Source organism: Panicum virgatum, chromosome 3N (genome assembly GCF_016808335.1).
Source record: "Panicum virgatum strain AP13 chromosome 3N, P.virgatum_v5, whole genome shotgun sequence".
Lineage (NCBI taxonomy): Eukaryota > Viridiplantae > Streptophyta > Magnoliopsida > Poales > Poaceae > Panicum > Panicum virgatum.
The window spans coordinates 65,807,819-65,876,982 of record NC_053147.1 but is presented as its reverse complement, the minus strand read 5'-3'; the positions used below and the strand labels follow the sequence as shown (position 1 = coordinate 65,876,982).

The 69,164-nt window shown below is 46.0% G+C and overlaps 5 protein-coding genes and 2 long non-coding RNA genes across 9 annotated transcripts; 3 read left to right on the top strand and 4 right to left on the bottom strand.

The window, feature by feature from the left end:
• Positions 1-25,702: 25,702 nt before the first annotated feature.
• Positions 25,703-28,663, top strand: LOC120666843. 2 transcript variants are annotated; one of them, XR_005671905.1, is made up of 5 exons: positions 25,703-26,358; positions 27,423-27,523; positions 27,784-27,855; positions 27,994-28,013; positions 28,093-28,663. It is a non-coding gene; the product is annotated as an uncharacterized LOC120666843 (long non-coding RNA). The 2 variants fall into 2 exon arrangements; XR_005671904.1 differs by having other exon boundaries at positions 25,706-26,358; positions 27,784-28,013.
• Positions 28,664-29,407: 744 nt separating this feature from the next.
• LOC120666844 lies at positions 29,408-30,234 on the bottom strand. The gene is made up of 2 exons (XR_005671906.1): positions 30,178-30,234; positions 29,408-30,101 (listed from the first exon to the last, which is right to left on the bottom strand). It is a non-coding gene; the product is annotated as an uncharacterized LOC120666844 (long non-coding RNA).
• Positions 30,235-30,241: 7 nt separating this feature from the next.
• LOC120668031 (protein FAR1-RELATED SEQUENCE 5-like) lies at positions 30,242-34,181 on the bottom strand. The gene is made up of 11 exons (XM_039947992.1): positions 33,932-34,181; positions 33,428-33,647; positions 33,261-33,355; positions 32,656-33,167; positions 32,193-32,575; positions 31,961-32,078; positions 31,481-31,826; positions 31,104-31,371; positions 30,657-30,994; positions 30,509-30,568; positions 30,242-30,417 (listed from the first exon to the last, which is right to left on the bottom strand). The coding sequence occupies exons 2-11, from the start codon at positions 33,477-33,479 to the stop codon at positions 30,331-30,333; spliced, it is 2,259 nt and encodes a 752-aa protein (XP_039803926.1). The 5' UTR covers positions 33,480-33,647; positions 33,932-34,181; the 3' UTR covers positions 30,242-30,330.
• A 2,712-nt stretch (positions 34,182-36,893) lies between these two features.
• On the top strand, positions 36,894-38,929 carry LOC120666842. Its single transcript, XM_039946827.1, has 3 exons — positions 36,894-37,060; positions 37,468-37,715; positions 37,811-38,929. The coding sequence occupies exons 2-3, from the start codon at positions 37,530-37,532 to the stop codon at positions 38,141-38,143; spliced, it is 519 nt and encodes a 172-aa protein (XP_039802761.1). The 5' UTR covers positions 36,894-37,060; positions 37,468-37,529; the 3' UTR covers positions 38,144-38,929.
• Positions 38,930-42,275: 3,346 nt separating this feature from the next.
• LOC120666841 (pyridoxal kinase-like) lies at positions 42,276-47,010 on the bottom strand. 2 transcript variants are annotated; one of them, XM_039946825.1, is made up of 13 exons: positions 46,735-47,009; positions 46,021-46,114; positions 45,838-45,942; positions 45,581-45,664; positions 45,375-45,448; positions 44,847-44,911; positions 44,670-44,733; positions 44,435-44,500; positions 43,734-43,790; positions 43,199-43,243; positions 43,050-43,103; positions 42,654-42,784; positions 42,276-42,555 (listed from the first exon to the last, which is right to left on the bottom strand). In XM_039946825.1, exons 1-13 carry the CDS (start codon positions 46,813-46,815, stop codon positions 42,522-42,524), a joined length of 954 nt encoding a protein of 317 aa, XP_039802759.1. In that variant the 5' UTR covers positions 46,816-47,009; the 3' UTR covers positions 42,276-42,521. The 2 variants fall into 2 exon arrangements, with proteins under 2 accessions (XP_039802759.1, XP_039802760.1); XM_039946826.1 differs by lacking the exon at positions 43,734-43,790 and having other exon boundaries at positions 46,735-47,010.
• A 2,421-nt stretch (positions 47,011-49,431) lies between these two features.
• On the bottom strand, positions 49,432-51,228 carry LOC120668030. The gene is made up of 4 exons (XM_039947991.1): positions 50,574-51,228; positions 50,304-50,492; positions 50,075-50,158; positions 49,432-49,496 (listed from the first exon to the last, which is right to left on the bottom strand). Exons 1-4 carry the CDS (start codon positions 51,226-51,228, stop codon positions 49,432-49,434), a joined length of 993 nt encoding a protein of 330 aa, XP_039803925.1.
• Positions 51,229-59,054: 7,826 nt separating this feature from the next.
• On the top strand, positions 59,055-64,629 carry LOC120666840 (E3 ubiquitin protein ligase DRIP2-like). Its single transcript, XM_039946824.1, has 7 exons — positions 59,055-59,582; positions 60,743-60,842; positions 61,735-62,068; positions 62,210-62,625; positions 62,722-62,772; positions 63,492-63,564; positions 63,929-64,629. The coding sequence occupies exons 1-7, from the start codon at positions 59,261-59,263 to the stop codon at positions 64,094-64,096; spliced, it is 1,464 nt and encodes a 487-aa protein (XP_039802758.1). The 5' UTR covers positions 59,055-59,260; the 3' UTR covers positions 64,097-64,629.
• Positions 64,630-69,164: the final 4,535 nt, after the last annotated feature.

The following is a 69,164-nucleotide window of genomic DNA, read 5'->3' as shown; positions in this document are numbered from 1 at the left end:
GAGCCTGGCTTGTTGCGCTGGAGGCGACACCCCCCAGTCCCACTTCGGCGGTCGCTCCCGGAGAACTTTGTTGGTGAACTCCGGAAGCGCACCCTTGTGGTTCCGGAGGTAGAACCACCCTCGGCTCCACCCGGAGTTGTTCGTCGTCATCTTGCTTGTGATATAAAAGTTCCTCCGGGTCGGGCGGATGTGGAACATCAGGCCGCCGGCGCGCGCGTACCGCCTCGGTTGGTTCCGCGCGTTCTCGACGAAGAGCTCGCGCGCGGAACAGATGAATCCAGAGGTCCCAGTGGACCTCGATGCCGAGGTACCCCTCGCAGACGGCGACGAAGACCGCCGCCTGCGAGATGGCATTCGGGCTGAAATTATGCAGCTCCACCTCGTAGTAGTCGCATAAGGCCCGCATGAACCTGCTGGCGGGAACGCCGAAGCCTCGCTCGTGGAGGCGCACGAAGCTCACGACATAGCCTTGCGAGGGCTTCGGCTCGGTCTCGTCCGGGCGCGGGGAAATCCACGCCGGCGCCCCCAAGTCCTGGTTCCGTGGCAACAGCCTGTCGGCGACCAGCTGCTCCAACACGGCCACGGTGGCGGAGGACTTCCCCCATGGCAAGGGCTCCTGGATGTCCGACATCTCCGAAAGTCAAGGGGGGATGGGAAAAGGAAGGCTCCGAAGTGGCTAAGTCTCTCTCTCCCTCTTTCTCCTTTCTCCTTCTCGCTCTTGGCTACGGGTTCAGGAAGCAACGGAGGCGGAAAAGGCGAAGGCGAAGGCGAAGCTGGATGGAGGCAAATGGACAGGTGAACCCAAAACGCCCCCTTTCTCTTCATATTTATTTACCACGGGGGGCGCACCCACTGCCACGGCCTAAATCTACCGCATTTAGTGCGGTAGATTTTGCTATCACTGACGGGTGGGCCCCACGGCCGCGGAGTCTCCCACGCGCGCACGCAGCAATAAATGCGGCACGGTAACCGGCGGGCGCGGCGCGACTGTTGCGCTATCCCATCCGTCAGCCGCCGCCCACGCCGCTTCGTCTGCCCGAGGCTGTCGCCTGAAAGGGCGCGCCCACACCGTGCCGCACAAATCGGGCCCCGCCGCCCGCTACCGGCGGAAAACCCGCGCACACGCGTGGCTCAGGACTCTGCGACGTTTTCAGATCACGACGGAATATTCCTCCATGAGGTCTCTTTACCCTCGAAGGAATCGCATTTCGAGGCCTTACTGATCAGGGGGTCGAAGCCTGGCCCTTCAGGGGGTTCGACAGGCGCCCCAGATCACCAGAGTCAGGGACTGCTGGGATGTGCCGTACAAGCTACCCTCGAACGCGGAGTTCGAGACATCCTACACAGTGTTCAAGGCCAGTCGAGGGTGCCTAGAAGGGGGATCCCATCGAGGGAGAGCATCGAGCCCTCGAACCCTACCGAATGGGTTCGATCCCCGCCTAGCGAACCCTCGCGAGCGCTTTATGAGACGTGTCTACGGACCACGAGCCGACCCCTATCGAACGGGGCACGGACGTCCACTTGAACAACCCGCTAATAGCTCACTGAAGCAGCCATAGCTCGCGGCCCGGGCATGGGTAGCATGGTGCGCTTCACCCCTCCTCCCTGCGGAAGGGCGACGAGGGTCGTAATTAAAGTCGAGGGTTTCCCCTAGACGCCTTCACACGGGCCTAGGCTCGGGGGCTCCTCGCACACCACGGTTCGAAGCCACACCCTCGAATAAATCGACAACCATCACTTATGAAGCTCCACGCGTAAACCGAACCCACCGCTATTAGCGTACGTCCCCCTAACGGCTAAAGCTGAACACTAGATCGCCGTACCAGCACTAAGAGTGCCGAGGCCAGCTGAAAAAGTACCGATGCCGGCTGAAAAAGACGCTGGACGGCCATCCCAGTAGAGCTACCCAGTGGGACGACGTTTGTAGCCCTTGGACGAGCACAAACACTCCTCCAAGGCCTCGGGGGCTACACCCGCGGGTGCGCTGACGCGCCCCCGCGAAGGAGACTTCACATATATTCGAGGGTCGTAACTCTATGTACACCCCTATACCCTCGGTAATCCTCCCCGCAGAGGAGAAAGGGGACTTTATTGCTCAATGCAAGTAAAGATTACAAAGGGTCACCGGCGCGAAGCCATCGAAAGATACAAACACCTTGCCACCTATGTGGCAATTTTCCCTGTCTTGGGGAGGAGCGAGCGACGAAGAAAGGCACCAAGCCCCTAGTTGACGCAGCGGCGAGGCTGCTAGGGATGCGAGAAGCGGCCCCCAGACCTCACGGGTCCAGCGGGACGCTCTCCTCGCAAGCCTTCTTCTAGCGTCTCCTCCACCGAAGACCACGCGGGGGGTCAAGCTGGCGGACAGCGCCCTCCGCACCGTCTCCCCGAGAGCAACCTTGTCGCCGGGGGGGACGATGCGAAAAACAGCCGCCGGACCTGGCGCCAGCGCCCCGGTCAGGCGTCTCCATCCCCCTTCAGGCTAGGGGACATCGCAGGAGCAGGACCCCACGGGCCCAATGCTCTTCCGCTGATCCCACTGAAGCTGAGGGATGGTGCGCACGCCCACTCCGGTCTTCCCCAACCGCTCGCAAGCATTCTTCTAGCACCAAAAGCCTAAAAAAAGCTAGACCACCCCATCTGGGGGGCGGTCACAAAAAGGCAAAGGAAACATTACAAGAATTGGGCAATGCTGGAAGAAAGAGCTAGGAGGTTGGAGAGGAAAGGGAACCCCACGATCCCTATTTATAGCTGCGCCGGGCGTAAAGCTTCAAGCCTGTCGAAGAGCGGTGGCTTGTATCGCCCGTGACGACACAGCGCACCACGAGCAAAAGATATCCTCGGTCCCTGCACCGAGACACGACCGAACGAAATAAAGCGGAGCTGAGCCCCCGGATGCTAAGCGGTGCAGCATCGGCCCTGGCCGGATGCCCTCGAACGGCGCGCCGTAAAGCAACCAGGAACGCTGGGGCCAAGGCCCTACGTACGGGACAGCACGATGGAAGCACCAGCTGCCAAGCAGCGGGCGCCATCGTCACCCTGGCCCCCCTCAGCGCGCAGACACGTCTTGTCCTTCAAACAAACAAACAAAGAGGCGCGCGCCTCGAAGTACACCCCCCACGGGTGTACTATCCCGACCGACGTGTTGTCACACCTGCCGGGCCCGCGCTCAGGCACGCCCAGTGGGTGCACGACTTTGACTAGACACGTCAAGGGAGAAACTGCCGAATTACCCTTTGGGCGAATCCCATGACTCGACCAAAGCCTCGGGGGCTACTGTCGGGTGCCACAATTAGGGACACCCTAATTGGGGTACTAAAACCACTTTCAAAAACACAAACACATGTTAAGGCAACTGGGCCCACGAAGGCCCACGGCCTATTTCTCCCTCAGAAGAAAGGAAAGGACTCAAAGAAGTCCAGCATGTGGCCCAGCCACATCCCCCTCGGGCAGGTGGCCAATCTCCGCCTCGCTCGAGGGCCCCTCTCAGGCCCACCGAACAAACTCCGCCCCGCTCGAGGGTAGCGGACCTATACCCTCGGGCGGGTCACTCATCTCCGCCTCGCTCGAGGGCTCTCCTCGAGACCCTCGACCGCGCAATCGTATTTCCGCCTCGCTCGAGGACAGCGGACCTGACCTCGAGCGGGTGGCCAATCTCCGCCTCGCTCGAGGACAGCGGACATGCCCTCGAGCGGGTGGCCAATCTCCGCCTCGCTCGAGGACAGCGGACCTGCCCTCGAGCGGGTGGCCAATCTCCGCCTCGCTCGAGGCCATCTCTCGGCACAAGAGACAAATGGCCCCGCCGCCCAACCGACCGCCGTACGAAGGCATTAAAAGCCAGCCACTCCACCACGGTTCAAAGGGCAGGCGGCGTCAGACTGCCACTCCCGCAGTGGATGTGACCGGCGTCCCGTCCACCGACCCCGGTCACCGCTCTGCCACCCCAGTCGCTGTAGCAGTACTGTGGGCATTCAATGCGGCACGAGCCAAGTTGGCACCGCCCCCGTTACTGTTCTGCCGACATCCATCGCCGAACCCATCTCCCGCTGGGGAAGGGGTCCGACGATGTCACGTGTCCTGCCAAGAGGGGCACTCTGCATGCGTGGGCAGGGCCCCGGACCTCTCTCTTGTGGGGTCCGGGACTTCCACGCGCCCCGGACCTTCTAGTGCGCACGCTCGCACCCCGACCAGGGGGTCCGGGACCGTCCCACGCCATTACTACCGCTGGGACACTGCGGGACGACTGGCACAATCTTCGCAGGGCCAAGGACGGAGCCCATGACGACAGCGACGCGCGCCGCCTTCCCACAGTACACTTTCTACAGTGTTCGACCACTGTACCCGCGATTCAGGGGAAAACGACGACTTCCGCGCCCCTACACTCATGTACGCCGCCCCTCCTTACAACTATAAAAGGAGAGGGTGGGCTTCCTTTTGGAGAGGCTGATCGGATCTCTCCAATCGAAGGGTGGAAACAGGCTCCCTGAACTTCCCCTTTCAGAACTTTCAGCACGATTGAGTACTCATCTCAACTAACTCCACTTCTAGCAGAGACTTGGGAGCTTCTCTCCCTCTCTCGCCTCGCTTGTATCCCCTACTACGAGCACTTCGGGTGCAAGATAATACAGTGCCCTCGCACACCCCCTTTGCTGGACGTACGGCCCCGCGGCCGGAACCAGGATAAACTGTGCGTTATTGTGATTGCCTCTTGCACCATCATCTGGGACGAGGAAACACGCAGCATTTACTAGTTGGGATCCAGGCCCCCGGGTCGGGACGCCGACACCTGGTCAGTGATGAGCTGGGAGTCCCCCCGGACGTTGAGACGCTTGATGCCGTGCTCAATGGTGATGCGCAGACCGCTGAGAAGGGCCTCATACTCCGCCATGTTGTTGGACGCCGGGAAGTGCAAACGCACCACGTAGCGCATGTGCTCTCCGAGGGGTGAGACGAAAAGCAGGCCCGCGCCTGCACCGGTCTTCATCACCGACCCATCAAAGTACATGAGCCAGCATTCCGCCTGAATCCGGTCTTCATCACCGACCCATCAAAGTACATGAGTCCACTTGGCTATGGAGTTTTCCAAGATCTGGGATTTGACCGCCTTGCGAGGTGCATAGGTGAGGGTCTCTCCCATCAGCTCCACTGACCACTTGGCTATCCTACCCGTGACCTCCCGGTTGTGGACTAATTCCCTGAGGGGGAAGGATGAGACCACGGTGATGGGGTGGGCCTCGAAGTAGTGGCGTAGCTTGCGCCAGGCCAGGATCACTGCATAGAGCAGTTTCTGGATCTGTGGATACTGTGTCTTAGTTTCAGACAGCACTTCGCTGATGAAGTACACCGGCCTTTGGACGGGCAGGGCGTGTCCCTTCTCTTGTCACTCTACAACGATGGCTGCGCTGACGACCTGAGTCATTGCTGCCATGTATAGGTAGAGGGGCTCGCCGTCCACTGGTGGTGTTAGGATCGGAGCGCTGGTGAGCGACGCCTTGAGTTTGTCGAGGGCCTCCTGGGCCTCGGGGGTCCACGAGAAGCGTTCGGATTTCCTGAGGAGCCGATACAGAGGCAAGCCTTTCTCACCGAGGCGTGAGATGAATCGGCTAAGGGACGCCAGGCATTCTATGACCCTCTGTACCCCCTTTAGGTCTCGGATCGGTCCCATCCGAGTGATGGCCGAGACTTTTTTAGGGTTGGGCTCAATGCCCCGCTGGGAGACGATGAAACCCAAGAGCATGCCTCGAGGGACTCCGGACACGCATTTTTCGGGGTTGAGTTTCACCCCTTTAGCCCTAAGGCAATCAAACGCGATCCTGAGATCGGCTACCAGGTCGTTCGCCTTCCTGGATTTCACAACGATGTCATCGACATACGCCTCTACGGTCTGCCCGATATGGTCTTTAAACACGTGGAGCATACATCGCTGGTATGTAGCTCCAGCGTTTTTGAGGCCAAAGGGCATTGTGACGTAGCAGTAGATGCCAAAAGGGGTAATAAAAGAAGTCACGAGCTGGTCGGACTCTTTCATCTTGATTTGGTGGTAACCGGAGTATGCATCAAGAAAGGATAAAAGTTCGCATCCCGCAGTTGAATCAACGATTTGATCAATACATGGCAAAGGAAAGGGAACTTTTGGACATGCTTTATTTAAACTAAGATAGGGTTAGCAAGCCACTCAGGATGGAATACCTCCTTGATGAATCCGGCCCCCAAAAGCTTGTGCACATCCTCGCCGATTGCGCGCCGCTTGAGGTCGTCGAAGCGCCGCAGGCGTTGCTTGATCGGCTTGGAGTTCGGCAGGATATCAAGAGAGTGCTCGGCGACCTCCCTCGGGATGCCAGGCATATCCGATGGGCTCCACGCGAATATGTCAGCATTGGCGCGGAGGAAGTCGATGCGCACCACTTCCTATTTGCTGTCGAGGGTGGCACTGATCTTTAGTGTCTTGTCGTCAGGGATCTTTGGGTTGAGGGGGATGTCCTTGGTGCCTTCGGCCGGCTCGAAGGCGCCCGCATCCCGCTGCTTGGAGTCGATGGCCTTCTCGGCCATTCCTAGCAGCTGTGCGGCGAGGGATTCGTCGTGCACAAGAGCCTCATCGTGCTCGACGCACTCGACGTCGCACTCGTAGGCACGCTCGAACGAGGAGCCGACGGTGATGACACCTTTCGGGCCCGGCATCTTCATCTTGAGGTAGGTGTAGTTGGGGATCGCCATAAACTTGGCGTAGCAGGGACGTCCAAGGATGGCGTGGTAGGCTCCCCGGAACCCCACCACCTCGAAGGTGAGCACTTTCTTGCGGAAGTTGGCCACCGTGCCGAAGCAGATGGGTAGGTCGATCTGACCGAGGGGTTGGACTCGCTTCCCCGGCGCAACGCCATGAAACGGCGACTTGCTGGGGCGGAGCATGTCCAGTCCGATTCCCATGAGCTCCAAGGTGTGGGCGTACATGATGTTGAGCCTGCTAGCTTCGTCCATGAGCACCTTAGAGAAGCGGGTGTTGCCGATGATGGGATCCACAATGAGTGGATACTGTCCCGGGTTCGGGAAGTAGTGGGGGTGGTCCTCGCGGCAGAAGGAGATGGTGTCCTCCGACCAGTCGAGGTAGGATGGCGTGGCCTTAGTGACGGAATAGACTTCTCGGCGCTCGCGCTTGCGCTGTCGAGAGGTCATGTTCGCCGTCGGCCCTACGAAGATAAAGAAGGCATTCTCCACCGAGGGGAACTCGCCGTCGCCACCCTTGTCGTCCGCATCCTTCTTGTCCTCATCGCGATGCGCAATGCGGTTGTAGTACTTGCGGAGTATCTCACACTGCTCGAGGGTGTGGTTGACCGAGCCCTTGTGGTAAGGGCACGGCTTCTTGAGCATGTTGTCGAACAGGCCCCCACCGCCTCGACGGGGACCTCGAGGGCCCTTGCGGTCTGGGGCGGCGACGAAGGCCTCGTCGGAGTCCTTCGCCTGCCCCTGCCCGTGCTGGTTCGGTGGGGCCGGCTTCTTTCCTTTCTTCCCCCGCTTTTGTTTCTTGGTGGGGGCCTTGGTCTTGCTGTTGCTGCCCTCTGCGGGTGCATCTTCCTTGCACTTGTTCGCCTTGCCATCGAAGATGGCACCAACTGCCTCCTCGCCGGCGACGTAGTTGGTGGCGGCGTCGAACAACTCGTTGGTGTTGGCGGGACGACTTCGCGCAAGCTCGTGCACCAGGTTCCTGCACGTCGTGCCTTCGAGGAAGGCGTTGATGACCTCGACGTGGGTGACGCTGGGGAGCTCGGTGCATTGCTTGGAGAAGCGTCGTACGTAGTCGCGTAGGGACTCGTTGGGTTTCTATATACACCCTTTGAGATCCCATGAGTTCCCAGGGCGCACGTAAGTGCCCTAGAAGTTGTTCACGAAGATCTTGACCAGGTCGGCCCAGTCATGGATCTGATCCGCGGGCAGGTGCTCGAGCCACGTTCGTGTGGCGTCGGCAAGGTGAAGGGGAAGGTTGCGGATGATCACGGCATCATCCGTTGCGCCACCCAGCTGGCCTGCCAGGTGGTAGTCGTTGAGCCAAACCGCGGGATCGGTCTCGCCCTAGTACTTGACGAGGGTGGTGGGCTGTCGAAAGCGTGGGGGGAAGGGAGCGGTGCGAATCTCCCGACTGAACACACGGGTGCCCGGAGGCTCCGGTGACAGTCCCCTGTTGTGCTCGGGATCGAAGCGGCCACCCCGTCGAGGGGTATACATCCTCCCGTTGATGATGTTGCGGGCATCGCCGTTGTCGGCATGCCCGCATGTGTCGTGGAGGCGCTCCTTCGCTGGAGTCCTCTTGATGCGATCGTGCACTGAGGGTGCTCTCGCGTCGTCCACTGCGGCCGCCTTGCCCTTTCCTTCCGGGGGAGGGTGCACTGAGGCCTCGCGGCCCTGGTGTGCTGCACCTCCGGCCTTCGGGACTGCCGAGCGCATGCGAGACGCAGAGCTCTCAGCCTGCTGCACTGCAGCCTGCTCGATGAGCACCTTCGCCTCATTGCGCAAGTTGTGTCCCTCGGTCGTAGAGGGCTCCGGCATGGCTTGGAGTAAGTAAGCCGCAGCGACGAGCTTCTCGCTGGCCCTTTTTAGTTCCAGCGATTTGCTGACACGGTGCGCTCCTGCTCAAGCGTGGTTTGTAGCAGTCGTGTCTGCCGATGCTCCTCTTCGAGCCTTTTCTCGAGCTCCGCGAGTTGCGCCAGCTGCGCCTACCATGACGCCGAGCTTGACGAAGCGGCGGGATTCGTAGGGGGCATTGACCCCTGGTTTGCTGGTGGGGGTGCCACCACCTGGTTCGCAGGTGGGTGCTCCCTGCAGTCCCCGTCGTTGCTTGACGTTTCCTCAACAGCTCCGTCCACCAGCTGGACCACGAAGCATTCCCGAGTGGGATCGTAATTCCCCTCGCTGGAATCCTCGGAGCAGGTGAGGCAGTAAGCCGCTGCAAGATGGAACGAGCGAAAGACGTCGAGGTCACGGACTCCGGAGTAGTCTATGGTCTCCTCGGCCGTGAAGTTGTCCATGAAGAAGTTGATGTCGTCGGCGATCGAGCTCGTCGTCTCGGGGTAGGAGTCGTCAGGAGATGACGCGATGAGGTTGCGGATCGAGTAGAGGTAATGACCCGACAGATCCTCGTACTCGGTGAAGTTGGTGCTGGCTGAAGAGGCGTAGGTGGCAGCATTGCGCATCCCGAAGGGAAAAGGCGACGGCACAGTCGCGCCCTCCCTGGGAGGCACTGGGGCTGCAGTCGGTGGTGGTGCCAGCGCAGATGGCGCCGGAGCACGTGGTGACGAAGTGGTGACTCCGTCGGCTGCGACGCTGAGCTGCGAGATGCCAACCTCGACCCTCGTGGGGGAGTTGAGGCGTGCCGCCCTGAGCCGCTCCATGCACGCTTGTCGCGAGCGCTGGCCCGAGCGCCTGTTGCGCCGGGCTGGTGGAGTCAGAGCGTCGGAGTTGTGTCTGGGCGAGAGGAACTCCATGAGGTAACCATGGCCGGTTGCCCTGAACTCTAGACTCCCGAACCAAATCACGTATCCCGCCAGGGAGCGGACCCGAGACGCCCATGGGAAATGGGTTGGATCTGCCCGCCATCCTGGATATCAAATGGGAACAAAAGAGGAATGTCACGCAGCGTGCCCCTACCTGGCGCGCCAACTGTCGGTGTCCAGACCCGGCGGCCTAGCACCAACTAGTGATGATGCTGCGTGTCCCTAATCCCAGTTGGTTGATGCAAGAGGCAACACAGGAACGCACGGTTTATCCTAGTTCCGGCCGAGGGGGCGTACGTCCAGCAAGGGGGTGTGCGAGGGCACTGTATTATCTTGCACCGTGGGTGCCTGTAGTAGGAGATACAAGCGAGGTGAGAGAGGGAGGAAAGTTCCCAAGTCTCTGCTAGTGGAGAAGTTGATTGAGGCGAGTGCCAATATCGGGGCTCAGAAGAGCGTGTGTGCTCTGCGAGTCATGCTAAGTGCGTAGAACAGCCTCCCCATGGAGAAGACAGAGACCGCCCCCCCTTTTATAGACACAAGGAGGGGTGGTGTACATGTACAGGAGGGAGGGAGAAGTCGTCGTTCTTCCCCGAATCGGGGGCGTGCAGTGGCAGAATACTATAGAAAGTACACTGTGCCACACTAGAGAGTAAGGCGCCGGACGTGTAGTCGTCCTGGTGTTGTCCTTGGCCTTGTGGAGATCGCGCCGGCGTCCTGGCAGCTCCAGCGGGCGGGATGGTGGTCGCTGTAGAGGGTACCGTCCCCTGCGCTTGATGTGGCGGTGTTCCGAGGGTCCTGCAGGCGGGGGGTATTGATCTGGTCAAGGTCCGGACCGCGCCCAAGGGTCGTGCCCATGCCGTTCGAGGGTTCCTGCGGAGGAGAAAGTATGAGGGAAGTACAAGGAGTTGGTAGCATAGTGGAAGGAACAGCGCCACGCACATTCGCACAGTGCATCGCAGGTTCCCACAGTGGTGCCACAGCGCCAGGGATGGCGGTGCAGTGACCGGAGTTGGCGGGTAAGACCCTGGTCACAGCCACTGTGCGGAGTGGCGGCCTGACGCAATCTGACCTGGGCGCTGCGGAGGAGTGGTTGGCATTTAATGCCTCCGTACGGTGGGAAGGCGAGCGGATGGTGGTTTGTCCTTTCTGTCGAGGGGTAGTCTCGAGCGAGGCAGAGACGCAGGGCGCTGTCGAGGGTCCCGACGGGGAGCCCTCGAGCGAGGCCGAGATTGCCCCGCGGGTTCGAGGGGGTTCGGATGGGCCGCACTGTGTTCTTGGGCCGCGGATTGGGCTTCTTTGAATCCTTTCCTTTCCTTCGAATCGAAGGGAGGCTGTTGGCCTTTGTGGGCTATATTGCCTAATATATGTTTTGTGTTTTAAGGGTGATTTAGTCCCCTGGTTAGGGCGCCCCTAATCATGGTACCCGACAGGTACTACATTAGAGCAGGGCTAATAGAGACGTCGGCTCGCAGGTGTCTCGCGCGCTAGCTCACGCGAGCCGCCAAGTTGGTGGGCAGGCCCCACAAATCTTTAATGCTCTACACAACACGCTGCAAACGTGGAAGTAGGTGCGGGCCCAGGATTTGGGAGATGGTATTCAAAATTTGAAATATTGTTCAAATTTTTTTTGATAGATCAAGTACATACTAGTAGCATATAATTAAATACTTATAACACAAATTGTTCATAATTTAAAAATATTCGATAATAGATGTACTAAATGCACAACATATCAAAGTTTGAATGTCTGAAATAAATAGAGATAAAATTCTAAAACAACAAATGATGTTGATAAGGTTGCTTACAAATTATAAGATAACTCTAAGTTCCTTCATGGCTTGAAAATACTTGATGATGTCCTCATTCTTTGCTTGCAAGAAGAATTCTCTTTCAATAAATGTGATCAAACAATTGTTTAAAAATCTATGCCCCATCTTGCTTCTTGGCTTGTTTTTTATAGTGTTCATTGCAAAAAAAAAACTCTCAACACAGCAGTTGCAACAGGAAGAACTAGAACCAATTTGAGAAGCTGGTAGACAATGCCATATGGAGAAACCAGATCTCTTTTAACGATCATCATAGACAACTCTGATAGACTTCTCAAATTTCTGAAGTTCTCATCATTTCTCACACGAGCAAATATAGTGACGTAGTTTAAAACGAAGTTGGTTTATTTCTTGAAGATCAAAGTCATGAGAATAGAACCCAGCAAGCTTAACCAACTTCTCAATTTCAAAGGCAGAAAAGGAGTTAGCTGGATTGAATGCTGACATGCATCTAAGTAGCTCTGTGTTTACCTCATCAAACCTGTTGTTCAACTCTTGAAGTTGCATATCAACCACACCCAAAGACATATCAACATGAAACTGGTGGTAATTAGTGGCACCTCTATAGAACTTAGCTGATCTTTGTATAGGAATATACTTTCCATCCATATCAACAACTTTAACTTTATACTTCTCACAAAAAGAAGTGACATTCCTAAGAAATTCCTCCCATCCATCATCTTTTCTCAAAACATCCAATTCTACCTTTTTGAACTCAAGAAGATCCATTGCATTTACAATATCTTGCTCCCTCTATTGCAAAGCATTGCATAAGTCATTTGTGTATCCAAATATTTCATTCATCAAGTGGAGCAGAAAAACAAACTCAAATGAGTTAAATACTTTGAGCATAGTTTGAGCTCCTAATGCCTTAGCCCCTTTACCTTCTTTCCCAACTCTAAATAGAACTTTCTTGATTGAAGGATACAAATGCATCACATGCATGACAGAAGTTGATGGGCGAAGCAATGAACATAATATGCAAAAGGGGAATCTTCCATAATTAATTTCTTCAAACCATTAGCATGACCTTTCATATTACTAGCTCCATTATACCCTTGCCCACGTACTTGGATAAAGGCAATTGATATTTGATAAATAAGGACTGAATTGCTTTTTTAAGAGTCAACAATGTAGTGTCTTAAACATGCACAAGACCAAGAAACCGCTCAACGGGCTCTCCTTTCTTATTGACATAACGCAAGCAAAGAGCCAATTGTTCTTTTTGGTATGCATCACTAGACTCATCAGCAAGAATGGCAAAGCATTCATCACCAAGTTCCTCTATAATAATTTTGGTTGTTTCATGAGCACAAGAAGCAATGAGCTATTTCTGAATCTTGTGGTCTATCATTTGACAATTTAGTGGAGCATTTTCAAGAACCACCTTATTAACTTCTTCAAAATTCCCTGCCAACCATGCCAAAAGTTCCCTGAAATTCCCTGCATTGTTTTGACTCCTTTGTCTCATCATGACCACGAAAAGCCAACCCTTGACGCAAAAGAAACCTTATGCACTTAAGTGACCATGTCAAGCGAGCATGATAATCAGCCTTGAACTGTGGAGTATTTGAGGCAACAAATTCATGAATTGATGCTTTAGGTCTCATGAACATATTGTATTTCTCTTCAACTTCACTATGTGCACTATTGATCTTACCAGCATGCCTCTTGATTCTAGCTTTCTATGGCAGCCCCGCCTAAATTAATCCGGCTTAAGTGCACTAACCATCATCAAAACGACAATCAGGGTTAACACGCACTTAAAACGGAGTAATCCGGCAGTGCTGTCGGGTAAAATCCCGATTAAACCACTTGAAACAGGATCGACAAAGCAGTCCAGAGAATGCAACATTCCACAAATTTTACAGCACAGAGTATGAAATTGAATTATTTTTGCAAACCAAGTTTGAATTTATAAAAGTACAACAAAGTTTAAGTTTGATGAACGACAAACGATAGTCTAGCGACGAAACCAGACGTCATGATGGAGCCCGAACATGACGTCAACCGTAACCTCCGATGTATCACCTGAAAAACAAAGCCACAAGCAAGGCTGAGTATACTAATACTCAGTAAGACTTACCCGACTAAGGGTATACTTAGCCCACTATCTAGACATGTAAGACTTTTGGCTTGAAGGGTTTGTTTTGCCAAAAAGCATCTAAAAATGAGTCCTTACTTTCATCATTTTAGCTCAAGTTTAGTGTAGTAAGTATTAACTGGGTTTGCAAGAATATCTAGAACAAATATGGTATATCAAATTAATCCTCCAAGAATAGCATCATCATTCCATCCTCATTTCAATTTCTTACTACGATGTGACAAAGAGATCAAGGCTCTCATATCCGCGAGTCACGGCGAATCGATCCGATTTTAAACCTTGCAAGGTGGACCTAACACACACGACCTGTGTAAGCCCCGTCGGACTATACAAGTCAACCGTTTCCTATATGCACCCCGAATAGCTGAATTACCCTGCTACTCGGGACTGCTAGCCCCACCGTTACCTACAAGGGTCAGCCATGGGTTTACCCACTAGCACCACTGGGAAGACAGTATCAAGTTCATACTACCAGTGTGCATATGGTACTGAGCTTACCGGTTTCGACTACCTCCTACTTCCGGCATGTGGTTAGTACTGTTCAATCCTCGATCAACACTGCCACAACAGATCGGTCCTCAATCGACACAGGCGGAGACTTACTTTCCATCCAATTCATATCCTTAGCCAAACTCATCTCCGCCCAGTCTCCATTTCCTTTCCACATTAATTTGTCCTCAAAAACTTTTCCATAATCCAAAAGGTCCTAGTTCTCGCGAGTGACGGAAATCACTCGACTTCTACCGAGTCCTATTTAGCATGGCGGTACTAACGACCTACACATACTAGTAGATCAACTAAGGGAACCTAGGGATTATGCAATTAAGGTTCCAGTCCACTCCTGTAAACTTAAATGCAAAGATACATAATAGGAATATAAATTGGAATAGCATTTAAAATACTGGGATGGATGCACCGGGGCTTGCCTGGAATTAACACTAGGTTAGTGTTAGTTAGAGGATAAGTGCTCGGCGAGTATCTTCCTTCAGTCGTGCACATCTGGATCCATCCGTCCATCTTCTAGACGTGTCCACCATTCATCGTCTTCTGGCTCGGCTCCAACGTCACATCCTTCACGTGGTACATCTATCGTACCTAAATGAAATACAACAATGCATATGTATAAATGCAAAGTTTCGAGTTGCCCAACAATGTAGATGTTATTATTTTCCCTTCACGATAAAGTTGTAGTCCAACGTGATGTGAGTTTGGATGTGAAACTTCTTAATTAACATCTCCTGGGCAGTCATTTATAGAGTAGGAATTTTATCTATACTAACTCATAAAAGAGCTGGTTGTGTTGCTTTTCTTTTATATTAGTACCGAAAAAGCATTTCTACCCAAAAATAATTCTCCAGGCTAGGAAATGTAAATGCTGGTAATGAAATTTGACCAGTAGGTTAGATTCCTTAAGATGAGCTTGTGGCAAAGTTTTCATAATTTATTGAGCTATACAGCAAGCATAGTAATTTAGATTCCTTTCCTAGGCATTTATCTAACTAAAAATCTACAGAGTAAACTACTTAGTTTCAGTGGCTAAAATTTTACAGACATATTCATGTACTGAAAACCAAGCTCTAGTAAAAAATAATGAGATTTTTCTAATGAAGAAAACTAGGGCTTTCGATTTACAAAGTTTATTCATGAATAAATCAAAAGGACTAGTTATACATTACTAAAAGTTCCCAAAATTTATCTATAGCATCTAGAAACTATGGTAAGGTTGCTGTAAAAAATTTCAGCTCAAGAAAACTAATATAGAACCCTGTTGATTTAATTCTATTTAACAGAGGCATTAACCAAGATCCAATGAAACATATAGCTAGAGTTGTCAAAAAGTCCTCAAATTTTTACAGTAAGCTACTCATCTAGGGTGTAGCACACTGTCCAAAAATCAGCTAAATATCGTTGGTGGAACTTGAGATACATACAAATGTGGATAAAAATAATATTTAATAAAGAGATAAAACTATTGGTCAAATGCAAAAGTGGATGTAACAAAAGTTGTAGATTTTGTTGCAAGAATTCCAAAACATTGGGATTTGTATTTTTATGATTTTTCTACGAATTTCTAGGTATTTTCAAAGTTCGCAGCTTTTGAGTTCTATAGTTCCTGTCGTTTTTACACTTGGACCCCTGGATTTCTGTTTTCTTCTCAGCGTGAGTCCCTGGCCAGTTGGAGAACAGAGGAGGGAGGGCGCGCCGAAATCCGGCGAGGAGAGGCACCGGCGGTGGGGGGGCCCCTGGGGAAAAGCGAGAGGGGACCGAGGACTACCTCTAGAAGGTCTTGGGGCTCGAGATGGTGGCCTGCAGTGGTGGCTCCACGGAGAGGGGCGGACGGCGGCGGTCTGCTCCGGCACGGCGGCGCTCCGGCGGCCATGGGTGGAGGTGGCTGGGCTTGGAAGCTCCATTGGGGCGAGGTGAAGCCGTTCCCGAGGTCGGTTGGAGCCGGGGGAGGGCGGAGGAGGGGTCTCCACGGAGAGGTAGGGGCGGCGGCGGCCCTGCTCACTGGCGGCGGCGTTCCGGCGTGGCTGGGCGACAGTGGCCGAGCCGAGGAGCATCGGGAGGACGTGAGGAAGGTCGTGGTGCGCTCGATTTTGGCATAGTGGGAGCGGAGGGTGGAGTTCCGCGGCGAGCTGAGCTCGGCGGCCATGGCAACGGCGGGCGGCGCCTATGGCACAGGTAGCTCGAGCTCTGGCTCTAGCGCGAGAAGAGGAAGAGGTGAACTCGGGTTTCGCATCATGAACCGATGAGGACAGCTGAGCAGCGGCGAGAGCAGTGGCACGGCGACGCGTGGACACGAACGTCGAGAGCGGCGACGGCGTTCGGCGGCGTGTCGCGCGGAGAGGCTGCGGGGCGCGTGGCAGCTGCGCGCGACGCTAGGAGGGAGCGGTTTGGAGCGATACTGGGGACGGAGGAGGCGGTTTTGGCCTGGGCGCGGTGTGTGGGCGGCCAGTGGCCGTGCCGGCGGCGAGACGGCGACGAACGGCGTGAGCAGAGAAGAAGATGGAGGTGATGGCAGTTTTGTAAATAATGCGAAGTTCAAAACTCCAGTTTGTAAACTCAATTTTTCTCCTTCTACATGGCCTCAAATGAAAAACATTTGAATACCAAACTTGCTCAAAATTTCGAGATCTATAACTTTTGTTTTAGGCAAAAGTTCATTTGAGGCTTCGTTTGAAAGATAAAATTTAAAACTTGAGTGCATTTGAAAATATTGTATACGCTTCGGAAATCAACTTTTTCTCCCATTTTTGTGTAACAATTCGAAAAACTTTGAACACAAAAGTTGTTCGTCTTTTGAAAACCTACAACTTCGGTTTTGGACAAAAATTCATTTGAGCTATATTTTAGAAATTATTTTCAAAGCATATTTGTTTAAAATTTGAAAGATTGTTTAAAACCTCGAATACTATGGTTCATTTGACCTATCATTTTATGTGCAAAATTTCATATACACATAAACACACATACATACACATGCATATTATTTCTTGAAACAAATGCATAATTTTTATTGCTCTTGTTTATTAAGCATAATTCTATGTTTAGTTTTTTTTCTTAGCATTTTTAAACCTGGGCCGTCACACTTTCATATTCCAATTTTGAAACCCTCCATCAACAAAAGCATCTCCACTAGCAAATTTACAGCTATCTTTGAACAAATAGCAAACAAAGCAAAATGCAGCATCTTTATCCACACTATACTCAAGCCATTTGAACTCACAGAACCTCTGAGCTTGGAATCGGCGCATACCTCCACAATCATGTTGCAGAAAATCCTCCCTATTCATCTTTGGTTGATATAGCCCAATGCAATGTATGCTCTTCTAACTGAATCTCGGTCATTGACAGCATAGCTAGAGATAGGAGGCCTCAATTTAGGATCATGCTCAATGCTATAGTCATCATTGTCTCCATCACTAGCTTCAGTTTCATTCACGAACATAGGTTCATCATCTTCTATTATTGGGCCCTCAACTTGCTGGCCTTGATCACCTCTCACTGGTTCAGCTTCAGGTGGTTCTACGCTTGTTCCAGTGCCACTATCATTGTTCCCTTGAAATACCACCAATTGCATTCGACTTTCAATGGTACATGGAAGAACATTTTCTAGTCGCCTGCTGCCGGTCGGTCGCCGCTGCCCGCCACCCCTCTGGCCTCTGCCTGCCGGCTGCCGCCCGCGGCGTGCCGCGCACTCTGCAGCTCTGCTTGCCGCCGCCGCCGCCTGCAGCGGATCCGCCCACCGGTCGCCGCCGCCCGCAGCCCGCCGCGCGGCCGCGCCGCCACGCTTTGCTTGCTGCCAGGAGCTGCCGCGCTCTAGGGTTTGCCGGTCAAAGAGTCGTGTGCAGGCCTGGTCGAGTGAGTCACGGTGAGGGACATGCCTGGTGAGAGAGAAGAGGCTAGAGTGGGTTGTGGACAGGCCTGATAGTGGGGAGTTTTTGGGCTGCCTGGCCCATTCAAAGAAGGAATGTGATCTGGGTCAAATATGACCGACTACCAAAATAGGGCATTGCGCCCACTTTTCGTCAATGTTTCGTGAGACGGCCGCTCTCTTCTCTCTCTTGTTTTCTCTCTCTCCCACCTCAGACGCTGCTAAGGCCCTGTTTGGCTCCCAGACTTTTTTCATAAGTCTCTATCACATCAAAAAGAATCTTACTATTTTATAGTATTAAATAAAATCTGTTTATAAATATTTTTTGACAGCTGAGTGTTAATTCGCGAGACGAATCTAATGAGCCTAATTAATTCATAATTTGCTACAGTGATGCTACAGTAACCATTCGCTAATCATATATTCATATACCTTATTAAATTCGTCTCGCAGTTTAGCCCCAGGGTTCTGCAGTTAGTTTTATAATTAACATTTATTTAATACTTCTAAATACTAAAAAGTTCCAGGGACTTAAAAAAAGTCCCTGGAACCAAACAGGGCCTAATATTTTTCACTCATTCGCCGGGTGATGTAGGTTATAATATTTGCTCTTATATCGAAGACTTTATGTGGTGTTCTTCCGAGGGTTTCGGCTAGGGTCAATATATAGTAAGTGTGCACTTGCTATAACTTGGTTGTTACACACCATCTACCTTGACTACTGGCCGACTAAGAGCATCTCCAAGAGTTTGCCATATTTTATTTGGCATATCTTGTGTTTTGCCAACTTCTAAAAAGATATGCCAAGTAAAAAAAGAGCTTATCTCCAACAGTTTGGCATAATTCACTTGCCAAATCCAGATCTAACTTACATCAGGAACCCTGAGAGAGAAACAAAATTATATTTATGCCCTTCCACCTCTTGAAAACTTAAATCAGGAACCCTTCTCTGTTATTTATTTCTTTTTTCACCCTCCCACCTGACTAGAAACCACGATGCCAACCACGCGCCGCGCGCGTATATTTACGCGCTGGAGGCTGATTTTTCCAAGTTGCCAAAAAATGCCAAGTCTTTTGCCAAACTAGAGGAGTATTTTTAACGTTTTTGCTAAAAATTAAAGATAGCAACTCGATTTGTCAAACTACTGAAGATGCTCTAAGTATCATGCTAACCTGCCTATCAGGCATTCGCCATGGACAAAAACAAGAAAAGGCGGAGTAAAAGCGAAACATTCATGGGCAGAGAAGGTGGATTGTCGAGCAGCAAGAGCAACCACACGGTGCATCGTGGTAATTAGAATTTAGGAGGTACAGAGGAGGGGTGGGGCAATATTATGTAACACCTAGGCACAGTGGTTTAATATTGTTGGCCCGTGAAAATAAACTTTCGTATCCCAAAACATTACTATATTTGATTAACGTACTCCCACCATTTCAAACGGTAAGTTATTCCGGTTTTAGTCAAAAACTATATTTTTATATTTGATAAAATTATAAAAATTAAAAATTTATAGCGCATCGAATAGACATACTATGAAAATATATTTAGTGAAGAATCTAATCATATTTACTTGGTATCATAAATGTTAGTAATATGTTAGTAATTTATCGTATAAACTTGATCAACTTGAAATGTTTGGACTCTCAAGAAAGTTGAAATGACTTATAATTTGAAATGGATGGAGTATTTTACGTTCAACATGGTTGAAATAAAGTGTAACCAAAGGCTATGCAATACAAAATCGTGTGGTGTGTAGCATTCAAGTGAGAATGAACAAAACTACTCCCTCCGTATTGTAAAGGAAGTCGTTTTAGACATTGACACGGTCTCCAAAAACAACTTTGACCACTATCTTTTTGCTATAAAAAAACTCTAAAATATAGTCAATATATACTTTTATGAAACTACGCTTGAAGATTAGTCTACTTACATCACTTTTATATTTTCAAACTCAATCTAAAAGAATTTATTTATAGTTAAAGTTTAAAATGTATGACTTAAGACAAACTCAAAACGACTAGCTTGACAATACGAAGAGAGTACGTCTCAGTGAAAGTGTCATCGTACAATTATCAATATTGGAAATTGAGCCGGAGGAGTATCATGGTGACCCTCATCCAATCAAACTTGACATTCTTTTCTTCTCATAAATAACTCTGTCATGTCAGCAAACTTGCAGATGTGGTATAATATTTAATACTCATGACAATTCTGCGACATTCACAACGAGATTGACATAAGAGATTCTAGTGGACGATAAAGATTAGGTGCTGCTGCGAGGACGTTAATGATGGTAATAGGTACTGGCGTGGGTTTATTTCGTCATTTTAGTGGAACTAGGGATAGGAGCAAAGACGTGGATAAAGTTGCCAACTGTAGCTTTGTTTTGTCTAGCCCTTGCTTGATTGTCCTACTGAATTCTGTGCACTTCGCGGGGTCGCGACCTTGCCAAATTTCGGCGCAGAAAACAGTCGCCACAGCTTACGCGTGTCCGGTCGCAGTACGTATGCAACCAAATGGGCGTGTGATCACTTGAACACTGCGCTAGCGCAACGGCACGAGCAGAAAAACGTCGCTGCATTGGACAGATCTGGGCCCGGCCAATTTAACGACGAGAAGGCCTCATTTGAGTGGGCTCATATCAGGCTCACTCCAGGCCCGCAAAGACGAAACGAACTCAAGTCACATAGATAGAAACTGGGCCAGTAGCCCAACAAAATTGTCTCGGCCCATATAACTTCCGACCCATCCATTTGGCGCCCCTTCCCGGCCGAGGCCTTTGCATAGGCCCAACAACTTTCTCACGCACCAAATATTGCAAGCGGATGTATCCATGACATGACACAAACAATGACACCCACCCGTACGAAGCTTCGTACCGAATTTAAAAACTCCTGCAAATCCTGCAAACCCCAACCAATTCGCGCGTATTTTATTCGAAATCGAATCAGGCCCCGTTTAGTTTTCAAAAAAATTCCACATCGAATCTTCGGACATGCATGAAGTATTAAATACAGTTGAAAAAATAACTAATTATATAGTCTAACTGATTAACATGAAATGAATTTTTTAAACCTAATTAATTTATGATTGAACATTATTTATCAAATAACAACGAAATATATTACAATGTCAAAATCTAAACTTTTTCACCAATTAAACACACCATGCAGCGAGGAGCCGATGACCTGCGAGCCTCTGCTGCAACCGCAACGTGAGCTGCTGCTGGAGGCTGCAGGGGACAGGAACCAAACATGGGGTCCGTCCGGATCCTGCGCTCCCCGTGGGGTTGAGATGAGTGCTAGACAGGGTTTCACTTCCCGTCCGGTAACCGCCGGTTTTCGGGATTTTTTCCCGTTTCCGGTCCGGTCCGAGATGAAAAACCGGATCCGGTTTTTTATATTTTAGGCTTCTAAATCTAAAAATACAAAAGTAATTTTTTTTTGTTACTGTTCCGGTTTTGAACAGTACCACCGGTTTTTTAAACCCTGGTGCTAGATGCTCTGATTTTTTTTTGTTTTGTTCTCTCTCTTTTTTTTGTCTCCATGGTATGCTCTATCATCTTTTGTCATTAAGGATGAAAACGGATTGGATTCGCACGGATACGAATACGGATACGGATTCGGATATCTCGGATAACCATATTTGTGTTTCCTTCCAATTTCCATCTCTTAGGATGGAAACGGATCGGATTCGTACGGATACGAATTCGGATATCTCGAATATTTTCGAATATCTATTTTCATATTTCCTTACCGTTTCCATCACTACTTGTCATTAACCAAAGCGGTTTCCGAGGCTTTACGGGTGTTTATCTGAATCTACACCTCCTACCTAGTACTCGTTGTGCGTGTTTTTTTACGAGGTGCGGTGTTACTGTTACGGTATTTACCTCTGCGTGCGTGAGATTAAGTGAGTATGCGTGCGTGCATGTGATCGTGGTAACATGTGTACTACTTTTTTTTAGGTAAAAAGATGCTCGCTAATGTAGTGCTAAGCTTAGTTGTTGAACCGCCAAGTGCGCTTTAATTTAACCCGTTTTCAGAGGGGTCAAGTTTAGAAACCCACTCCATAACTCGCTCAACTTATTAATGTTTTTGTTACCGCATAAGAGGTGGCTTTTACTTGCTCTAAAAAAAAGAGGTGGCTTTTACTGTTTACTCAAGAGAATTTCCACCCATGCTAGATGATGAAGCAGCGGTACCTTTTTGTCTCGTATCGCAACAAGGCATACCCATTTCTTTTTTTGTCTCGTATTGCAACGAGGCATACACGTCTTCTTTCTGTTTCCTTTTTGTTGTCGTTTGCAGCTTCAGTGAGGCGGTTTTTCGACCTCGTGGTAGTTGCAAAAACGATAACCAGAACTGACACGGGCACACGCTTGATTCAAGAATCGTATTTTTTTTACCATATGACAACTCTCAACCAGGGGCGAACCCAGGATAAAAGTGGGGGGGGGGGGGGGCTGAAGCTAAACTTCCTAGACACAGTTTTTATCATGGACTATAATAAATGTGTAGATCAACATAACGGTATAAACCAATTTCATGAAAATATAGAGTACATCACAAGAATTATCAACTAACAAATTTCCATACCAAATCAGGAAACCAACAGACAACAATGAAGCTTATTATTCTTTTTCATAAGAAGCAATCTGCACAATCTTTTGAGGCACTAGTATACGTCGTGTTTAATACTTGAATCAAGAATCGTTAACAAATATTGCAATTTTCAAAATAGCTGCTCACTTACCTTTTTAAAAAAAAGATTACTTACCTTTTTTCAACTGATTAAAAGTGAATCACCGTGCTGTGTTGTGCAGCCACCACCACAGGATACCTGCGGCCTGCTGTCCTGCCCACTTCCCAGCTGCTGGCCTGTCGGCTGTCGCTCGGACGCCGTCTGCAGGGCACACGGCGTAGGCGCCGGCACGCCGCACACCGCGCACAGCCGCGCAGGCCAGCCCTCATCCGTCAAGGCTGTGCTGCGCCCCTGCCCCTCGCACCGCACAGCCGCAGCAGCACGGCGCACCGTGCAGGCGTGCACTGGCAGGCGCACGGCCCCGCGCCCCGCGGCCCATTGATGCGTTGCGCCGCCGCCGCCGCCGCATGTGCGCTCGCTCCCCGCGCAACACGTGGTCGCCGTGCACCGCCTCGCGTCGCCCTCGTCTTTCTTCTTCCCCTCCGCACTGACTGCGCGACCGGCGACCTACTCCGTGACGGAGCGGCCAGCAACGAGGGATTGCACAGTCCATTGGTGGAATTTTTTAGTGCCTCTCATCTGGATACAGCGGTAGTAACTGCTCATACACACGCACACCCACTCCACACGCACACCACACACACCACCTGTGTACAAACAAATCTACAACTACACACAGATCTAAATCGCGTTCTTTTTGAGATCACCGGAATCCACCGACTCCGCAGACGACGGGCACGTCGTAGTCACTTTGTGGTTCTACGTGTGAGAGGCACGTGCTTGGAAAGCATCCAAGCCAAGTCTGAGCATCAAGAGCGAGTAACTGGTTAAATGAACAGCACCCACTCGGTGAGACACCCAAGTCCGATCCCAGGGATCGAACTCGGGCGGGAAGCGCTCCCAACTGAGCGAGCTACCAACCGGGCAAGCGCCCGTTCTCTCGATTGATGGAATTGGGGGAAGCCGGACCTAGGCGGACAGAGATTACGCTATTGGGCTTCGGTGACTTAGGCCAAGATTTTGTTGGCCTGGGCCTGCTGGGAGCTTGGCTGGTTTCAAAGCTGGCCATCACACGGATTACGGATACGAGGTCTTCTTCAACTTGAGCTTCTCCGTTCTTCACTTATGGCGCCTAAAAATGGGGGGGGGGGGGGGCTGAGGGGGGATCCATGGTGTGGCAGGCAGTAGGAGGGGGGGGGGGGCTCGAGCCCCCTAGCCGCTTTAGATCCACCACTGCTCTAAACGACGCTCTGTTCAGTTGGTTTATGAGCCAGTAATACTTTTCTCTCATACCAAATCAGCATCAGCCACCAACCAGTAGTCAGCCAGCAATATTTTTATCTGACAACAAATCAGCACTAGCTACTAGCCACATCTAGCTGAACAGAACGAGGCAACGACCAAAATTTGGAGAAGTTTTGCACCCACAATTTTGAAACGGAACCAACTTGGAACATCGGCAAAAAAAAACTTGTGTATAGTAGTTCATCTAGGGGGAACATTGGCAAAAAGAAAAAAAAATCTTCTCTTTTTCTCTCTCGAGTTGACGAGTCTAACAGCGAACGAAATCCGATCCATCATGCCATCATGGCAGCGGAAGCATGCCATAAACATGGGTGCCCCCACCCACACAGCAACCTCGCATGCAGCTGGCAAAAGCAGCAGGCCGTTGGAGGCGACCGCCGCACGGCAGGCCGCCGGCAGCCCCACCGCCATCAACACCGCGCACGTCGCTCGGCCCCAGGCAAGACTCCGGCTAGCCGGCCGGTGCTGAGCAGCTGAGCACGACGACCGATCCCTATTATAGCCAGGCTCGCTCTCGTCACGAAATTCGCTAATTACTATGTTTTTTGCATCTATTACTTATATTTTTCATGATTTAGTAGTAAACCGCTATTTGTCATAACTCGCTATAGCCTTCGCTATAGTCTCTTAGATTCGAGAAAAATACACCTCTATTTATCATATCCTGCTATTTAAAACCATGAGCCCTGCCCCTAACCTGGCGAACCCCCAGCCTGGCCTGGTTGGTCCGACGAGCAGCTGCTGGACCATGCGTCCACACGCCGGCCATACGGTATCGATCGATCGCACATCCTATCCTGTCTTGTGCTCTTGTGCAAGGCAGTTTGCTGCGAGCAAGGGTGTGTGTGATGAACCGCCGGAAGCAGATCGGAGGCGGCCGGCCGGCACATCACGTGGTGGTTTTTATTCGGGTGTGCCGACTGTGGTGTGTGCCGCCTGCCGACAGGTGGCAGGTTCCAATGTGGGACGCGGCACACGGGTCGTCCGCCTAATGGCCGCGGCTTCATTCCCTTGTCCGTTACCTCTAGGTTTAGTATGGAAGTATATTACTTTATTAATTTCATAATACTTATTTTGTAATGGCCTAAATTGTTTAATTTGTTGGCTCCTCAGGAGCGAGAGTTGCATTCTCTCAGGAGCGAGAGTTGCTTTACATCACATTTTGGTTTATATCTTTTAAAACATAATGTTTGATTACTTCCAAGCACCTCTCGTAAGACTTATTGTTGGTTAGTGGAAGTACTACAACGTTTGAAGCTTCAAGGTACACCTTGTAAAGTGCAATGGAGGAAACATTAAGTCCGCTCCCGTTTTTTTTTTGAAATTATTTTTGGCTTTGAAAACTTACGGCATTCCATTACCATTGTCCCTGGAGAAAATCCGGAACTGTTCTCGATGTGCTTTGCACGGAGTACGGTTACCTTACCTATTTACGGTTACAGTCTCACTACCGACAACCACTGGATGCCAAACATCAGTGTTTTTTTTTAAAAAAAATTTGACGACCTTGGGCAGGGGGACCGTGATGATGACAAACGGCAGCCTTTGACAGGCCAAAAAAAAAGCCTAAGTACGTGATTAAAGGGCCTAACCACTACTAGTGTCCCTCCTTGCCTTTTGGTTTAATATAGTGTTAGTGTAAGAGCTAGCAGGGTGCGCAGTGAACAGACGCCGCCGTTGATTGCTCGGCCATGATCTCCCAAGGGAGCAGTCCTTGATGGCCTCACATGGGCACCCACTAGCACGTCTCCGTCTCGCGCTCGGGATCGCATCGCCGACGAGCCCGGTAGGAAGATGCCGTTGTCGTACAGTATTTGTGTATATATATATAGCTATATGGTACTGCTATATGGTACCCAAAGTCCAAATAGCTATTCGGTCCCCAGCTTCCTTTTACCGAGGAGCCGAACAAGCTGGTTCCGAGCCGATGACTTCCCCTCCGCTCCCACCTCGCTCCCACAGCCGGCGCCCGGCGGTTTTACGCTCGCCTTTCTTTCCACTCCCCTCCCCCACCTCCCAGCGGTTCCCAGCTCCCCGGGTGTCATGCCGCTCCGAAGCTCCCCCACCGACACACGCAGCGCCATTTGCTTTATGAGGCCGGGAGCAGAAGGTCGAGTCGCCGCTCCCGTGTTCAGCGCCAGTGTCGCTGCAGGCTCTTCACCCGCCGGCGTCGCCCCAAGCTCTTCACCCGGCGCCGCACTAGATTCTGGACCCGCCGGCACCGCCCCTTTCGGAGTTCTCCGTCGGCGTGCCTTATCTCCCCTCCCGCACTCAGGTACGGAGGCGTGGGTGCGGCGTACGTAGGCGCTGCCGCTTCCTTCACCTGCACCAGCGGCGGATCCGGCCTCGCCTGAGCCAGACGCCGCGCCGCCGAGGGCCGTCCCCACCACCGACGCTAGCGGCATCCATCCACTAGCGGTGTCTCGCAGGGTAGGAGGAGGCTCCCCAACCGGTGTCTCGCGGAGGCTCCTCCTTCCCCGACCGGCGGCGGCGCTATCTCCTTCCCCGAGCAGCGGCAGCTCGTCTTCGGTTTGATCCAACGGCAGCTCGTCTTCAGTTTACTGGTATGGCCTCAACATTCGTGGTGCTTTTTTGTATGTACTATGATACAAATTATCTTCCTTGTCCTTTCCTGTATTGTCAATTTCTTTTTTGAACTGTGAATCTGTATGCCGAGAAGGTTGGTTTCGGTCTGAACTACGGAAACATAAAAACATATTCATATATAATTCGGTGCCCTCATCTGGCTTGATAAATGTTGCATGATGTTCATATAAACATGAAATTAATCTGTAGTATCATATACAGGATTAATCTGTAGTATCATATACATGATGCCCATTTTTCTCTCAATATACTTTGATCCCACTCATAATCTGGCATGTTTAAATTCAACAATAGGAGTTGTTTTTGTTGGCAATTTCTCTGCTTCACATCAGATCAGATCACATCACATGGTGCGAGGCACAGCTCTTCCCCAACCTCCACGTCATCCAGCTGACGAGATGGACTAATGCTCCAATGATACCAAATTTATGCATTGTGTTAACAAAAAAAGTATTCAGAGAGTTACCTAATTCTCTCCTCTAGAGGATTGCAAGATGTGTGTGGTTGTTGAAACAAAAATCATCCATGCATCTAGACTTAATCCTCAATATGTTCAGGTTAAAAAACTAGCAATTCAAAATCAGCTTAAAAAAGCCAAAAGGCATGCTCCGTCGGTAATTACCCAGCCTTCGGCAAGGTATTTCAACGAAGAAGCACTCTGCAAATTCTGAGATTACGTATGAAATTACTACTACCTAATTTGCTTCTAAGATTACGTATGAAATCTAGGCAGTAGGATCGGCATCTGGTTATATTTGTTCTTTTGTTGTGATCTTGATTTTTACATTAGTGTTTCTTAACGTGCCTAGATAATGACAGCTGTAAGTATGATACTTTTGAAATTTGTGAAGCAAGATGTGCATTATTTTTGGGATGGAGGGATTACTATTTTTACTAGTTAGGTCACCCACTTGATATGTAATGCACCTCATCTCTGAAAGAAGAATTACATTTTCGTGCCACTTGTATATTTGTATACTTGCTGCTGTTGTGTGTATGGACTTACCATATATTTTTGCAGGAAGTGCTTCTATGGATTATTAAATCTGTAATTGAAGAAACTGGGAGTGATGTTAGAACAGATCAACTCAGACTGTCTGGAAGACACTAAAGAGTGGAAAGGTATATCAGTTCACTGAGGTCTAGTGTTTGTGATCATGCTTGAACACAGTTCTGTTTCCCATAGGAAAGGCTATATCAATTCACTGAGTTTTGAATTATGTGCAGTAGGTCTGATAGAGTTGACTGTTTATGAAAGTGACATCTCTCTCATGGTCTGTGCACTGTTGCTGGGCAAGGCAATGTTGTACCAGATTGTGCTCCCACTCCTTTAGTTTCAGCTTACTGGTTATGAACACCATTCTTTGCCCATGTTTTCTCAGGTCAAGAACCCCTGGCCGAATGCTGATGTTCACAGGACTTTTGCTGAACCACTTTGGACTATTTGAAGCACGGTATGTTTATGTTTGTCATTTAGATACCAGTTTAGTCTCTCTTTTCGTTTACTCAGCAAACCTAGTTCTGAGTGAGCTCTCATGTCTGGAACACTATCTGTGCATGTATCACACTGTCTTGTTTGGTGTTTCGAGAAGCATGGGCATAGGATTCTCAGGTCTGCCTTGTACCTTCTCTTTATTGGTTTTCTTCTAGTAATTCTGCCGGCTAATTTTCTTTGATTATCAATGATGCAGCTCATCTGGGACCCCGCCCTTGGCCTGCCACTTGAGAGGCCGAAGAGTGTTACCATGGAGTGGCTGGAGAACTACTGCAAGAACAAGGCTACTTGAAGCTTGTCACAAATGCTGGCTTTTCCCAACCTTATGGTGTTAATAATTAAACATGGGTTATAGAAGTAGTCATTTCCGGATTTCCCCCTTGGCTGTTGAATAACGCAAGAGCACGATGCCCTCAGGCGGTAGAATTTTCTAATCTTCCTTCACTCGTGGACATCGAGATATTTGATTTGCGGCAACACTGGCATAAGAGATTAGGACATGCTAATTAATCTTTACATGTCAGCATTGCAGAAGTGATTGGGTTGACTAGCATGAGGACGAGAGGTACGACTTGACAAAATCTATATAAGGGAGGAGATTTATTTACATAGCTAGCAATACCACTACTGCCGTACACTGTACCCTCCAGATGCACAGGAGCTTAATTGCATCTTTAGCAGATCTGTAGGGAAAATATTTTCACAATAAACTTTGTAAAGGAAGCGTATCGAGATTCAAGAGGAATGAATCAGAAGGTGTTTTCCTAGCTAGCAGGATACCCTACAGATTGCCGTTTGGTAGAGGTGTCCCTGAAATCCACTAGCTCTACCAAGCTACTTAACTCCCTTCACACTTCAACTCTGGAAAGCAACGCACTTATATGAACCAAACAACATGCAACTCATACATCTGATCACTAAACAAGCCTACCATGCCATGGAGCCATTGATTTTCAGTTTTCCCAGGTCTACCATGCACCCATTCATTTTTCAGTTTGGCCTGATCTACCAGCGCCTCTAGAAGCTCGTCTCTGTACACTACGCCAAAAAATCACCAACAAGTCTACCATGCAGCCATACATTTTTTGGTTGCACTTGACCGACATCCTGCATCCATGCAACTGCTCATAGCATTCAACAGCATTCGTGTTCAACAGATGGCTCAGAGGCGCCCAACCATGGACGGTGCCGATTTCATTGTGCAAGGGTTGCAAGAACACCACCAGGCATATGGTGTCACCTCGGTCATGTGTTTCAACCATAATTAGCCACACTAACAAAATCAGTACCTTTGCGAGCAACCATGCACAGCAGATGGGTGACTATGCTTTCATGACAAGCGTTTGTGATCTGCAAAAAAAAACATATCGAGAGAAGAGGATATACAACATTGATGAAAGGGAACTATTAACTTGATACAGGAAGAACAACTTATAAATATTCAGATCAAAGTAAAGCGGTGACTCTGAGAATGGGATTGAGATCTCTGGGATCTGTAAAACATCACAGGCAAATATAAAATTATCCTCTTTGTTGAACCAAACTAATGCTGATTGCAAATGCACAAATATTGTCCTAAAATATTAGCACTTCAATGTACATGGAATCCTAGGGAAGGCTGACACTGATTGAAGACTTTAGTTCTAACATTCAACTAATACTTTCCAAGCATACAGGAGTACACTACTGATTAGGAGTTTTAAGACTGCATTCAATACAATATTTAGCTTTTATAGTGATGCAACACTAAATCCTGCATCACTTCTATTACTCACTCCCGCCACTGATGGCTTGTTCCTCCTGCCGGTCATCATCTACATATTCATCATCATCCTCGGAATTACTAGGGATTCCTATGTAAGAGTTGTCTTCCAAAAGCCTCCTCCTTTGCAGCGGCCTTTCCTCCAGTTCCTTCCTATTGTTTCCATGATCATACATGTTCTGCTTGTTCTTTGCTCCCGCAGGTCTGCCCCTCCTTTTATTCTTCATCGCTTCAAGGCGGTCTTTATTCTTTTGCAACGTTGGGCATGTCGCTGAGTTATGGGTTGACTTCAATTTACACACGCTGCATCTTCTGGTTCCCTTCTTTTCTCCTTGTGCTCCAAGAGTGACTTCATTCATTTCGGCTAATGTCTTGCTACGTCCCTTTGTCTTTGCACAAGGTGGTCGTTCCATTGAAATCCCGCTTTCCTGGGTTACGCCAACCTGTACATGTTTGTTCCATTTAAATTTGCTCAACCATAAATTGTTAATTCTATATACACTGCAAAGATTATCTCACATTGAGTGCTACTGTAGTGTCCTGATCGCTGGACTCCCCTTTATTTCCCTCACCCACCGCCTGCAGTTGGATGCTCATTTATCCATTTTCATATAAGAATTCACACCTACAGCTATCATATGCACTTCAATTTCATTCAATGTTCATGCAATTTCAATTTACCTCTCCTGATGCCATGTTCAAGTGGTCATGACATGGATTATTTTCCGTGACAACTGCATTACTTGTTTGCCCAATTTCCTGCATTAGAAGAAGAAGAAAATATCCTATTATCACCATCGATATGGTCACATTGCCAGCTTGTTGAATTTCACAAATTGAAATCAATTACCTGTGTACCTTCATTGTGCCCGCACATGTCTTCGTCACTGTCTCCTTGCCTATATGTTTCCTGTGTTTCAGCAACAAAATCACTGTTTTAGTATAAACTTTTCTACTTTTAACCATTTCCATCCATTCTCGATTCATCATTCAAATACCTGTCCTGTTGTATTTCTTCCTGTCGTGTTTTTTTTTGGCCCAATATCATGCGGGATGTCCTTTATTTCGTTGAACACGCTATCCATCCCTTCAATTGCTCTTTCAAACGCAGCCTTCGACATGCTACCTGCTTGGACAACTTTTGTGCTCTTTTTCAGTAGCAATTTTGTTCTATAGTTTTTTGTGTTTCCATCGTCTCCTGTTAAAATCTTGTCTTCCCTGCTAAATGCCACATCTCTCCTTGCTGACTTGGTGTACCTCTTGAAAATGTATTTCGCAGGTATTTTATCAATTTGTATGTGAATGAAGGTCCGCAGCAAATGAACGCAGAATAGGCCTGCATGTTTGTATTTGAGCATGCTTATGACTCAGCAGAGAACATCAGTACGAAATTATGATATGACAAATTATATTTTACACTTTTATAGCTTCTAACTTTTTTGTACCTGTGTGCTCCCACTCCCTGCACTCGCAGCTGAAATCATACTTCTCTTTGTCTGCTCGTACTTTAAATTTGTGTTGCCCCCAACATATCTTCGTAGTCTTGTGTGTATGACATATTAGATAGTAATTCCTACCTGCATCTGTATCGTCCTCAATCTTATATGCAGTGCATTCAAACAGTTTTGTCTCGAAGTCTTTAAACACATTTCTACTGTAAATTCTTCCCATTTGTATCTCGAATTCCCATTTGGTCTTTGTAAGGGTCTTGCTCTGAATCATAAAACAACACACCCTGATTATATTTCACTTCGAACAGTAATGCAATATTTACATGAAAGCAATAATGATTTCATATATCATGGGAACATATTTTCTATACCGTTCCATGGTAAGTCTCCGCACCTTCCTTCATCCTCCTTGTATGCAAAAAATTAAGTACTTGCTTCGCAAACCTGTGCAATGCTGTTTTCTTTCCCACAAAACACTTCTTCATAATAAAATTAGTGCTCTCGCTGCGTTGTGTGGATGCCATTCTTCCACAGTAATCACCTTTGAAATAGACTGGGATATACCTTTTGCGCTGATCATAAAGGCTTTGAAGTGCAGTATTTTCTTCTAGTTTAAATTCTGCTATTAGATTATTCCATGCTGCCTCAAACTCCCAAGGTGTTAGTGGATGGTTTAGCACCGAATTAAATTTTTGCTTGAAGTCTCGTTTCTTGTACCTGCCACGCAAAACGATCAGTTCCGGACATAGCTTGCTGAATACATGCCACCTAAATAATTTTTTTCCTTATATAGTCTTTGTGGAGGGTTTACCAACTAAGTATATTTCTACTTGCAGTTTGGTTTCTTGTACCTTTCATACAATTTGTTCAGCTCCGAAGATAGCCTGTTTACTACATGCCACCTGCATATTTTGTGAGTTATCCCTGGAAACTCCTTCTTGATTGCTGCTTCCATAGCTGTATCTTCATCTGCAAATTATTTTTTTGTCACAAGCATCCATTAATCCCTTGCAAACTATTAGTATAGCACGAAATCTCAATATCCTTGTGCAAAATAAACTCAAGAAAGAAATTACTGCATACCTGTCAGAATACATTTTGTTCGGTTCTTGACCATGCATTTTTTAAATGCTTTGAAAACCCACTCGAATGTTTCCTGTTTTTCATCTCCGAGCAGTGCACACCCGAAAACGGTGTTATGTAGGTGATGGTCAGAGCCAACAAACATAGCTAGTGGTTTATCATAAATATTTGTTTTATATGTTGTATCAAATGTCATTGCATCACCAAAATCTATATAGTCCCCTTGCATGCTTGCATGGCTCCAAAATATGCTGTGTATGCATCCATTCGTGTCAAGCTTTGCCTCCCACCGGAATTGGGGGTTCTCTGCCTCACAGTCTTTGAAGAATTCCATCAGCTTGTTCACGTCATTAGCATGCTCCGCCCTCATATTCGCTGCCCTTCTGCAGATTAGCGATACGTAAGCTCATTATATTTCGACAATAAATGCAAAAAAATGTATATATTCAGCTTTGCCACACACCTATTTTCCAGATCTTTGTCGGTCATTGCTATGTTCTCCTCACCCCCATGCATACCTCTTATTATGTTTCTAACGCAATGGTTAGGAACGTCATTTGCTTGTAGGTCATCAACATAGTCTAGAAGCAGAGGATCTTTGTTCTTGTGCGCCCTCATCTGTTTTGTCTCTGTAGGCTTTGGGAGCAACACATGGTTATGATCTAGTCTGACCTGCTCTATCTCCGCTACTTTTTCATTACTTTCTTCATCACGTCTAAACTTTAGCTTTATCATCGCCAGGCACGATGTCTTCTTTGATGTCTTGCCCGTTTTTCGTTCTGCCTCGTCTTTCTTGTAGTACTCTCCTTTTCCAAAACGATTGCACCTAAAGTACCTAGTATTCCCTGACTTGTTAGCCTTTTTTGGCTCGAAACCTGCCTTTTCAGCATATGTACAGTAGAATTCATGTGCTTCTTCCTCTGATTTGAAGCACCTACCCACTCTTGGAATCCAAGCTTCGTCCATGTCGTCTCTCTATTACCAAAAAAAATCAGAATCTTTTACATCTTACCTATGTTTTAATGATCTACTCAACTTTAATTACAGGCAAGGACATTAAACACTTACATGTGTGTATATATGTCCAGGATTCGGTGTCTGAATATCAGATGGGTCAACAGTTGCAGGCGGTGTGATTATATTTCTGCTACATCCTTCTTCACCTGAACGTTTGCGAATTAGATTTCTGATGTATTAAGCTATACAATGGTACACATGAATAATCAATCACTAACCCTCGGTCATGCTCGATGCATGTGGTGTGTGTATTCCTTCGTCTATGTTCATCCTCCTTTCATTTGAAACCCCCCCTGTATTCCTTGATTCTCTGATACATCCTGTTGCATCCCTAGATTGCACCTTGTTGCCTCTTCGACAATGACTTCCTGTTCTTTTCTCACCGGAACATCTCCCTGCTCTCCTACTTCACCAAACTGGAGCCTTCTCGTTGCCATGCTGCTTCACAAAGTAAATGCCAAAACCATCAGCACATTATCCAGTCTGCATCCAGAGATGACAACTTAATTGATTAGCGTGGCATAGGATAGAATATCAGATGAGCAAATGGATAGTGGGGGGAAATCCCTTACTAGCTTCGCTAAATCATTAAGCTACATCATGAAAGCATTAAGCTATTGAATCCTCTCAGTGACATTTAATCGAACACGTGACCTCCATCGTTGGAAAGGGAGCAGATCACGCCATTACGAGCGGACAAACACAATCAAACACTCCAATACCTTGTGGGGCTGCACGCTGGTTTGGAGGCAGAGTAGTCCCCGTTGAGCGCGAGGCAGAGTAGACCACGGCGAGCGTGTGGCAGAGCAGTCCAAGGTGCTTCCTGCGACACCACGCCGTGCGCGCGAGGTCAGCTCCCACGGCCTCCGCCTCCTCGACCAGACACTGGTGCTGGAGAGGACCGCCGCGGCGCGAAGTCCGGAGAGGTCCGTCGCGGCCCGAATTCTGGAGCAGTCCGCCGCGGCGCGCGCTCCGATGTTCGCCTCGAGCGAGAAACGGCTTCCTGCTGTGCGTCTCGATTTCTTGCACGAGCGTGGCGCCATTGGGAACCGCCGGGACGTGGGGGTGGTGGGGGGGGGCGGCGGGGCGTGGCCGAGTCGGCGGACTGCGAAGGACGAACTGCCGCCGCGAGTCGTGGCCGGAGGGAGCGCGGACTGAGGAGCCTTTTCGGCTCGGGGCGGGGGAGAGGGGGTCGGGACCGGCGGCTCGGGGGCTCGTTCTCCTCGGTGGAGATTGGACGCTAGGGACCAAATGCCAATTTAGAACCCGGGGACTAAATAGTGCTGCCATATATATATATATATATATATATATATATATATATATATATATATATATATATATATATATATATATATATATATATGCGATCGTGGGGTGACAGCTCACGCACGGCTTCATATATATTCCTTTCCTGGTCAAACTTGCATATAGTAGACTGTTGAGGCCTACGTACGTGCTAACAAATGCTAGAGTATTGTTCATTCATATAGATCGAGGGCTCTTGGTTTTCAAAGGGGCTTTGTTTCTTTTTTTTCTTTCACTTTGTTTATGCTCGTCGTATGAGCAGCATCTTGCAGCTGCATCCTGTCTGCTAGGTTTGAAAACTTGGCGTTTCGTTCGTGACGATCCGGTAGCACGTGTAAGGTTAATTTGAGTGGGAGTGTTATAGGAGTATCATTGACATAAAATTTGCTAGTATGTACCAATAGTATGAGGAGAGAGAAGAGAAGAGTGTCATGAAATGTGATAGGAGTGTCATCACCATAACACTCCACTAGCACAATTCTCAAGTTTTCAGTGTTAGTAACTGTGTCGATGACACTCCCACTGAGATTGGCCTAAGCCACGCCTTAATTTTCTGCGCACAGCTAGCTCATTGGGGTGGAATCATGAACAAAGAGATATTTATAAAAGCTCTTCTTAGAACAGAAGGGCTTAAACGAAAATGCTATATATAGCACAGGGCATCCAACGTGCTGAATCAAAATCAGCTCAGTTGCCACGTAGAGGGCGTTGTCGATCGAGCACCAAAACCATATGGTACTTGCCTTTCTTTTCGGTCGCATCTCCATTGCCGCGAGCAATTTTTTTTTTGAAGAACTGCGAGCAAAATTACTATAAAAATGAAAAAGTAAGTAAAATCTATAAATGTCAATCTTCCACCAAGATCCGTGTGCTCTCTATCATAGTACCTTCTAAGTGTAACCACAATTTTCTTCTTAGTCGTTGTTATACACACACTCACACATTGAGAGGTATAGTGGTGAAGGATAATGCAACCTACGCAGAACAGCATACGCAATTATTGAAAAAGAATAATGGCAACCTGTCGATACACTGTTGAGGTGAAAATGTTGGTTTGGCAAATTTATACTTGTGTGAAACTCATGGTATAAATAGTAAATATATAGTTGTACATATATATAGGAACCCAAGTTGCACGACATGATTATCAAAAATATAACCTCTTGATTTCCAAAAAAAAAACTCTCAAGGCAAGACAAATTAGGGTGAGCTGCCCGCTGTGAGTTGATCCAACAAAATGAATTGTGGCATACTAAGAAATATGGAAATAAGTTTCAGTAAATGCTATTTTAAGCATGGTAATTTACCACTTATTAATGAGGTTAGCAATTCATAAAGGATTGATTTGCTATATCAATATTCTCACTAGGCATTCATAAAAATGATCAAAATAGGATGGATTTCCAAAACTTGAAGAAAATGCATGCCTTGATTTTATTTAAAGACTATCATGGGAAATTTGATCTTAGATATTTGAACTGTGGTCCACCGAAAGATATTTGAGTCTCTGGGGCAGAAATGTTCTCCTCCAACTACAAGAAATGTAGGCCCAGATATCTGTTTTCGCATGTTTAGTTTTTGTGTTGCGTTTTGAGCTTTCTAACCTAAGAACTGTAGCCAGATCAACCGGATGCAGGTTACCTCATTTTGGTAGCCGATCGAACTCCTTGATTTGATGATTTTGTACAGCCATTGTCTTCTTATGTTTCCAAGAACACACAGACTAGTACACATTAGTAGTTCCCTTTTACTAGCTGCCATGAAATAATTGGTAGGTTCCAATATATTTTTATTGAAAATACCACTAATAATCAGTGCTAATTATAATTTAAATAGACAAATACAAAAGGACACTGTTACTGTACAAGATGACTGTATCCACATGCAGCATAAATAATTCCGAAATTATTGTCACCGGTCTGAATTCTAGAACACCGCACATAGCAAGAAACAAAGAGTGGGTGAAGTGGAGTACAAATCCTCAAAAATTCAACTGCATCTCATTTCTCATGACCAGATCCTCTAAGAAAAAAACAATTTGGAAAATCAAAAAGTGACCAAAGGCCTTGTTTAGACAAAGCTGAAGATGAAAAGGACACCATTGTTAAACCCCTCAATCATGCCACCAGTTTTGCCGTGCAGGCCGAAAATAAAATCAATAATTTCCTCCTGTCCTGTCCCCCACCAGCTTCTGCTCAATCTGTTCCCCGTATGCATCACTGATTAAATATGTACACACAAAAATATCCTTTTAAATTTTTGAAAATAAACGAGTAAAATAATGGCCCTTGCCACTACCCTGCGGGTAAGCTGTCGCTCCTGTGTGGTTTGTGGTGCCCCATCATTTTCGGCCTATTTAAGGCACCCGTTCCCCTGCATTCCTCTCCTTCCTCCTCATCCAGCAGCTCCACTCAAAGCTTGAGCTTTCTTTTTTCTTGTTTTGTTTTATTTTCTTGGTAGGAGTAACAATAGTCCCTGCTTCTTCCTCCTCCTCCTCTCTCTCTCTATCCTAGGAGAGAGAAGTCCAGAGGCAAAAGCTTCAGGTAAACATCTTCTTGCCTTCCCTTCTGAATAGCTGAGATCTGTTCTTGTTCTTGCAGCCAGTTCATCCTTGCTAGTAACCTACCTTGCTGCAAATCTCTAGAACAATTAGTTTTTGTGAGGCTAGTGGTTTCGAATCTTCACACGGACTCGTTTCATCGGCAAAGAGCACACTTTCTTGCACACGTCTGTTCAATGATTTGATTTTCATGAGCATAACTCTCACAAATCCCTCCCAATGCTTCACCCCACCCAATAGTTCTTGTTTTTTTAAATCTTTCTGCTGTTTTATCCCTTCCAAACTCAGATCTGTCGCATCTATTTCTGAAACATTTCGCTCTTTTTTGTTTCTTTGTTGCCACTCAACCGAGGTAGCTAACGATTGCCTGTATGTTTCTTGTTCTTGTAGGGTTGTGTAAATTCTAGATCTGATCAACTAACCAGAAAAACCAAAAGAAAAAGGAATAGAACATGAGCCACTTCGCCGCCATGAAGAGCCCCCTTCCCGTCGCCGCGTCCGCCGCCGCCAGCGACACCAAGAGCCCGCTCTTCTGCCCCAAGCCGCGGCGCCCGGTGGCGCCCCTGCGGTGCCACCAGAGCGGCGGCTTCTCGGACGCCGGCGACGGCGTGGATCTCCTCGACCTCCTCCTCTCAAAGGTGGGACCTTTTTGCCTCCTCGCGTTCCGATCCACGAGTTCTTGCGTGGTTTTTGCCTCCCGCAAGGCGCTAATGGGTTCGTGTCCGGTTGGCAGGGCGAGGAGAGCGGCGGTCTCATGGCGGCGTCCCCTCAGCCGCCGCTGTTCTGCGGCTCGCCGCCGCGGCGAGCGTCAAACCCGGTGGTCCACGACAGCCGGTTCGGCATGGACTACCCGCCCATGCCCGTGCCCCTGCCGGTGGTGGCCGCCCCGGTGCCGGTGGCCCGGCCCAACCCGCGGCCGTCGGTGGCGCCGTCCATGTCGCCGCGCGGCGCGTCGTGCGCCCGCGCCCGGTTCGCGTTCCAGCCCGCCGCGGTCCGCGTCGAGGGTTTTGACTGCCTCGACCGTGGCCGCGGCGGGCGCGGCCATGGCATCACGGCCATGGCCTAGATGTGCATACAACACCAAGTAACCCTGAGACCCTCCTTCCCCTCCATGGTGCAAAAAGCTTCCTTTTGCTACCACAAGCTCCTGGAAGGGGAGGTGAGGAATTGAGAGGATCAGTTTGTCCTAAATTTAATCCCAAAAAACTATATAAGCCGTCCCATCCACCCATCCAATCCATTCCACAACTATAATGAGTTTAGGTAATTTTTACCACAGATCTTTTTGTATGTAAATAAAGTTTCAGGTTCAGGTTCCTCATGTAAATTTGGGAGCACTAGCTGGGGGAGAGAATTGGTAGAAATCCAGAGAGAGGAGCAGGGACAAAGGGCATATCATAAAAGAAAAGGAGAGCCCTCTTGGATTAATCAAAGTTTCCTGATCTGTCCCTGCCATCTCTCTGGGAGGAGGATTTATTAGTCATTGGATTGGGTGGGAGGGAGGTTGGGATTAGTTTGGTAATCTGTCCTAGTTCATCAATCAATGATGCCCTTCTTATTTTTGGGTTTTGATGGAATTGTTTTTGTCCGTCCGTCCGTCCATGCAACCAAGAAATTCCAAGGCCATGGAGAATCTGTACAAAAGAGTGAGTGGCTACAAGAGTGAGTCAGGGAGCAGCAGCAGCAGCTAGGTTAAGTCAGTCAGCCGATGAGCTGAGTGAGAGAGGCGATGAGTATTATTTGTGATCTTTTCTTTTGGAATTTTGTATATTGTAATATCCTGCTGGATTTCCAATGAAGCAATCTGTATAATATAATATAATATTATGCTATATTATGATCATCATCATCATCACTATAGCACCACCCTGGAATTCAGAGTTTGTTGTTTGATTAATGGTGGTTGAATGGTCCAATGTCAGTCCATGAGAGCCAACACATGGTTTCCATGTGCTCAAGCAACACGAGAGTGATAATGACGGTGACGTGTCAGTGCCTGCTAACATTACACCAGCAGCAGCTCGCTTTCATGTGTGGCTGCCTGATCTGCAGCTGACTGATGGAGATTAGTGGTGCGCGGCCCCGTTAAGCAGGCGAGATTACCAAATTGACCTCTTTCCTGGCGTCGTTTTCTTCTGAATTTTACTTGTCTGGTTGTGTCATTTTCCCTTGAGATTTCGAGGCTCCACTGAAATTTTTTGCGTCGCCAGTTTTCTAGGGTTAGTCAATCAGTGTGATGTAGGGGTTAAGTCGATGGCTGTGAAAGTTCAGGGTTGAAATCGTGAGGACAAAAGGACATGGTGTGGCGTGTTGTGGTGGCAGCGCGCCAGAACGTGTGACGACGCAGTGATCTCTCTCTCTTCTCTCTCCCTGCCATAGTGCCATGCCTGGAAAAGAGGTTAGAGGTCAACCTGGAAAAGGAAGCGGCATGGAAAGGAGCAAAGGAATACTGCAACGGCTTACCATACCTTTGTGCCAACGCCATCGTCACTGAACTTGGGACAAAGGATTCAAACGTGCTTGCCCCTTCTGTTATGTGGAGGGACACTGACGTAGGCACGTAGCCCTTCGCTTCTTGGAGCAGAGAATTGTCAAAGCTTTCATGACCTCATGAAAATGCAGACACGCCGTTTCAGTTTTGAGATTGCTTGATCTTTCCAAAAATTAAAAAGTTTTGAGTTTGATTGAGATCTGCCTTCTTCCCGGAGACATCGTCGTCGCTGGTCATGGATGCGAGCTGGAGCGTGTGGGCAGCTCATCTCAGCTCAGCTCAGCAGCTGGCCGGTGGTGGTTGACACGTACCGGGTAGTCCGGTGCTCGGCACGGGGCACCAGCACGGGGGTGCGACAGCGACGGCGATGTGGGGCCCACGCGTGACTGGATCCCATCTCATTCTCATCCCATGCGTGACTGTGCGTGCAGAATAAATAAATTAAGGGCCTGTTTGGCTCCAGGACTTTTTTCAAAAATCCCTATCACATCAAAAAGAATCTTACTATTTTATATTATTAAATAAAATCTGTTTATAAATGTTTTTTGACAGCTGAGTGATTTTTCGCGAGACGAATCTAATGAGCCTAATTAATTCATAATTTGCTACAGTGATGCTACAGTAACCATTCGCTAATCATAGATTAAGATACCTCATTAGATTCGTCTCGCAGTTTAACCCCAGGGTTCTGCAGTTAGTTTTATAATTTATAGTTATTTAATACTTCTAAATACTAAAAAATCCCTGGGACTTTTTTGAAGTCTCTATTTCTAAACACCCTAAAGGTTCGTTGGACGGCCGGGGCAGGTCGAGGCGAGAGGAGAGCAGAGGAGGCGCGCCGTGAATTCAAAACGGGTAGGGCCACACGGCTACTGGTAAAGATTCCCCCGTCAGGATTGTTTCCTGTTCATCGAATTAAAAGTCACAGTAGTACATGTCAGACCTTTTTCTTCCCTCCTGCTGGGCTAGTGGTATTAATAGTAGAGAAAAGTCCGATTTATCTGTCTAACTATCACAAAAGTCCAATTTTTAACTTCAACTGCAAAATTGAATATGAGAGATCATCCAACTATTAAAAATGGGCAAATTTGACCCTGTGTGGTTTCAAAGGTGGCTCTGTATTTTAAAAATTTAAAAAACTCTAATTAGATCTAAAAATCAAAACTAATTCATTTCTAATCAGAAAAATATGAAAACTGGTACTAAAAGTTTTTCCTAAAAAATAATTTATCTACTATTGCTCTATTTGAATCTTAGTTATTACAAAAATAATAGACATAACTACACGCAACCAAATATTTTAACTATAAAAATTAGATTTGAATAACTAACACGTATCGTGCCAATAGATAGGTTACTTTTTTGGAAAACTTTTGACACCCAATTCATTTTTTTACTTAAAATGAATTACTTATGTTTTTCTAGTTTGAATTTGAATATTTTTAATTCTCATAAAATGAAAATCCACCTTCAAAACCATCTAAGGGGCTAAATTTGTCCGGTTTAGCCTCTGTTATCCGGTTTCTAGTTGAAGGTTGAAAATTAGACTTCTGTGATAGTTTGAGAGTGTAAATCAGATTTTTCCCTTTTTAGAAACATACTTTGTAGTGGACATGATGTACGTGTAAATATCTCTGAGAGACTGAACCGATGTCTCAATATTATCAAAGTTAGCACATACGCTTTAACAAGAAAAAGTCTAAATTACTTCTCTCAACTATTGCTAAAGTTCGAATAACCCTCTAATATAATGTTTGGTTCATTTTACCCCCTAAACTATACTCTTTGGTTCAAATTATCTCTAATACAATTTGTCTCTTTTATTTCTCTATGCATAGATGGAGCTAATCGAACCAATGTTTTAAAATTTAGGTATGTTTTTAATAAAAACCTTCCGGAAAGGCGTGATTTTTTTCTTCAGTTCTTTCTCATGGCCTAGCATTGTAGTCTTGGTAAGCCACAAGGGCATAACGCTCGTTGACCACCTGCTGTGTGTGCGGAGAACCGAAGCAACTTGGCTTTGTAATCCTTACCATTTTCCAGTTATTCTATGTCCTTGGGTTCGTGTGAATAAAGGCTGCCTCCACGGTAGTGAGATCCCAAGGAATTATATTCCAAGTGAAAAAGAAGAAAAAAATAAAGGAAAAAAAAAGAGCTACAATCGTGTCGACCGCAGAGCGCACATGATCTATTCCATATATTCTATATAGCAACGAGATAGACGTCTCATTTTTGCATTTTGCAGCAGCTCTACTGCTTTTTGCTAAACTTGCTATTCGGGATAAAACCATGGTATCTACAAAGACCTGATAAGCCTATATAATCTCTGGAAATCATCAACTTCCTTTCTTTTCTTTTTTTTTTTAAAAAAACACGGCTCTAACCGCTATTGTTTCACGTGTTGCAACAAAAAAAAAACTCAACCGGAGGGCAGACCCCACCCGTATTTCATTAAGAGGAGCGACTGCTCAGCTCTTCCCGGCCGAGAAACCCTCGAACCCTGGCCCATACCCACAAGGGGCTATGCCTTGCGGCGAGCACAGCGAGGGGGTTTTTTTAACCCCGCACGGGAAATTCCCGAAAACTCCGCCCGGGTGCGCCACGCAAGGGGCTCGGACCCGGGCTGCGGGGATGCCGCCGGAACCCCTTGACCACTCGGTCTAAGGGCCTTTGGCACGTGTTGCAACAACAGAAGCTGATTCGAGCATAACAGAACTAAACATCGAGTTCATCAATGAAGTTCCAGAAAAAGCCTCAATTCCTTGCTAAAACAACAGCAGCAGGAACAACAAGGCTGATATTCCTTGTATGCAACGGATGCATCTGCCATTTGTACAAACTGTAACTAAATCAGCCTGCCTCGTTATTCTTTTTCTCCCCCTGAAACTTGATTATTTCTGGTTTTGGGACTATAACATAACAGAAACTATATTCCAAAACTGAAGCCAACGATTCATGAAAGTCGGGGCAGGCTTGTCCTAGCATACCTGTGAATGAGCAGAGACCATGTTTTAACAACACTTCTTCAGGCACCTGTCATTATTGATTGTGATTCTCACGAGCACTATGGATTCAGTTGCCATACTTCACAGCCTTGCATGTAACAGCTGGGTTTCGGATGTAGTCTTGGCTTTGAATCAACCGGATCTCTAAGCTGCTGGTTGATGGGTCAAAGCCAGACCTTTTATAGTCTTCCACAGTTCTTTTTAGGAGTGCCTGCACAAGGTGTAATCTGTTAGAACTATGAATAGCTATATATACACACGGTGTTAGTGCCACAAAGTAAGACAGTCCTAACTATGAATGGAGATTAATGGTTTAGTTCTAACTAGATGTGATGAAAATCCATGAAAGAAAATCCATGAATGATGTAAACCAGATATCAGGATAGCTAATACAACATACTGCCCAAATTCAGTATACAGAAGGCATAACCATGCTAAATGTTAGATCATAGTATAAAGCAGCAAGACTGAGATACCTGCAAACTGGATACTGCCAGTTCTGCTGCTGTCTCGAGGTTATCAGGATATTTCTGTGTTTATCACAAGTAGAGCAACCATGCATTAGAAAGAAACCATGATAAAAAAAATCCCATAAGGACACCAGGGAACTTCCCCCAGGACTTACATTACTCCATCCAAGTAGAAGAGCAGTCGTTAAATCTCCAGTTCCCTGCAAAGCATTATGGAGCCAGGTGAAAATTTATATACAAGTAATGAATACTAGTAACGCTATAAACACCAAGCTTGCAGTGCAGAACATGTTGAAAGGTCAATCCACTTCTCTCCTACAATTTGGAGAAACTTCACAAGCACACAACTCTTTATGCACTTGAAACATTTCATCTCAAATGTTAGTGCACATATTCATATGATTGTCTCCGTAGTTTCTACCATACTTAATGACACCAGCTTCAACTGCAAAAAATACCAGTATCTTATATTTGAAGCTTGTCAGCCACTTTGTGTGCTAATATATTTTGTACTTTCATTTCGTGACATGCGTCCAACTTCCACATGCTCACTGACTTACTAAGTTTAAATGGACTAATATAGGGAACTCCTACATGAACCAGTCTACAATAAGTCAACAATCATATTCCTTGCTCCACACTCCAACCAAGAAGTAGACAATTAAAGAAAATAGAAATACATCAATATACCGTGAAATATGCTGGTATCTTCGGTATCTCAATCTTAAATTGTTCTGGTGGTTGTTCCTGAAAATAAAATGATCGAGTAAATCTCCTGTATGCAAATGATAATACCATACAAGTATATTCCGAACCAAATTACACCCCATCCACACTGCACCCATCAGCACAAGTAATCACCACATGCTAAACCTAGCTTACATGTCAACGTGTTATTGTAATCACTACAAGCTAAAAACTGGCTTACATGTCAATCTGACAAGTATTCAACACACTGCACCTGGCCTAGTTGACCACTACCCTCATGAATATATCACAGCTGCGATACATCCTACTACATGGACTGGTCAGTAACTCAGTACCCTAAATACTTTTGAAAAATAACATTGTTGAACAAATAAATTTTCCGCTTGTAACTCAGGTACTCCCTCTGTTCCTAAATGTCTGTCACCGTTGACTTTTGATAATGACGTTTGATCATTTGTTGTATTAAAAAATTAATGCAAATATGCAGAAAAAGGAAGTCATGCTTAAAGTACCTTTACAATGATAAAACAAGCCATACAAAACAATATCTACAAATTTTTTAATAAGACAAATGGTCAAACGTCGTGTCCAAAAGTCGGATGACAAACATTTAGGAAGGGAGAGAGTACATTGCTAGAAGCATGCAGATAAATACTAGTTGCATAGTTCTGTTGAGAGTTTACCTCTGTTTTTTTGTGACTTCCGATAAGGAGCAGCCTGCCTTCAATAAACGCACTAGTTATAACCACCTGGAAGATGATAGAAACCAATCACAACCATACACGAGTAGCTTCATTACCGGCCTCTTGAAAGGGTGAAAAATGGAATAAATGAGGTGAACCATAGAAGTCACGAGTATCCTATGTAGCACATAAAAAATAATTCACAGTTCATTTATCTATTAGGTAAGAGGCACACCTTCCGTGGTCCAGCACTGTGGAGGGTATTGCAAGCCGTCAAGCCATCTTGTTCAGAGGTGATCCTGTAAATAGACATTGCATTAAGAAAAAAGTATGCACATAATCTAACAATAGCAATATAGCGTAAATATGGCATGCAATCATTATATTTTCTCTAGAAGAAAAGCATGGCTACCTCAATCCAGTAAGTAGTTCAACTTCAAATTGGTTAGGTGTAAGCATTGAAGCAACTGGAACAACCTACAGATGGTTTCATGATAAAATGAATAGATTAGGATCGTAAAATATATGGGGCCCTGCAAACATTATGAGCATGCTGTAAGAATAAGAACTTAGAAATAGCATATGTGAAATGAAAGGCCTTGACCTATTGCATAACTTTCACTCCATATATCTCAGTAACAAAGGGAAAATAAACTAACAAGGCTAAGTTCTGGTCTGAATAAATGGTTTAGCACATAATTGGCTCTAATCAATTCTACAGAACATAGTGTTCTATAATATCAACTAATAGTTTAATGCACGGGAAGGGTCAAAAGGGAAAGTATAGAACCCATGAGCACCACATTTTGACATATAGTGAAAGCATGTTTGCAACACTAGTATTTGCGATAAATAACACCCCTGACATGCTAAAAAGCTCAAGGACAGGCGATTCTCATGATTTTGTACCATATGACATAAGCATATAGGACAAAATTACCTTCTGTTGATAAACAGATATTAGCTCCTGAGGAACATATAGTTTTCCTTCATCACCTAGAACTGGGTCGCAAACTGCAGCATGTTTGCAATTAGCAAACAAGAATGAACCGTTTCTAGTCAGTCTCAAGCTATGGCAAGAACTTGTCCCTATTAAATTTTGTAACGCAAGCATACATACAGATAATGAAAGGTCGAAAAGATTACCATATACAAGATCAGGATTGACTGATCGTAATTTGTCAACAACTTGTAGCACAGTATCTAAAAAGGAAACCGAGCCTATATAACCTGAGAACCATAAACAGCATGTCACTCGATGCGTAACGAACCATATCTTTTGGCAGTAAAAGATACTGATATTTGCAAGTAATATCAGCAAAGACCAAGCAAGTAATCAACTAGCTCTTTCCTAGGCATGAAGAATGGGTAAGTCTAATTATAAGAAGTCGTGACAGTTTCACCTGTTAATAAATGGGTATAATGGAGTAATTGGTTTTCCTCCAGTCCTTCGATAAGGTCCCAGAGCTGTTTTCCATTGAGAACCTGACCTCTAAATGTTGGGTATCCTGAGATAACACATAATGAGAATTATTTTAGGTGTCCCAACCAAATTGCACATGAGATGCTGTACAATCTACCCATACCTGTGTGATTAGAAAACTGTACAGAGTTTATTGGATCCACATCAAAGCCAAGGAGTTGCAGGGGAAAGACGGCTGATTTGTTGCCAACATACCCCTGAATTAGTGCAATGACAGCTTGAGCCAACAGACAGACGAGCATACATATCAAACCAGAAAGTGAAAACACTCAAAATTTCCTACTCTGAAACAAAATCCATGCAGCTTATTTTGTCTAAACAAACCCCCAACGAAAGAATCCGATATGGCCAAAAGTTGAGTGTGGAACCAAAATCACGACCGCTCGTCGTACAAAAGAGAAAGCAGTAATAACCACCTGTCCCTCACACAACCATCGTGCCACTACTTGGCAGGCAACAGTCACGCCAATGGCATGAGAGCACGCGGCACGCTTGCCAGCATCATGTATATATATGGCATCAGCTCATCAAGGGAACACTTGCAAGGACTTATCCATGCAAAACTCATCCAGTGAAGTGGGGCACACCGTACCCCAGACTCCACAGAGCAGTGTTCTCAGCCTACTCACAAAAACCATTGCTTGGCAGCCGAATCCATCCACCATTCATGACGCGCAAAGCCACAGCAATATGCCAATAGGCACAGACAGTCATAGACATAGGGGGATGAGTCCAAATTCGATCAGCGGCTGAGGGGAGCAAGCAGGAGCGCGACCAGCATATGGATGGGGGAAGCATGGCAGAGCAGGTGGCGCACCTGGACGGTGTGGGACTGGATGCTGAGCACGCGGCCGGTGTCGGACGGCAGCGCGACGGACAGGATCGGCGGCCGCGCCATCTTCGGGTGCACCGCCGCCGCCGCCCTCCTCCTCCGCCCCCTCCGCCTCTGCAGCAGCGGCGCCCACCCGAACGCGTCCCTGAAGCCACAGCACAGCACGGCGCAGCGCCAGCAGCCCGCACCGAGCACGGATCAATCACCCCTGGTCAAACTCAGCCACGAGGAGCAACCGAATCCGCTAACACCCCCTTCTAATCCCCCACTGACCTCACCTACTAAAAGTTTGACTAATGAGGCGATTGCTTGCTCGGTTTTTTGCCATGGTTTTAAATAGCCCGGCTATAACTCCGCTAGAGCCTTACTTACTAGAGGATTCCCGCTATGCTATTTGTGTTTGTGCCGCTATGGCAGCTATGACCGCTAAATCGGGCTATATCTGCGCTAAATGGCGTAGCTACAGCACCGCTATAGCCTTATCCTTAGCTCAATGCTACTGTTTCGGTCTTTTGGGCAACTGAATATTTGATTGTATGAATTTTATTGTATTGTCAACTTAAGTAATATTTCCGTAGCTCTAGAAATATAGTCATATTTATGAAATTCACTAATTACAATATTTTTGTGTATCTATTACTTGTATTTTTTATGATTTAGTAGTAAACCGCTATTTGCCATAGTCCGCTATAGCTTCCGCTATAGTCTTTTAGTCTCTGAAAAAAATACGCCGCTATTTATCATAGCCCGTTATTTAAAACCATGGTTTTTGCTCTTCGAGATATTGTTTATTGCAGCAACGGGTCTGCCACGCACCTGGGGGGAGCGAGGAGGGGGAGCGGGGCGCGGGGCCCACCACCCCCACGAGGAGCGCGCGGGGATGAGGAGGAGGAGCAGCGGCCAGGGTTTACATTTTCATTGATAATCACTTTATCAGTCACCACCGGTAACGATAATCGATTGATAATCGCTGATAAATCGCCAATACCAGCTGATAAGGACGTCCGAATTCAAAAAACGATTATCAATTATTTATCAGTGCTTATCGACAAAAACCGACGATAAATCAGTGATGTGTGCTGATAAACATGTTTTTCGGAGGAAAATAAGAAAACTAGATATTAATATTTTGCACTTGGGGTCCATACAAATATGAGTACATTAATTAAGCGGATACATGATACTCCATGCAAAATTTCCTACATATCCATACAAATTAATAAAATGAGAGTCCATACAAATATGAGTACATTAATTAAGCGGATACATGATACTCCATGCAAAGTTTCCTACATATCCATACAAATTCATGAAGTCTGAACACATTGCAATTTTCATTCTTCATCCTCTGCCTCATGGTGTTCATAATATTGTTCCTACATTTATTAGATGGAGTGAATATGAGAGGTGAACAAAAGATTGAATAAACACACTTAAACAGATACACACCTGCAATCCATACACACTTGGTAACCAAAAGGAAAGATGAATAGGTTGTTGCGGTAGCGGTGGCGGTGACAACCTTCCCCTATACGGTAGGGGGAGTTGCAGATGCGGTGCGTACGGAGGTGGATAGCTGGAAACTGAACTGGCATTGCTCGAGCTATCATATTCGTGTGGCCCTAGATATGGATATGGGTAGGTGGGTTCCGGTGGATAGGTGAAGGCTGAACTACAAGAGTTGCTATCATCATCATCCTTTGGAGTAGTTCTAACTCGTCTACCGCTTCTCGTTTGTCGTTGTGAGGTGGGTGCACCATGATCTTGATCCTGTGTGGCATGGGTGAAATTTGTCTCCCCAGTAAACTGAAGGGGTGACACCTGACCACTACTCCCTCCACCACCACCACTCCCTCCACCACCACCACTCCCTCCAGCATCACCATCATCACTCCCTCCAGTGTCGTCCTCATCATCATCATCGCCGTCGAAGCCACGACCTCCATCATCACCGCTAGGCTCAGGTGTTGTGTCGTCGCTCCTAAATTCTTCCTCTTCACGATCATTGTTCCTTTTGAACTTCTTTTTTTTTGCTATTGAGATGGGGCAGCTCTAGTCTTTCTCTTACCAACATGTGTGTCACCAATATTCTTATCTGCCCATTAGTCCCAATTTTCATTCTCATCAGCCATAGAGGTGAACAAAGCGCTAGGGATGGGAGTGTCATTGTAGTCTGAATCCTCATCCAATGCAGGTGTTGCATTGGACCTCCCATATTCCATCCAATCTCGAATCGCATTCCTTTGTCGATAAAATGATAGATCCATCATTCTGCCAACATGATCGAATTCACTATGATCTTGTATGCTTCCTGCACGCTGGATACGAAGTCGGAGGTTGTAGTTAACGAACACCAGCTGATGCAACTTTTTGTGGCCCAATCTGTTGCGCAACTTTGTGTGAATGAATGCAAATGTACTCTAGTTTCTCTCACATCCACTAGAAGATGCACACTGGGAGAGAAGCTTCATTGCCAGTTCCTGAAGCGTAGGTGTGTCCGCCCCAAACATAGACCACTAGCTAGCCGGTGATGTACTGCGATCAACTGCCAATCTCCTAGCTAGCTCCCCAGAGAAATCTCCTCGCTTTTGCTTGAAAAATTCAGCTTCCTGGAGTGCAAGTGCGGCTTTGTTGGTATCAACCATCCTTTCCAAACCTCTACGAAGATCTACCATTAGGGACTCACTTGTCCCCCATGGTATAATTCACCAATGGGTTCAATGCAGAAGCAGCCTGCACATAAGTCCCTAACATGACATTGCACATCCTCGAGTCGATTATGTCAACGATTTGTTCTAAGCGGACTGGATTTGTTTGACTGAGGTTGGCTGTATATGTTAGCTTTGTATTTTGGTACTGAACATGCACTTCACCCAGAGTTGGAACCTTGTCTTGATCAGCAAACCGTAAGAAAGAATACAAAGGCTCCACATCGTCCAACACATACTTCGTTGTTCCACCAGTCAAGACTAGTGAGGGTTTGAAATGCGTACCGGCCCATTTCTGATTTGAAATGCCGAGATTCACTAAATTCGGAGGTCACCATCCATTGCATAAATTGATCTTTTTTCCTCATGATGCTTTCTAGGAACATGTAATTTGTACCAAACCTTGTTGCATTCCACTTCACCAATTCACCCCCAATAGCTTTTTTCATCATATGGTGCAAAGAGTTGGAGTTGTATAACCAACTGCAGATCCTCTTTGCACTCTCAATACATGCTTTGTGATCTGGCCACTCTCCAATGTCTGAGCATAAGATTAATAGTGTGGGCCAGGCATGACTGCCACACTATGTGTCTGTACTGAGCATTGAGCAACTGACATGCCTTCTTGTAGTTAGATCCATTATCTGTCACTATTTGGACAACATCCTCGGCGCTGACATCTTTGATGATTTTTCGACGAGCTGCATTTATGTAAAAATCCATTAGCATGCTCCAAGTAATGGAATACAAAAATTGACCTTGCACAACTTTGACATACCTTGACAATAAAATTAGCATCCTGTGAGTGACCAGTTACATCAAATGACTTCCAAAAGTATAATGTACCATTGCAGTACAACAAGAAATTTACCACACTCATGCGCATAGGTCCAGTCCATGAGTCACACATGATTGTTACACCATAAATAGGCCATTGCTCCTTCCACTTGTTAATCTCTTTCATGATTTCTTTCTCATTATGCTCTAAGTACACACCATCTATCTCCCTCCCAGTAGGTGGCTTCACCCCAGTTCCTGCAATGTCACACCAACATGTTAATACCGAATAAACACAACTCCTATAGTATGCAACGAGATATATGCATAAAAACTCACCATGTTTCTGCGTCTCTATGATCGCTGCCTTGAAGTATGGGTCATCTACTTTTCTTCCAGGTATGCCAGCTGCATGACAAAACTTCGACCAAGCTCTCCCAATCTTGCTCTTAGCATTTCTTCCCTTATCTGTCCATGGGCCCGTATCTATCCGTGGCTGCCTTGGACCTGAGCTAGAACCAAGATTGTAGTCCCTTACCCGCTCTGGCACTTGTGTGCGACTCCTAGCTAGCATCTTTGTCAACGAATCTTGCACTTGGCTTGATCCAGAACCACCACCTCTCTCATACCGTGTACCAGCCCTCTCTCTAAACTCAGCCTCTTCCCTCGACTGCTGGAGAGCAGCTTGTAAAGCAGGGTCTTCCTCCTCCCCTTCCAAATCCACATATTCACTTCTAGCTGCCGCCGCTTCCCTCAACCTTTGACGCTCTCGTGCTTTCCTTTTTTGCTTGTTCCTATCGAGCTCAAGCCCAAACAACTCCTTCACCTCTTTAGGAACATTAGGACAATACCTCACATTTTTTCCACGATGTGCCAAATGCTCCTTCAGTCGTGTTGCTCCTCCTCCACCCTTTTCGATACGACAATACTTGCACTTGAAGCCAATGCCAACATTGTCTCCATGTTCCCAGACTAGATCATGATTCTCCGCCATTCGCCTGCAAGACAGCTAAACAAATACGCTATTGATCGTGTTGAATAAGTGACCATGAGTTCATGACAGAGTAATACATCTGAATTATACTCTAGTTTAATTTTAACCATTTCACACAAATTTGACATACCATTCTATTATAAAATACACATTGTGGTTCTCTTTTTTTGAACCATTTACCGTAACACGGTAACATGTAACATATTTATCATACACATCTAAGCATGTAGTACCAAATCGGCAAGAAAAATATAAAAATCGCTGAAATCCCTATGAGAATCGACGATTTACCTTGATTACCGTCGGTTTCATCACTGATTTCACATGGAGACGATGCGTAATGCTCAACCCTCGACGATTTTCACCCCAGACTGCTGATTACCAGCTCAAATGAGCGGTAATCGCCTCAGCTCAGTGAAATCGCCGCTGCCGCTGTCGCTCCCTTTAGCCAGCAATATAGTATGGTGTGGTGGGGAAAGTGAAATGGGCATTGCCTAGTCTGATCTGGATGGACATGCAAGTCATCGACTACGTACGGCGGGCCCCGTGCATGCAGTGCGATCTGAGTGGCATGTGACCGACCAACTATGAAGAATCTGCCTATCTGGATCGCTTTCTTTCACACGCATGCATGCATGTCTGGCCGCACCAACACGTTAGCATGCCACCGGCAGCATGTTTTGCCATCTCGTGACTTCTATGGAATCTTGTATAGACCATGGAGCGTCGGCAGGAATAAAAAAAATAAAGAATAGGGGCTGATGGTTTGGACCGTTTGGTTGCCTAATGAGTTTGGATAAAAATATTTTTTGACTAATTAAATGGAGGCTATTTTCATGGAGTGATACCATTCTAGGCCATGGAGAAGCTCTAGTTTTTTATAGAATTTTTTTCCTTCACTTTTATAAATTTTTTTAAAATTTTGAATTTTGGACTGATTTCTTTTGAAAACTCAACTGAAAACCGATTTCAGTCTGTGTCGGTAATGGTAAAAATCAGTGATAATCGTGAATATCGACCGATTTTTAAAACCCTGGCAGCGGCGGTCGGCGGGCGGAGCGCCGCGGCGGCGGCGGTCATTCGACGGCGCAGGGGGCGGCGCGGAGGTGGAGAGATGCGGGGAAGGCGATGGGGTGGGGTCGTACGGCCTGACAGCTTGGCGGGATTTGAGCCGTCCGTTGCGAAACGAGTGGTGCGGATCTCGCCGGTGGGCCTCGCGGTCCTCTTGTGGTGTGGAAGGACGGAACGATGACGACAGCGGGCTTGACGAGGTGGGCCGGTCTGGTTCTAAGTTTCCAGTTTGGGCCCAACAGGGTAGGGGCCTGCTTGCCGGCCCAGGTCCAGCCATACATGGTCCCTACAGAGCCAGACGCTTTTTTCTTTTTTATATTTAAAAAAATTCAAAATTTCAAAAATATATGTCCGTTTCGGAAAATTTCAAAAATATACCCCGGTCGCCCTATGGGGGGCGACAGGCCCTAAATGTAATTTTTTCTTCAAATTTGCAACGAGGTCCCTGGCCGGTGGCGCGCGGGTGGAAGGGGGCCTGTCGCCCCCCCTCCTCGGGCGACCGGGACCCCACACACAGGCGCGACAGGGGGGTCTGTCGCCCCCCATCGGGCGACAGGGGGCGACCGGCCCTTCCCCTTCTATATAAGCATTCTATCCTCATTCCCTCCTCATTTGAGCCCAAAAATTCCACCAAAAATTCAGAAAAAAAGAGGGGTGAGGAGAAGGGAAGCGGCGAAGCCCTGCCGGATTGCGCACTTGTGATCTGCAGGTTAGTACATTTAGCTTATGTATTTTTCCATTGGTATTGTAGAGTAATTTAATTTAATTAGTGCTATAGTAGAACCATTTAAGTAGGAGTTTAATGATACTTTAGTTACGTAGTAGTAAATTAGTTTAGAAAATTAGTACTATGCGTTTATTATTACAATTGCAGTACTATTAGAGACATGTTTATAAATTAATTACGATTTAGAATAGAATTTCGCATATGCAGTATAGAATTTGAGTGTCATCACGTAGTTATGAATACTTATATGTTGTATTTGAAATCCATACTTAGTATTTACGGATTATTGAATAAGATAGTGAAGTAAAGAGTATAACTCGATAAGTATTCTGTGATATACAGATATGTCGAGCAAGATGCAGTTTCAAGTATTTTTTGGTGACTACAATGTTTTGTATGGGCCAAATGGAGTAGATCTTTCTGCCTTTAAGTGCACATCTAGCGCCATAGATAAACCTCTGGAGAGGAGTTTTGGTTCCATATGTAAGTGGCTGCAGCGTGGGTTCTGTGTTGATCCAGAGACACATGTGATGACCGTCCAGTCTCTTGTTAATTGGGAGGTAGAAAGTGATTTATGGAAATTGATGATGATACACAACACTGATGACTGGCAGAAGTACATGCAAGCAGCTCTAGAGCGTGGGTGGCCTCTGGCCATTCTTGTTCAAATCCGGGAGAAGACACAAAATGAAATCCAACACGGTGCAGATCGAGCAACTCCGAGTATTCGAAGAGAGACCAACTATGTTGAGCAAGATGAGTCAGAAGAGATAGAGAACCAAAATATCGGACCACCGGGCCTTGCTGATGAGGGAGAGAGGATACATAGCATTGTGGACGAGATGGAGGCAGAAGACCAAACCGCAATAGAGATGGAAGAATATGAGGGCTCATCTGATGACGAGCAGTACTCATTTCTAAAAGAGTGGAAGGAGCATGGTTTTGGCAATCATGTCGCAGAAGACGTACGAAATCAGGAGTGGGAGTACAGAGGGAATGAGGTAGTGCAAGGTGCAACATATTCAAACATTGAAGCCGTAAAAGATGCTGTGAGACTATGGGCAATATCATTGAAACGAGAATTTAGAGTCGTAAAGTCTGGCAGTAAAGAATATGAGGTGAAGTGTGTGAATGATGGATGTCCATGGCGAGTACATGCATTCAAGGGAAAATGGAAGTCGAACTAGAAATGTTCCATTGTGACAGAGCACACTTGTTTGTTGTCAGAAGTTATTCCCTCGCATCGCAATATATCATGCGACTTTGTTGCAAAGCAAATATATGGGTTGATTATGAACAACCTAAATTATGAGGCAAAAATGATTGTTCGACACATTGAGCAGACTTATCATTACACCATTAGTTATTTGAAGGCATGGCGAGCTAAACAAAGGGTATTCGAGATGCGGTTCGGCACATACGAGGCATCATATGATAACCTACCTCGTATGTTATCCCAGGTTGCTGCTAGAAATCCTGGAAGCTTTTATGACACATACCTCGTACCAGCCGTGACTAGGGGGCAAAGCATTCTGCAACGAGCCTTCTTTTGCCTAGGTGCCTGTGTTAGGGCATTTCAGTATTGTCTTTCGGTGATCTGCATTGATGGCACATTTCTGACTGGAAGGTATAAAGGTCAGATACTCACCGCAATCGGGGTTTGCAACAACCAAATAGTTCCGCTCGCATTTGCATTTGTTGAGAATGAGAACTTAGACAGTTGGTATTGGTTCCTTGAATGAGTGAAGGTTCACGTTGTTGCTGCACGTCCAGATGTGTGCCTTATTAGTGATAGGCATGCAGGTCTGCTACAATCAATATTGAAATTGCAACGTGGAACTGCGACAACGCCTCCATTGTGGCCCGATGTCCAAAACAGGTGGTGCATTAGGCATATGGGTGCAAACTTCTATGACCACTTCAAGAACAAGGATCTTAAGAACATGTTTAAGAGGTTGTGCACCCAAAATCAACAGAGAAAATTCAATGCATTATGACAGATGCTTGATCAGTTGACTGCAGAGCTAGTGAAGGCAAGGGCATCAGGAACAAGCACGAGTCAGGCTGCAGAGACTAGGGATTCAATTGAGAAGCCATTTTCACACTGGATTCGAGGTGCACAGAGATGCATCGAGTAGTCAGTTCGATAATCAAATCTAGCCTTTTCAGTGTTAGGTCAGCTAGCCTCTTCACTGTGTTGTCATGTAGGCTTTTCAGGTGTATTTACACTCCACACTCCGGGTATCAGACATTTGTGTGCCTATAAATACTCTGAAGTTTGTGAACTCCCAGCAGCACTCAAACACCAAAGCTCATTGTATACCCAATGTCTAGAGGTGGGTCTAGCGGGAAGAATTACTACGGTTTTGGGAAAGAAAAAGGTGGAAGAAAGGGAGACCCCATAATACGGGAGGGGCCTCTTGGACCTGATTCCTTTCCGGAACCAGTGTTTGAGTTTCCGCCACAGCACAAGAGTGAATTTACTAATGAAACTCCTCTTCGACAATACGATAACCGTAGAGAACCGTGGCCAAAATGCAGACATGGTGAGGACTGCTTAGTGCAGATGTGCACCGACGGGATGGATGACAGTCGGCGTTTCTTTAAATGTCCACACGCATGGGTAATACTCGGTTGTTTCATTTCTTTATCTTCATTGAGACACCTTACATGAAATTTGTTTTGCAGTCTTCCGATGCTCCAGAAAACTGTGGTTTTACTAGGTGGGTCGATCCTGCACCAATTGATTCAGTTCAGGAGTTCATCGAGTACCTACAGATAAAGATCTTAGATCTAGAATGCAAGGTGAACCATTACGAGGAAGTGAGCGAGACTAACAAAGACGACGAAGATGATGATAGCAGCAATGCGGCCGCTTCACAGGATGACCCATGCACTATTCCTTACTGCAACTGCCCTTGTCACATAAAAAAGGGCCCTACACCTCCGCCACCACCGCCTGCACCACCTGCAATGGGTGGATACTGCGGAGAAGGCTCAACACAGTTTGCTGTGTGGGGGTACGGCTACTAGAACTATCCTACTGCTAGTGACATGCTGCATCGTCGTGTTTGTTGTGTTTTTTTAAAATTACCTAAGGCATGTTAGGTTAGTCCAGAATCTGTTTACCGTAGTTTGCAACGGGTTCTGCCATGCCACTGCCTGTGTGATGTGTGTTTCATTACCATTATATTATGATGTAAACTTGATGGTTCATATTATGTAAAGCATTTCTTAGTTCTTATTTCTTATCGTTATATTAATTAAATGTGTGCTTTTTAGTATTCTAATGACATGAAAAGCCCCGAAAATATTAAGGACAAGTTCAAAGATTTCATAGATTCCCGGCTACAACTGCAAATTAATGGTAAATGTTATAACACACAGAGTCAAGCTCTCAACTGAAAACATAAACAACTAATTGCAGTGGCATGTGCACGCGACAAGGTAATTTCTTGTTGCATCTAAACCTACCATGTCTTATGGAATGTAAAATGCCGGGATTACATGGTACTACTCTACTGAGTGCACCGAGGATATTTGCCCTTTCTAATTGCTTCGGGCCCGGCTTTCTTCGCACGGCGTGCCCTCTCTCGCATTCTCTCCCTGTCAGCTTCATGTTCCGCCGCCGCCTTACGATCCACCTCCTCCATCCTCTTGCGGATCTCTTCTTGCTCTTTCTTGCGCTTCTGCTCTTGCTATTCCTCGTGCTTCATTCGGCGCCAACGTTCTGCAGCCCACCTTGCTTGTTGTTCCACAAAGTTCTTTGCCTGCTGCGACTGCACGGTGTCAAACCACTGCATAAAATCATAAAGAGGCGGAGGAGACTTTGTCCAACAAAAGTTAGAATCATAACTCAATGTTAGGTCACAAAGAAAAATAGCGTCTGTTGTCCTGCTACCTTGGCCCGGTCTTTGCCGTATCGCTTAGGTGGATCATATTCGTAGTTCTCACACATAAAGAATCTCATACCGTAGTCATCTCCTAAAACCTTAGATTGCATGAACTTGCATAACGAACCGCAGAAGCACATTAGCACATCAATTCCTTCGGGTACGGCTTCACACTTGCTCCACGGAATGTAGGTTGATCCTGACGAAGACATTGGCGCTATAGTGTGGTGTGCCAAATGACGAACAATGATTTCAATAATGCACCTATCGTATACCAAATCGATGCGTGAAAATATAGGTACTGTCAAAATTCTATTGTCTTATGTTGCAATATCAATAAGGTACTGTCATAATTTTATTCTAATTCATAATTAATTTAAAAATAAGTATGTAATAGTACTGAAATTGTAATACTAAACGAGTGTTCTAAAGCACCAAATCTAATTCAGCTAATCCGCTAATTAAATTAAATTGTTATACAATATCAACGGATTCATACGGAAGTTACCGGTAGATCACAAGTGCGGAATTCGGCAGAGCTTCGCCGCTTTTCTTCTCCTCACCCCTCTCTTTTTTTTGAATTTTTTGGTGCATTTTTTGGGCTCAAATGAGAAGGGAATAGAGGCCAGGGCTTATATAGGGTGGGAGACCCCCGTCGCCCGTGGGGCCCCCCGACCAGGGACCTCTTTGCAAATTTAAAAAAAATACATTAGGGTCCTGTCGCCCGTATCTTGGGCGACAGGGGTCGACAGGACCCTGTCGCCCATGGGCCGGGCGACTGGGGGTATTTTCGAAAATTTTGAAAATGAACATATATTTTTGAAATTTTTATTTTTTTAAATATAAAAAAGAAAAAGAAAGAAGTATTGGGCCCACGTGACTGTTTCTGTTCAGCGTCATCGGCCCAGTAACATACTGCTCACGTGGCCGAATAACGCAGCAGGTCGTTCCTCTCATCTCAAAAAAAAAAAAAAGCAAACGCGGTCGTCGCTGACTATGACGACAGCACACAGACCTGCGGCTCCGCACTGCACGTCAGCACCTGCCTGTCCTCTCGGTCTTCTTGAGATCACAAGAGACCGTGCTGACCTGGTCTCTCCCATGAGACAAAGGAAAACTCAAAACAGCACCGAACACAAAAGAAAAGAAGAGTAGGACGACACCAAAACGTAAGCCGAAAACTTGTGATTTTTTATAGGAACCAAGGAAAAAAAACTGAAAACCACGGGGTTTGAAAATGCGACGAGAGGTTACTACTGTATACGACACGTGAACAGCGAGTTTATTTTCTTCTTCGCCTCGTCAAGTGGTGGGTGTTTTGTTTCCGTACGCGGTTTAGAAATGTGACATCGTTATATGGAAGAAGCGAGCAAATATCACTCATAGATGATGAATCTGCAAACCCAACTGTAACCACAAACAAAAGCAATCATCACTAGAAATGCACGATATATCCGAGCATTCTATAATCAACACTCCACAAATAATGTTATACAACTCGTTAGACATTTTGCAATATGCTAATGTGTCACAATGCACATTATTATCTTTGCGTGTCAAAACGCACATAATTATCTATGCGCTGCGGTTTTGCTGGCTCATATACCGCATCCGTTTATCCTTATTTATGTAAGTCCGTTACCGAGACCAATAATAGCTGCCAAAAAACTGCTGCGAGGGTTAGCGTAGTGCGTTATTAGCCGTTTCGTCTAATATACTATTTCTAAAAGTATCTTTACTTGTGTATATCTTTTTGATATACTTACACATTATAGTTATACAAATCTTTATATCCTTATTGCAATCTTAACTCGAAAGCTTTGAAAATTTAACATGAGCACATAAAAAATATGAAAAACAAGTTTTTTTCCTATGAAAAAAGGAAAAGAATCACATCCACACTCAACAACAACAAAATGGCAAGAAACAAAAGTTCATGCAAGATACGAGTGTAGGGCCGACGAAACCATCGTGTACAAGAAAAAGTTTGTGACAACAATACGTAAATCCAAACAAGTTGGTTCTATTCTTCACACAAAAAGCAACGCAAAAAGACCAAAAAAAAAGAATAGAAGAAAAAAGAGCGAAATAAAACCACCTGTGTTCCTTCATTTGCCTTTCGTCCTTCGGCTTCTCGTCCTTCGATACGCACGTAAATAAATTTCATTTTTTTTTCTTCAATCCTCCTCTGCTTCAACTCCCATCTCCGCCTCCACCTCGGCGTCGTCCTCCTCCTCTCGATCTCTCCTCCCCATTTTCGCGAGGAGGGGAGGCGTCGGCGGCGCCTTTGCTCTGCCCCTCCCCAGCATGCGGAGCTAGCCTCGCGGCTGGGGCCCACGCCATGCAGACCACCGGGCCCGCATCGCCGGAGCAGCCGCCGGCCTTGGAGCCGGCCGAGGTGAAGGTGGAGGAGGGGGCGCAGGCGAAGGAAGAGGAGGAGGAGGAGGTGGTGGTGAAGGCGGATGGCGAGGGCGAGGAGGGGGAGCAGGAGGAGGAGAAGAGAGGGAGGGGGAGCGGGCGGCCGCGGCGCCGGCGCGGCGGCGCCGGGGGGGACGGCGCCGTGGTGATGGTGAAGCGGGAGCTGCTCGCGCGCTGCATGACGTGCCCGCTCTGCCGCCGCCTGCTCCGCGATGCCACCACCATCTCCGAGTGCCTCCACACATGTGAGTCCTCCCTGCTCCGCCCCCCCCCCCCCCCCCCCCCCGATCCCGGCGAGCTCGAACGCTCGCAGCTCCACGACGACTCCGCGCGTATCTATTGGAGCTGCCGCGACGGCCATTCGATTCGAGGCACGCCTCGTTCCTGGGGCTGCTCCGGATTTGGTCGCCCGGGGCCCGGGGACGTGGGTTGGTGCCGTCGGCGTTGATTCGTTTCCAGCGATCCGGCAGCGCTGTGCGGTCTTCTGGGCGTTCATGCGCGATTGCGATTCTCGACGTGCGCGCGTCCCGGCCCGTGCTGCGGTTTCGCCTCTATTCCACGTAAATCTAGTTCGAGTTGACCATGTTTGGTAGCTTCCTTGCATTCTATTCTTACCTTATCAGGCTGAGCTGCAATTTTGGTTTATTGAGTCCTGATGCAATGTTGCATCAATGCTGGGCTTCAGCATCCGGATTTTACGTAGACTTTGAATGCTGGGGTTGTTGAATAGCCATCTTTGCCCCAATCCGTGAAATGATTTGGGTCCTGTTGAGATAGTTTTCAGGTGTCACTTTTCACAACGTTATCCAAGCTTCCGGTGCTGTAATTTGAGTTGCTAGTCAGTTCAAGTTCATCATTCACAATAGTCCCCCCTCTTGGTAGTTTGTATTCAATGCAAGTTCGACCCATGTTGGCCTGTAATTAGTGGAACTGTACGTAAGATTTTTGTGGCCACATTGTGGATTCATAGACTGTAAATTGCTGCAAACTATCTGGTTATTCTGCATGCATGAGTCAATTGGTGGAACTGTTGATTCTCTGTGTGCTTTTGAAATATTAAGGAAGCTAGGATTTGATTCCAACATTGGTGAACTTAAGCTTTGCTTTGTGTTTTGACCCTCTGTGTCTAGTTCTAAATGGATCTGGGCATTTCATGTTATATCGTCCATGCTAGTGCTGTAGTGCAAATGCCGATCTCTTTTATTCATTTGCATCCATCATTTTACATCTCATGATATGGATATATTGCAGTGCCAAACATTCTTTGTGTTTTCGATGGAAAGGAATTTCTTTGTATACAGCAAATCATTTTTTATGTGAAATCAAGCATTGCACTGTGCCTTATACAGTTTCTCTGTATTTTGAAATCCTCACTCTGTTTTCTTGTGTTCTTTGTATTATGCAGTTTGTAGAAAGTGTATCTATAAGAAGCTCAATGATGAGGATCTAGATCATTGCCCAGTGTGCAAAATTGATCTAGGCTGCACTCCTGCCGAGAAGCTTAGGTATTCTTCTTGTGACCTTTCTCTTTTGAAAATATTATGAATTTGTGAGAAACTATAAATTTAGTTGTACTATAAATAGTTTGGTTCGCTAAATGTTCTTGTACTTCTCTTGCCTCCAAAATACACGTTTATCTGCCTTACTTTGACTTTTTCCTGGATTTCAAACTGTTGGCATGTATTTCTATTGGATAACAAGATGCCGCAACAAAAACTTTATCACAAAATCATCATAATAGATAGATGCTCTGAACTACGGATAGGAGCCACCAAAATCAGATTATAAAACTACACATTCAACAGTTTGAAGCATTCATGTCACTTTCTGGATAAGCTTGAACATGCTGTGTTGCTCCTGTTTATAATTTAGAGCTACCTTTAGGAATTGTTGCACTCCAGAGAATAGTATCTATCCTCTACTTTCTTGAATCCTATGAGATTCATGCCAAAGATTGCATAGTTGACCATGAAGCTCGAATAAGAATCCCTATGAGTCCCCTCCCAGGTATGCATTTTGTGTTTGGCACCCGGTGTTCATTCTTATCCATCATTATTTTTCTAACAGTTATATGACATAATTTCGAGCTTTAATAATACAAAAACATAGCTATTATTGCACTGCTGTGTTTTCAGGCTTCTTCCCAACCATTTGGTCATAATATAGTATATGTTTCTATTGGTGAGACTTCACTGTATTATTAGATTCAAAGAAATGCTTGTCTTTTGAAACACAGTTTAATGTTTCTATTGGCTATATGGCCAAGAGAACATCTATTTCCTGGTCATGTTGCTTTCTGAGTTATGGGAAGATTTTCAGTGGATGCAAATTTCTATTTTAGCATCTATCTTTTAAAGTTTTAACCCTTTTTCTAACTTTTTCATACGATGATTTCAGAGCTGATCACAATATACAAGATGTGAGGTCAAAAGTTTTTCCATTCAAAAGAAAGAAGATTAATGCTGAAGAAGCCGAATCTCCCATTACGCTACCTATTAAAAGGAAAGAGAGGTCTATCTCTTCGTTGGTGGTGGTCAATACACCTAGAATAACACCAGCGGGTTCGACAGGGCGGCGAACAAGAGCTGTTACCAGGAAGGCTGCTGCATTACGTGGCCTTGGTCCTATTATTGCGGATCCTTTGAAAAAGAACATTGATAACTCTAATAAGAAAACTGAAAATTCAAGCTTGCTAGATAGTTTGAGCAAAATGCCTCAAACAAGAAGACAGGTAATAAAATACTCGATCATTCTAATTGAACCATACACTATTTTTTGTGTATCTTTGGAGTATGTTGCATGAAGTTCATCAAATGAATAAATGGAAGAATGAAGACAATAGAAAGCATGGATTTGACACTAATATTTGCAGGTATTGTCGAATGGGGATACATCAAGTCACCCCTCTGGTAAAGATAAAGCTGGTGATAGTAAGGACTTGGATAAGGCAGAGCTCTGGAAACCTTTGAATTGTCTTGTAGAGGCTGCAAGCAAAACAAAGCCCCGGACAAGCGCACAGAGTCCAGCTTTTAAGGGAGATAAGCCCAGTGAATCTCCCAGTAGTGAACATTCTAGCAGAACAAAGGCTAGGGAGCCTCCTCAGAAGTCCAAAGTTGAAGATGACAAGAAGGATGATCCTGAGCCAATAGTGCTGCTTAGAAAGAAAGGGCCTGGCCGGAAGAGGAAACATCCCCTACCTTCAACAAATGCTGCTTCCAGTGCTGCAGCTATCCAGATTGGGAAGAAATTCAGCCCAATATGGTTTTCATTAATTGCCTCGTTTGACCAGTAAGTCTCATCATATTATCAGTTATCATAACTTTAGTGAAAGCAATATATCAGATGTTTTGATCTCTGATCTTCTGTTTTTCTTATTGTTTCCAGGAAAGGTGACCCTCCCTTGCCTCAGATACCTGCCCACTATTTGAGAATAAAGTGAGCTCATATTACTCTGTTCTGCTACTGATGCACTGATAGTTCTGATCTTTTATCAATAACTCTCTAAACATGCATCCAAAATTGAAGTTCCTGGCATTGAATCATTATGATATATATTCATGTATTCATAATAGATAAGCATCAAGCAGGGGAAAAGGAAAATATAACTTGTATATTTCATTGATCATAGGTGATGGTGTCATGCACAAGTGCATGTCTTTAACTGAAGAAAATGCATAATGCTAATAAGCTAAAAAAAATGTAACGTGTGTGGTGCTTGTGACTACATTCCTTGCTCTCCATTTAGCTATCCAGTTTCATGTTTTTAGAGAAAGGGGATCCCCCATTTACTTCCAGAGGAAAAAAAGGTCATAGTCGATTCCAGTTTCATGTTTTTGGTCCCTGGAACCAAATAGGATGATATCCTGTTAGTCACGGGCATTTCCTGTGTGGGCATCTTTTAATTGCCATAACCTTTCGCAACTGCTATCACTTTAGTCAATGCGTTATACGTAAATGCACTAATTAGCCAGCTCAATGTTATCTTAGTAAGTCTACAAAGATCATAGTTTGATCTTAACCATAACATGATCTACTTCTAGTTAGTTCATCATCACAGTTGCTGTAGCAGAGTTGTTGATTCAATCGGCAGTGTTTTGTTTTATTTGAATGAACTATATTATGTCAACTGTGGCTAATGCATTACCAAATGATAGGGATGGAAGCATACCTGCATCATCCATCCAAAAGTACATTATGCAGAAGCTCAGTCTTCTAAGCGAATCTGAGGTAAGACTCCTACCCATCTATGTTGTGTAGTAACTATTTTTCTGTGCTTAATTTTTCCTGCTGCAGTCTTGAAATATTTAAGCAGCCCATATATTTTATAGTGAAAATGCTGCTTACATTATTGCCGGAACCATTACATATTTTCATGTTCCAGAATTTATTACATCTCCAGAATATATTATTACATCTCATCTTAGAAACCAAGGTGTGATTACACGCTGTATTGCAAGCGTTTCTTATCACATTGTATGGGGGTTGATATGGTCTGTCTGTTCTTCTATTGCAATTAGAAGGCTACGTGCATTTCAGTTTCGATTTTCACTGTTGCAACTTATCTGAACAGTCCCAATCCTGGCCTTTACAGGTCGAAATAAGCTGCTGTGGGCAGTCAGTGAATCCTGCACAACCTGTGCGCAACTTGGTGGAGCGATGGCTGAGGGTTGGCCCCGCGCGCCCTCTGCAAACGGTGATAGGCTCCTCTGGGGGAGATTATGTGATGGTGATAAGCTATGGGCGGCCAAAGTCTGCATAATCTTAAATTGCACTATGGTCAACCTGGGGATCTCCTAGTTCGGATAAGTTCGCGCTGCCCCCTGGGAAGGTCACCAAAGATAAAGGGTTTGAGCGTCAACATATATACTCACTCATCAATGTAGCTGGTTGCTCTGCACTCTGCAGAGCCAGCCTCTCGCTGTTGTCTTCATCCGCTCACTGATGCTGCTAGATGGTGTTCTGTTCTTTAAGAATTTGTTTGTTCTTTCGTTGTTATTATACAGATGTTATGGAACATGAAAGTCGTTGTAATATGGAGTTTGGTCGGCTGTGAGAATTGACGTTTAGGGCTTTAGGTTGGATAAACAGAGTCAGATCGTTAACCTGCACCTGAAAGTTGGGAGCGATGAATTGCTACATGGGACTGCAACTTCTCCAGTTTTCTCCTTTTTTTCCTTTTTGAAAAATATGTAATGTAGTTTCTTTAGTTTTCCTGAACAGAACTGCTGTAACACCCTGCTATGATTTATTCGGACCGAAGAAATGGATATCGAACTGTTCTTGCGTCTGCTTGATTTGAGCCTCACCGTACCTTCTACAATGATTTTTTTGGTCTTGAAGACTATTCATCTGATGCTGTAACTTGTGGCATCTTGGGCCTGCCCAAATATACTTGTAACATCTTGTTCATTCATGCCCAATATGAATGAGAATTGATGGCCATGCCACCATTTCTGCCCAAATATACTTGTAACATCTTGTTCATTCATGCCCAACTTGTTCACAAAGAAACTGTACCAGATGTTGAGAATTGATGGCCATGCCACCATTTCTGACTGAAATGGTGATACCACTGTTCTGCATGTGCATCTCATTCAACACGAGCAACCCAGTGACCTGGAGGGCATTTTTGTCCAGTTTGATTGGCTGAAATGAGTTGCATTCAAATTGGATCAAACGGTTGCATTGGTACCCAATTAAGCTCGACAGAACAACCGAAATCAGAGCATCAGTGCTACTGCTAGCATCTTCAAACAAGTTCAAACTACGGACGATGAACTTGCAGTTCGTCCCAAACCAAACGGCCAAGCGTATATAGCTCGAAACAAGTTGAATCAACGCAAAATTACCAATTTATTATTTTTGCTAAATTCAAAAGCACAGCTCTATTTCAGTACCATTGGCACCGTATTTGCGAGGGTTGTTTGCTTGAATTATCTGAAATGGAAACCTGCATTCCATACCTTCCATATGTATTTCTGACAAACCAGTCCCTGTATACTCGGGGACGACCGGCGGCGGCTGTTGACGCGAATTACGGTCAACACACGGACGCAATCGAACGTGCAGCGAGCAGAGGCGCGCGTTGCAGCGCCTCCGCACAGACCGGTCTCAAGCAGCGGTCAGACCGGTCGCCGCAGCGAGCAGAGGCGCGCGTTGCAGCGCCTCCGCACAGACCGGTCTCAAGGAGCGGTCAGACCGGTCGCCGCCAGTAGAACGGTGACGGAACCTTCGAACGCTAGCCCGGGAAGACCCGTCGGGGCAGGCACACGTAGGGTTGTTCTAGGGTCGGCAGGCCACCTAGAACGCCCTCAATCGACGTAGAGACGAAGGAGAAACAACAAGTAGTAGATTGAAAAAGTTAGGGCAAGAGAAAATAAAAAGATAAAAATTGTATTGATTGATCGATTGGATACCCTCAATCGGCCGTGACCCTTTATATTTATAGAGTGGGGTGGACTTATCCCACAAGGAATCCTATTACAGATCTAAATCTACAAAGAGTCCTACTTGTACTCAGATTCCAGGTAGACCGGTCTGACCGGTCGGGGTTGCCGGACAAGCTACAAGGCCCAGACCGGTCAGACCGCTCGCAGGCACTGGTCAGACCGGTCTGTGCCAATTTTGGTCGTCAACATATGCCCCCCTATTTTTTAGTGATGCTAGCATGAAAAAAAACAAGACTCTGGAGCAAAATTGTCTAAGGGCGATGATAAACATGCATGGCCATATTTTGTTCTAAGGGCGATAAATTCTATCGGCCGTATCTTGCTTCTTCTTCAAGCTGATGACGAAATAACTTGCTTAGGCCTCCATATCTGTTTCATGGTCACCGACCTTGCTGGTACAACTTCCGCTTGTTGTTCCATGGACTCCTTCTTGCGCATCCGCTGCAGCCTCTTCTTTTGAGTGTGAGACAAGCCTGAGGGACACTACCTGGGCTGTAAATATTGATTATCCTGCTTCACATCCTTCTCACCATCTTGATTGCATTTAGGTTTGCTTTCGACCAGATTATCGCTAGCAACAATCGGTCTTTGAGAAGCACCATGACTTGGATGTATAGAAGAATATTGAATAAAGTTTGGATGCATAAACATTCTACTATAATCCATAGGTGTGTAATAATAAGGATACGACCAGAACCATGGAGCAACCGGCCCACCAAATGAACATGGCGCAAAAGTATTATTACCTTGTTGCAAATGAGAAGCCGATTGCTCACGATGCTCCGATGATGGATTTGTATCTTTAGCTTGATCTGGTCGCTCTTTCTGTTTCTGAGTAGCTACTTTCTCCTCATACTTGGCCAAGAGTTGCTTGAAACTTGACCTTTTCTTTTTGGTGTTTCTGGAATTTTTTCCAGAGCTCTCAGAATGACCGGTCAGACCGGTTTCAGACCGGCCAGACCGGTCTGTGCAGACTCATCGCTTTTCTGTTGCTCATGCCCCCCGAGCGCCGAACCTCCAGAGGGACCGGTCACCAGACCGGTCAGACCGGTCTGTACAGACTTGGCACCCTTCTTCTGATCCTACCCCAGAGTGTTGAATTTTTTAATGAAGCTTTGATGGATTTCTTCTTCTGTTCAGATCTTGGTTCGCCAATGATCACATTTTCCCCCTTTGTTGATTCGGCTTGATTTGGCCGAATTAAAATCTTAGAATTCTGTATTTCAACAGTATGCACAGGGAAAAAATTGTTATCAATTTGCATTTGTGGAACAACCAATCGTCCTTCATTAACGGCCGATTGAATTTGCCTTCTAAACACATTGCAATCATTGGTTGCATGAGAAAATGAATTGTGCCACTTGCAATAAGCACGCCACTTTAATTTCTCAAGAGGCGGAATAGCATGAGACAATTTGACGTGTCCTAATTTATTTAATTCATCAAATATGCGATCACATTTGGATACATCAAAAGTAAACTTAATATTATCTTGCCGATTTTTCTGAATCGGCTTGAGAGAACCGCAAGTGCAAGATTTATTATTAGAAGGCCAAGTAAATTCAGCAGCATAAACATTGTTGTCTTCATCGTCCGAACAGTTTGATTCACAACCAAGAATATAAACAGGACGATTAGACTTTTCATTGGATTTTTGCAAAACTTCTTTGGTTCGGCTTTCATTAGCCAGAGCCTTTTACAAAATTTGACTAACATCTAGAAATTTTTGTCCATCTAGCTTTTCCTTGTGAAAATCGATTAAACCAGCAAAATATAGATCAGCCAAGTCTCTATCAGAAATTGTCAAACTATGGCATCGGTTTCTAATGTCTCTAAATCTTCTAATATACTCAGCAACGCCTTCATGTATCTTTTGCTTATCCGATGTAAGATGTGACCATTTCAATTCAGTTTCACCATTAAAGAAATAATCATAGAATTTTTGCTCTAAATCGGCCCATGTGTGAACTGAATTGGGTGGCAATGAAATAAACCAAGTAAATGCAGCATCCGATAGAGACAAAAGAAATAACCTCAATTTGCAAATATCACTAGTACTAACTTCACCATATTGTATAATAAATTGACTGATATGATCCAATATAGTTCTACTATCATTACCAGTAAACTTAACAAATTCGGAAATTTTAAAACACTGTCGATATGCAACATGCTCATATTCTTCAGGGTATGGTCTTTTATAGGATCGGCATCTCCCTTTTGAATCTATACCAAAAGTTTGTCTAAAGATTTTAATTACTTCATCTTTAATGCTGCCAGATCTAAAATCATCGGCCATAGGCCGACTAGGTGTGCCATAATATTGAGCAAAGTTCGGCGGCGTAGAATGGTGCAACGAATTTGCTGCCCCATGTGGTACATTTACATGAGGTGCTGAATTATAATTAATTCGGTTACGCTGGTTAGCCGAATTAATTACTAAAGCATTAGTTGGAGTTTTGCAATTAGCCGAATCATTCATTGCCTTATCGGTATTAGATGTATATGCAATATTATCACTACCGATAGGCTTCATACCAAGATGGGATTCTACTCGGCTAAAGCGATCATCAAATATATTATGAATATTTTGACCAATAAATTCCAACTTATTGTTAACATGAGAAGAAACAGCATCATCTATAGCATTAGCTATTTCCGAAGTAAGAGCAGACTGTTCCTTCTCATCGAATTGTACCTCGAATTATGAAGCATCGAAGGCGGCATCCGGTGTGACCTTCCCTTGACGGTCGATGGAGAAGTGCGAGATGTACTGCTTCATGGCTTCTTCCTCCAGCTTCTGGATCTCCTTCTCCTTCTCCTCTTTGATCTTCTTTTGGATGTCATCAAGAGCCTTCTGATGTTCGGCCGAAAGTTACTGAACAGTCGGTCTTTTGATGTTGGCGGCATCAACATCACTAGGTTTAGGAATTTTACCGGCCATGGCAGCCGATTGATTCTCCCCAGCGGAGTCGCCAAAAAGTATGTTGATGCCTTTCGGGATCAACACACGAATGCACTCGAGCGTGCGGCGCGAGGAGGAGCTCGTTGCGGCGCCTCCTGCGTAGACCGGTCAGACCGGTTTCTTGGAGCGGTCAGACCAGTTGCTGCTGGCAGAACGGTGATGGAACCTTCGAACGGTAGCCCGGGAAGACCCGTCGGGATAGGCGCACGCAGGGTTGTTCTAGGGTTGGCAGGCCAACTAGAACGCCCTTAATCGACGTAGAGACGAAGGAGAAACAACAAGTAGTAGATTGGAAAAGCTAGGGCAAGAGAAAATAAAAAGATAAAAATTGTATTGATTGATCGATTGGATACCCTCAATCGGCCGTGACCCTTTATATTTATAGGGTGGGGTGGACTTATCCCGCAAGAAAT

Coding starts and splice junctions, on each gene's coding strand:
- LOC120668031 (XM_039947992.1), bottom strand. CDS start 33,479: ATGAACATAGACGAAGGAATACACACACCACATGCATCGAGCATGACC. Junction 33,356..33,427: donor TGCATCGAGCATGACCGAGG/GTTAGTGATTGA, acceptor GCAAACGTTCAG/GTGAAGAAGGATGTAGCAGA. Junction 32,576..32,655: donor GACAAAGATCTGGAAAATAG/GTGTGTGGCAAA, acceptor GCTAATCTGCAG/AAGGGCAGCGAATATGAGGG.
- LOC120666842 (XM_039946827.1), top strand. CDS start 37,530: ATGAGCCACTTCGCCGCCATGAAGAGCCCCCTTCCCGTCGCCGCGTCC. Junction 37,716..37,810: donor TCGACCTCCTCCTCTCAAAG/GTGGGACCTTTT, acceptor TCCGGTTGGCAG/GGCGAGGAGAGCGGCGGTCT.
- LOC120666841 (XM_039946825.1), bottom strand. CDS start 46,815: ATGGCGCGGCCGCCGATCCTGTCCGTCGCGCTGCCGTCCGACACCGGC. Junction 45,943..46,020: donor ACAGTTTTCTAATCACACAG/GTATGGGTAGAT, acceptor GTGTTATCTCAG/GATACCCAACATTTAGAGGT. Junction 43,791..44,434: donor GAAGTCACAAAAAAACAGAG/GTAAACTCTCAA, acceptor TTTTATTTTCAG/GAACAACCACCAGAACAATT.
- LOC120668030 (XM_039947991.1), bottom strand. CDS start 51,228: ATGGCGGAGAATCATGATCTAGTCTGGGAACATGGAGACAATGTTGGC. Junction 50,493..50,573: donor CATAGAGACGCAGAAACATG/GTGAGTTTTTAT, acceptor GTGACATTGCAG/GAACTGGGGTGAAGCCACCT. Junction 50,159..50,303: donor TTTCTTGTTGTACTGCAATG/GTACATTATACT, acceptor ACATAAATGCAG/CTCGTCGAAAAATCATCAAA.
- LOC120666840 (XM_039946824.1), top strand. CDS start 59,261: ATGCAGACCACCGGGCCCGCATCGCCGGAGCAGCCGCCGGCCTTGGAG. Junction 60,843..61,734: donor ACTCCTGCCGAGAAGCTTAG/GTATTCTTCTTG, acceptor CGATGATTTCAG/AGCTGATCACAATATACAAG. Junction 63,565..63,928: donor GTCTTCTAAGCGAATCTGAG/GTAAGACTCCTA, acceptor TGGCCTTTACAG/GTCGAAATAAGCTGCTGTGG.